This window comes from Zalophus californianus, chromosome 13 (assembly GCF_009762305.2).
Source record: "Zalophus californianus isolate mZalCal1 chromosome 13, mZalCal1.pri.v2, whole genome shotgun sequence".
Lineage (NCBI taxonomy): Eukaryota > Metazoa > Chordata > Mammalia > Carnivora > Otariidae > Zalophus > Zalophus californianus.
The window spans coordinates 54,839,861-54,911,949 of record NC_045607.1 but is presented as its reverse complement, the minus strand read 5'-3'; the positions used below and the strand labels follow the sequence as shown (position 1 = coordinate 54,911,949).

At 40.5% G+C, this 72,089-nt stretch overlaps 1 long non-coding RNA gene across 1 annotated transcript; it reads right to left on the bottom strand.

Annotated features, from left to right (window-relative positions):
• Window positions 1-29,325: 29,325 nt before the first annotated feature.
• LOC113934250 lies at window positions 29,326-51,167 on the bottom strand. Its single transcript, XR_003523603.1, has 3 exons — window positions 51,066-51,167; window positions 30,298-30,437; window positions 29,326-29,463 (listed from the first exon to the last, which is right to left on the bottom strand). It is a non-coding gene; the product is annotated as an uncharacterized LOC113934250 (long non-coding RNA).
• Window positions 51,168-72,089: the final 20,922 nt, after the last annotated feature.

Sequence of the window (72,089 nt, the reverse complement as noted above, 5' to 3'; positions counted from 1 at the left end):
CTCAAATCCTGTATTGGATTGCTTTTGTAGGTGTTCTGAAGGCCGCACGGCCATGTCCAGGTTGCAGCCAGCAGAAGGAAGAGTGTGGATGAAGTAGGACTATACCCAAACTAGCACACGTTCTGCACATTCAATTGGTAAGTCTAACTACAAGGAAGCTCCTCCCTGCAAGGGAAGCTGGGTAATGTAGTTTAGCTGTAAGCCCAGGAAGTAGGGGGAGACAGGTGTACAGAAAGTTAACCGCCCCTGCCCTATACATTATGATTGCCCTTTGAAGGATGAGGAAGATACATCTCAGGGAGGAAGATATATCTCAGAGAAGTTTGGTGACCTTCTCAAAGACACACAGGAGAAAGTAGCCAGACCAAAATTCACTCACTCACCTATCAGACTCCAAATCCTTTACTACTATACCACTGAACTTAACCCATGCTGACATCCCTGCCTTCACCTTCTCCTCTCAGCTCTTGAGAAATTATAATCAAAAGTGAAAGAACAGAATTGGTGAAGTTGGCCCACTTCCCTTGGACTCTCTACACCATGGGTTGGCAACTTATGGCCCGACCGCCCAATTCAGCCTCCTACCTACTCTGTGAGTACAGTTATATTGGAACACAGGTAAGCTCACTCTCTCACGCATTGTCTGTGGCTCCTTCTACATCGTAATGGCCGAGCTAAGAGTTTGCCACAGGACCGCAAAGCCAAAAATATTTGTTACTTGGCCCTTCACAGAAAGTTTGCTGACCCCTGCTTCAGACCATCTTTTTTTATCAAAACTGCTCCCCCCCACCCCCCCCTAGAGAATTTCTTAACCAATCCGCTGTAGGTTTTTATAGATGAATAGGAAATTCTAAGATCTCCACCTGCTCAACAAAGAGACTGAACTGCAACTTACCAAAGAAAGTGAGAGCTCCACACCGAAGCCCTTTAAGAGGAGAAATAAATGTTAAAATCAGCATTTCAAACAGGACCAAAGAGAAGCAATATCAGTGCCATGCGGAAAGGCAACAGAGTAACTGTAAGAATAACAGAAACACATTCTGGAGCTGTTCCCTTTATACAGTGTTGATAAAATTTGTTAATACCATATGTTAGTCGTATGGAGGGAGGCCTGGGCTGACTATGAATTTTGGAATGTTACCAGCAAACTTGTAAGATCTCAAGTCACAGATTTGCTGAACTGCTCATCTCCGTGCAGGCGGGGGCTGGAGGTTAAAGGAGAAAGGGAAGGAGGAAAGCTGTTTTGTGTGCATCTTGAGCTGAGTGAGGCTGGACAGGACATCTTCTTGTCAATCTCCATCAGTTCTCCGTGTGACGTTTAAATGGAGGCAAATGCTCCTGCTTTGTTGGTAGATGGTTTGTGATTAAATTGCATTTTAACAGAGCATGCGGATTGGCCGTCAGGCTAGCCAGCTGTGAGATTAACGGGGCCTCACCCACTAACTGGGACCGGTCAGGTGCATCCTCACTCGTTAAATCAACAGACCCGTGAGAGTAAGAAAAGAAGCAGGAAGGTGTCTCTGAGGACTTCGTTTTGTGCCTGCTTTTTGTATCTGCTACCAAGTGGGCTCATCCTATTTAAGTCTTTGTGCTGTGGCTTTTACACAGTTTGTCCTTAGTTCTTCAGGTCAGACTGAAGCCTGGAGAACAAAACTCTGTTCACTGCCTTAGCTCTCGCCCCAAACCAAACTCCAGTTTCCTGTGGGATATAGCAAGGGGAAATGGCGTTTTCAAGACGCAGAAGGCTGGGGTCACTGGAATCCTGTCTCTCACGACTCACGGCTTCCAATTCTTAGGACATTTATTTCCCCAGAATCGGAGGACAGAAGGGGATATTTCAAAAGTTCTAAAGAGATGAATTATTTCCCCCATTGAGTCAAAAGGAACCCACCTCACTTGCTAAATTTCCAAGTGCCCGTTCTTCTGGCAAAGCCTTTTTTCTAGCATGTTGTACCAGTCCCTAAGTTGGAAGTTTGTGGTGTCTTCTCAAAGCTATAAGAATTGAGCAGAAGAATCCCAGTGAACTCCATCCTCAGATTCTTGTCACCAGTGTCTCGCTTTCACAGAAAGATGTATAGTTCGAAACAAAGACCCCATTTCATCCTCTCTTGCTTGCATGAGATCAATTTTTTGTCCTTGGGTTTTTCTCCCTTTCTCCCCACTGCTTTGTTGGAAAACTCTAGGACTTGAGTTATTGTGGCATAACTCATGCCTAGATACTGGAGGGGTACTTGGCCTTCAGGTTTGCGCCTAGCTATGCTGAAGGCATGACTTATTACACAATAATTCATGTCATGTCATGTCTTATTGCTTAATTAACTTTCCTTTCAGACTAACACATTTTGCATCAGCAAATGTGGTGCCCTCATATGACTTAAAAGCACTCCTTTATTTCATACCAGTGGGTCAGGACTGCTGTGAAACAATTTATTAAAGGTGAGTTGAATCTCAGAGCTGGAATAAAACCCATCATCTTTTATGTAAATAAAACGTCAAAACTGCCCTCTCGATTAGAGGAAACAGAAAAAGTCATGACTGCTAGTCTTTTATATCCTAGTAAAAAGAGGAGTTACTTTCTGGCATTTGTACTGATAAAGGAATAGTAGAAACATTGTTTCCCCCCACCTCCCCGACCAATCATGTAACTGTTCCAATTTCAAAACATCTGCTATCCCATTGGTTTTTGTTTTGTTTTGTTTTGTTTTTTTTGGAAAAAAAAAACTGGTTTTAGGTCTGCAGGTGTGATCTCAAGGGATAAAACATCTGTGGTTTGCCTAAGAAAACTAAGAGGAATATATGCAAAACTGGCAGATGATATCAGCTGCCGCTAAGTAACAACCGTCACAGTATTTATTATAAAGCCTCACAAATTCACAAATTGGGAATCTGTAGTTTGGGGCCCAGCACATTTTCCCAGCTGCGCATCCCAACTTATGTTCTGTCTGTGGGCCAAGAGCAAACTGTACATTTACTTTAACTTCTCGAGCTGAGCTCACTCTCTGCTTCTCAGATAAATATTAGTCCCTTGCAACAAAGGGAAGTACAAGTTGCATCTTCGGTTCTGTGGAGAATGTATATATAATCACAATTATGGTGGATAAGACAGGTTTGTCTCACTTACTGGCAGCCAGCAGAAAAAGGCTGAGGGCTGAGGTGAGCCAGCTGGTCAGTTAGAATGAGGTCATGCCAGTCTCCTGGGTCCTTACTTTATAATCTGTGTGGAATGTTGTGAATGAGGAACAAAGTTCCCATTAGTCACTAAGATGGCCTTCAACTTTAAGAGGAGAAAAACATAGAGATTTATTCATCACGGAGCATCATTCCTAGTCAGACTGGTTTAGTGGAAGGAACACAGAATTAGGCAGCAGGCAGACTTTGAACCCTCAAACAGCCATTTGCTGGCTAGATGACTTCAAGAAAATTACTTAATATAACTAAATCTCAGTTTCTTCAACTAGAATATAGGACAACTACCATCTTAGGGGGTAAAGGTGACAATTAAATGAGATATGTGTGAAGTACGCAGCAAGATATTATGTCCAGCTCTCCAGTGAAGGAGTGTAAACAGTGGTTCCTTAGATACTTTATTTATGGGCTTAGGTGAGGAAAAGTGGCCTATGACAAATGACTCCTCCGAACTCTGGTAATTTTCAGCAATGGCCTTGCTCTAGGAACAAACACTGACCATATGAATCTGGCAGAGCATTTTGGAGAAAAGGAGAGTCCATCCTCTCACACTTCCCAACAAGCTAACACAGTGATAAGTTGAGGATATCAGAGAACAGGCTGGTGGGGGAGTTTGCATTCTGAGGTTTGGGTCCCAAGGAAAGATTCAGGCCCCACCCTGAAGAAGAGACCAAGGAACATGGTTATCCAGAGGGTTACCATATCAGAGCTTGGAAGAATAGGTGTTCTGTGGCAGAAACAAAGGAATAAAAATGCTGATATCAGGGGACCAGATGTGTCTGGGCAGATTCCTTAGAAATTGAGAACCTAGAAAAGGCCTTATTTCTCAAACAAATTGGCAAGAAGTCCCCTTCCTCTGAAATACTTCTTTCTGAAATAAATCGGATTAACCACTAGTAGCCATTCACACTTGGGTGTGATCTCTTACGTTCACGACTGCTGTCCTCCCAATGTCACATTGAGAGAAGAATTTCGTAGGAGCCACTGAAGGAGAGGAATACTTTTTCAATCCAAACATTAATTTTTAAGCTCTGTTGCTTATTCCTTGCCCCAAGAAAGGAATTGCATGGTGGGAGACTGGGGGCAGATGCATTGGGCTTACGGATTTATCCACAATGAATGTGGAGATTGAAGTCAGGCCCTGAAAGCAGCTGTTGCTGAGGAAATGGCCAAGGAGGGGAGACATCCAAGACATCTCCAACACTGGGCGGCGGAATCAAAGAGGGGGAGCGGGTCAGCTGGAGCCGAGGACAGGGTAAAAGAGAGGGTCCTAAGGGGCTCAAAATTTGGGAGATATGTACCAGAGACAAATGAGTGCCCAGAAGTTGGATTTTAATTACTCATTAAGCCTACTCTTTCTGCAGTCTCAGCATTGCTACTGGTGTTCACGGGCCATCTGGGATACCACAAGGGGAAGATTGTTCTGTGTAGAGCAGCTTAACGCAGGCCTTACTATCGGAGAAGCTACAGAAGAACATCGGTCGTGTAGGAAAGAGAGGAACTAAGACACTGAAAAGCTAGGATGGTGGGGGCGTGAAAGTGGTAGATGCCAACAACTAATTCAGTCTTTTAAAAATAATCTCCACGAACCTTTGCATTTATGACTGTAACCCTGGCGCTTAGGATGGCTGTTAGTGTTTCAATAGCAGGCTGGGTTTTGCTGTTGCCTTACTTAGAGGCTCCCAAATATCAAATGTTCCCCAAAAGTATGGCAGTCCATGGTCCCACGGGTGTCCTTTGGCCTGGAATAAGCAATCTTGAACAAGAAGACAATGTTGGGTGTAGAGCAGAGGAGGATGTCTGACTCACCGTGGGGTCCTGCTTCTCCATGACAGTGAGAGCATTAGCTTTCCAGCCAAGGCAGGTCTGTATGTGAGAACCTCAGGCATTTAGCTGACCACTGCTAAAGCTCAGCTTTTCCTACTGCTCGGAAATCTCTACAATTATCCCCAAGAGTAGTTGTCTCTATGTGCATGAGTTAACATCAGTGTGCATGAGAAACTGTGTGCTCTCTTATGTATGATCACATACTGGCCCTCAAATACAAAGAAACTCAAACTTTGCCAAATCTTAGGCCTTACCAGTGCGGTGGGAGAGCCAACCACGTCCTGCCATTACATGGGAGCATTGGAGCAAAGCCCACACTCTGGGGCGGCCTGGAGGCGCCCTCCAGAACACAGCAGGTGCTGCATCTGAAGCAAAGCTCCCCATCTCGTCTTCCCTGCATCAGCAGCACACAGCTGCCTTCAGGCATCTCACTGGGAAGGGAGTGGAGCTTCCCACCTTCTTCTTGAAGTGGCATCAGCTGCACCCCTTCTCCTGTGGCTCCACCCACATTCCACAGCTATCCTCCGTAGCTGTTCACTCAGCCACCTCTAACCCACTCTTGGCAGGGGTCCTGGCCATGTTTCTGACCACAGCTGTTCCACCTAGAGTATAGCTGATGGGTCAGAGAATGACCCTGAACAGCTGCATGATTCAGGATAGGCTGGAAGGAGAAGAAAAATGTGTACAATCTCAAGCTTTGATGAAGATGTAAGCATTTGCATGCACACGTGCCTCTGTGTGTGCAGGTACCGATGAGGGAGCAGGCTGTGGTGCCAAGAGGGCAGGTGTGTGCATATCTGATGGGGAGGGTACGGGTGCGGCAGGGGCTGAAAGTATACGTAGTTGGTATTGTGGAGTGGGTAATGCAGTACATTATTAGATCTGACTTTTTGTGGCAAGCCAAATTAAATTTAGGTGTGTCAAGATGATCTTCCAGATATATTTAGAGCACCATACATCTACACTAGTCTCATTGTTTATAGGGCTCAGGCATGTGAAACGAGCTGTTTAAAGAACATCTAAGACTTTATTCACATAAATCAATGCTTTTTAGTTTAGCCAAAGTCTTCAACTGTTGCTCAGAGGTTCCTGGGCCCTCTTTGAAGCTCTCTGCCTAGGGCTACCCTTGAAGATCAAGTTTATTCAAAAGCTCTGCTTTGTCAGAGCCCAGATGCTCAGGTGCCTGATGGCGTTGGCCACGTGGCTGTACGAAGCAGGGCGTGCAACCTGCCAAAGGACATCCTTAAGGGCTTCATTCCCCTACCAGGATTTGGCTCTGATCACCCCATTTGCTCCCCCCTCACCCCTGCACAGAAGAAACTGGTGATCCTGCAGCCTAATGGGAACCCTGGAACCCAGCATGATGCAAATTTCTGGGGAGCACAGGCTGCTTTCTGGGGAACACCCACACTTGAACTTTCAGAGTCCATGTCCCCACTTGTCAATTGTGTTTTACATCCGAGAACATGGTTTTAGTTTGTTCTCCAGATACCAACAAGCACAGTGTCCCCTATCAAACAGTCATAATTTGTGAGTCAGGTTTCTTGTTACAGTCTTGTGGTTTGCTTTGGTATATATCTTCTTACTCTAGTGCAATGGGAACATTTTTTATGAATTGCAAAAAAACAAAAACAAAAAAACCCCAAAACCAAACCCCTGAGAAACATGTGCCTCTTTCCCCAGGTCATTAGTAGCTATCAATTGAATTAGAATTTAAGGTCATTTAAACCTCCTCCCATAATCTGACTCTACTGTATGTATCATCTCACGCTCACCGAGCTGTTGAACATCTGCTATGTTCAAGGCACCTTGCTGGGCTGGTGGTGATCATGTGATGAAGAAGGTACAGGTCCATTTTACAATTTCTTACAATCTCTTGGTGTAATAAGGCAGAACTAGCTAAGTAAACACATATTACGAGTGGCATGGAGGGGATTAAATTCCTACTGAAGGAATAGGTGGGTTATGATGGAGAAGATGACATGTGAGGTTGAGCTAAAGAATGAATAGAAGTCTTTCCATCAAAATTAAAGAAAAGACATTGCAGCAGAAGGCATGGCGTGAGCAGCACCATGGAGATGTGACCACATAACAGGACAAGACCTGTTTGATTAATGCCTGTTTTATTTAGGTACCAGTTGAGACTGCAAAGGTAGATGGGGTCAGTTTTTTAAAGGACCTCAGAAGCCAGTCTGAGGAGATTTGACCTTGGGGAGCCATTGAAGTTAAAAATACTAAGAGGGATGTATGGGAAAGACAAGAAATTATATCACAGGTAACAATTTAGTAACATGAAGGTGTGATATGCACTGAGGCCCTTTCTTATTGGGGTTATCAACTGGAAGACAACTTATAGCTAGAAAGAAGGATGCTAGACACCACTGACCATGGGCTTGCTAATAAGAGGCCTTTCAGGAGAATCAGTAAAGCAACCTCATGAAGTGGGTACAGAGGAGAAGAGTCATTTTTTGGAGAGAGCTGAGCTGGTGAGCCTGTATTTACCCTCCTCATCTTCCCTCCAAGTGATGTGGGGGGCATATTAACTTCTTTCCCCCTGCCCAAGCAAGCCGGCTGTCCCCTAAGGAATTAGTCAAGAAATCTGAAAGCCTTATGAAGAAGGGAAGACTGTTAGGAATCTTTGCTATGCCTAGATGCCCCCAAACACCTTGGATGTTAGATCCTAGAATAGAGTAAGGTGGTGAGTCAGAAAATATTAAAGTTGTTCCCCACCCTTTGCTAGTTTGATTGAGGCATATGTAGCAGGGATCCCAAGTGTCGTATAGACCTAGCCAAGGTCGCCAAATGAGGAGGAGGCAGCAACTAGCTGGCCACACTGATAAATGGTTGGCTAGTGTGAGAATACAGAGAACCACCCACCAAGAGTGGAAGGAAGAAGCTGCACCGGCCCTAGGATCCAAGACTACCTAAGTCACCACACTATATAACTGGTTACCAATACCCAGAGGTTAGACCAGGGAAGGCATCAGCTGACTGAGAGGCAAGGCTGGCCAGCTTGCCACCTCCAATATGCCAGTCACATGGGTCGCTCCCCATTATTTCTCTTTACCTTCCTGACACCCCCCACAGCAGAACAGCTGCCTGAGATATGAAGGAAAGAGAGAACATGTCACTACTCTACATTCAGCTTCCAGAAGCCTTATAATGTCTAACTTAAAGATGAGGCGTTTTGAATCGAAGTAACTCCGAGATTATAACTACTGAATGGTAAAGATCAATAAACTAAGCTGGTGATTCTTAGTAGGGGCAGATATGGGTACAGTTTTCAGCTATTCATAGGGATCAGGGCTCACTCAGTATAGTTGGCAGCAATCTAGAGGAAAAAATACATCTAGCTATCAGTATTGGGAAGTTGAGGCATCCCAATAAAAAGTTAAAATTGCAAGTGGTAAGGATCTCAACTAGGAGACGAGCAATGAGAAAAAGTAAGGGATATAAGTATTACTCCATAGCTGTAACTGAACAACTTGATATGATTAAATATAAAGAAAAGAGACAGATTCTAACTCACTGAGTCTTAATCTTTCTTTATTTGGGGGTTGGGGAGGAGGGTCAAGAAACCTTTTGAAAAATTGATAAATATCTATGGCCCACGGCCCCAGGAAAATGCACGTACTCACTAGTGCCCAAAGTGTTGCATACAATTGTAGGGCAGTTTATGAATCCCCTGAAGTCCGTCCATGGACCCCTTAAAGAAATGTGTTTCTAGCCTGGGCAATCAGGTGGATGTTGATACCATTAAACAAAGTAGGATGAAAATAAGGTAAACAGTTTGTAGAAACCCTAAATCTATTCAATCACCCCCAAAACTCTCTTCTAACTTCCAGACTCATCTATTCAACATCTCTGCTCAAATATCCCCAGAATTCTGAACTTATTATATCCCAAACTGAATAAGCATCTTTCCCCCAATCTTGCTCTTCAGCTCATATTATTTGATTAGAACACCATCACCCCCACCACTTGCTTCAATGATATTCTTTAGCATCACCCTTGGCCGTTCTTCTTTTCTTCTCCCAAAACCAACAAACCACAAATTCATGTTGTTCTGCTCTTCACTTCTTTCCAAGGCCACCATCATTTGCAATGAGTATAACTTAGTTTAATGCATCCAACAGCTTCCTGTTTGGTCTCTTCCAATGTATTCAAACTACTCCAGCAAAAGAGATATTTTAAAATAATAATATGATTGTGTTGCTTTAATGCTCAAGTCAATCAATTGCTGTCAGTCCTTAAGATAAAGTCCATCGTCCTCTGCTTAAGCACTTGGTAGTTCCCGATCTGGCCTCTGTTTTCCATCCATCCTCTGTCTCCTTATCTTGCACATGCAACAGTCCTTCTGCACAAACTCATCTTTCCTCAAGGCACCATGCTTTCCTTTATCTCTGGAAATTTTTCCTTGCATCCTCCTTCACCTAGCCAAGAAACCATACTTCTACCAATAGTTTAGGTCTCAAATTAGAGATCACCTCCTCAAGAAGGCTTTGTCTGACCTTCCCTCCAGGTCTGGATTAGATGCCTCCCCTTCTGCGCTTACTCATGGAGTATTGGGAACAACCCTCTAGTATTGCCTGTTTACCAATCGATATCTATCTGGAGACTGTCAGTTTCTTGAAAGCAAGGACAGTTTCGTGATCATATCCCTAAGACATATTGCAGTTGGGAAACAGAGTAGGTACTCAAAAAGCATTTGGTGAGTGAATAAGTAGACAAGTGAGAAATAAGTGGAAATTAGAAACTGGGATCATCGTACTAAGAGGAAATTTTCTAATTTTCTTTATCCTGGCAACCACTGGCATCCTCACGACTGTCTCCACACCTTTGTTCTTACTACTTCTTCTACTTGGGATGGCCTCTTTCCTCCTGCCCCTCCGACACACACACACACACACACACACACACACACACACACACACACACACACACACACAGAAATTCCACTGAGAAGACTTGCCTAACTCTTAAATGCCCACATTTGTTTCTTAGTTCTCTAAACTCCTTTGGAACTCACTACCCATAAAACACATTTTAGTATGTGACTACATACTGTCTCATAACTTCTCTAATTGTTTCATTTGAATGAGTTTTGTCTCCACATTGAGGTAACAAGATTTATTTCACTTCTAAGATAAAAGGTACTTTTTTTCCCCCTTCAAACCTATCACAGACCTGGATACTTAGTGACATACTGAAAAAATGTGGTGCTTAATAATCCATGTGGATGACTTAATATCATTATTAATGATCATCGATTTCTTTCTATACAGCAACAAAGCCTTATGAAATTTTCCTAGTTGTATCGTTTCCAATCCAGGAGTAAATAAGGGAGCCTGGCCTTGCTTGAGAAATAGCTGGTAATAGCTGAACCACTTTCAATCCAAGCATCAAGCCCAGACAATCCGCTCACTTAGTAAACAAACACTTACTAGGGTGAATTATGTGCTAAGCCCTCTCTCCTCTCACCATCATCTCCACGCTCCTACCTACCTGCCGTAACTCTTTACCATGGTGACTGCCAGTTTCCTTTGATGCAGAGCCTGAGAGAGGGATTCTTGTGTTAGTGTTCTCAGGGAAATGGGTGTGAAGGCAGCAGAATAAAGCAGGAGAAGAAAGCTAAGCATGTATGTGGTCCCAGCTGGAGTCTGACTTCAGCCTAGTCCCATGGGGAGCACTGAAGTACGGATTTCACTTCATAATTGAACCTGCCTTGTGACAAGGGGCTGATTTTTCTACTTCCTTATTCACTGGCTGCTGGCTGATGATGGGGTGTATCTCCAGGGTTCAGAGGCTCCCATTCAACCAAGGGTGATTCTATAGAGAAGGGACAGCTGTAAGCTAAAGACAACATTCTTAGAAGCTGGAGTATGTAGGCCCTAGTCTGGCAGAATGGGTCTGGATGAGACAACAAGAGCATACTTTACAAATGAAGACAAAACTATTCTTTTTTTAAAGATTTTATTATTTATTTATTTATTTATTTGAGAGAAAGAGAGAGAGAGCACAAGTGGGGTGAGGGGCAGAGAGAGAAGCAGACTCCCTGCTGAGCAGGGAGCCCGATGTGGGGCTTGATCCCAAGACTCCGGGATCATGACCTGAGCTGAAGGCAGACACTTAACCAACTGAGCCACCCAGATGTCCCAAGACAAAACTATTCTTTTTTTTTTTATTTTAAGATTTTATTTATTTATTTGACAGAGAGAGACACAGCGAGAGAGGGAACACAAGCAGGGGGAGTGGGAGAGGGAGAAGCAGGCTTCCCGCTGAGCAGGGAGCCTGAAACGGGGCTGGATCCCAGGACCCTGGGATCATGACCTGAGCCAAAGGCAGACGTTTAACGACTGAGCCACCCAGGCGCCCCAAGACAAAACTATTCTTATCAAGATGATGCTGTGCTCTACTTGGTAAATCTAGAAAAGAATCAAGAACAATCTTTAAAGAAAACACAGTGATGACCTGGTTTTAGCAAAGAAGAGTTGGGGGTCTGTGCAAGATGATCAGCAATACAGTGAGAAAGGTCACACACTGCTAGGGAACTAGTCCTCCCTGGTTAGAGAACAACTGTAGATAAAACAAATCTTCAAGCAATCTATTCTGCCTTTAATCAAAAAAGAAATATGTGTCAACTTGGGGAGATGATTTAAGATGTGATCAATGCCAAGCCAACTAAAACTATTCCAGATTTAGAAATGATCTAACTGTATTCTTTATTCTCACCGGGGCTAGCCCAGTTACCCTGAGACTCTACATGGAACAATAGGAACATCTGAAGCAAGAGTTCATTTTGGTTTAATGCTCAATAATTTTCTGTCACTCTATCCATCACACACAGTTCCGGTTATCAGGCCCAAATAAGCCATAGTCATCAAAAAAAAAAAAAAAAACTTTAAACTTTTGCTTTAGAGAATAAGCTATTTATCTCTGATACAGAAAAATCTTGAACTCAAAACAGATACTTTATTAGGCAGAGAACGGCTGACTTGCTGTCAGGTCTACTTCGCTTCAGTCTCTAGTCTCAGTGTACAGAACAAACTCTGACAGAAGGAAAACGTGATTTTCATGGTCATTCACACATTTGTCTTGGGCAAGTGGCTTTCTCCTTTGGCGGAACTGACTGGCCATGCAGTAACACCTTTCACAGTTCTGGCTGATAAGTCTCCCACTTCCCAGGCCTCATGTGCACACCGGCATGACATAGCCATCTATCCATTCCAGGGTGTGGGGCAGGATTGTGTTTTCTGGGACCTGGTTTCTGCTAAGCTTCCTCAGGCCCCTGCATGCCAACCAAACACTTTGCAGGCTCAGAAAGAAATGTTCCAAAGTACAAGGAGAGGCTGCAGTCACTGCCCCTGAATTACAGATAAGAGCATGCCATTAAAAATGTTTGTAACGGCTTATGGATAATGCAGAGCAATTAGCAATCAACTGGCATCTTAATGGCACAGGATACAGAAGGAACTCCAAGAGTGAACTTCACTTTCTGCTTTAAAAATAAATAAATAAATAAATAAATAAGTTTTCTTAAGCTTCTCTCTAAAGCTGGAGTCTTTCACCATCTCAGGGCTCTATGTGAAAGATCTAACAAGTAACCACATACATCTTCATCCACCTACTTGGCCATGTAAAAGGAAACTGCAAGAATTAAATAAATACAAGGGCCCACCAATAAGCAGAGAGAGGTCTTCTTATCTTTATAAATGTAATGTCTGTGTAGCCCCAAACCCCATGTAAAGGAGGCACTCAATGGATGCTTATTAAGTGAAACAATTCTTTAAGGAGGCCCACTTCCCTAATTGTCCAGGGATGTAATGAATCATGTCAGCCTAACCCTGGATTATTAGATCTATAAAAACTGGGGGAAATGCCCGGTTTAATTAAACTTTATAAAAGTCCAAACAATTATCTATATCAACCTTTCTAATCATTGGTGCTTTCTTTAACTATTAGAAACAAGAACCTCTCTCATTTTAGGGGTTGTGAGGGATGAATATTAGTCTGCTAGTTGGGCCACCATTATGGTCTGGTTTACTGAGAGACATTGGATGCTGCCAGATTCCTGAGATCTGCAAGCACTGATCTACCTTAATTATATATATGTATATATAGGTAGTTTTTCCAATATCTTTCTCCCTGATCTGTCTGCAACTATGCCAAGACTTCTGTCTGCAACTATGCCAAGACTTCTTTTTATATAGAGAATATAAATGAAAATAGTTATACTAAAGCCCCTGGAAAGGAAGGAAATTATTTAAAATGACTTTCAAAATAACACTCAAGGTTATCTAAAAGAAGAATGTTGTTGACCATGTTACTTTGAAACTGAAGATACTTTTAAATTTTTGCTCTTCCTTTGCCAGTGATGACTGTGAGTACTAAGAGGAGGGAAATGCTCACAATTTTCTTAGAGATTAACCAAAAAATAAGCTTATTAGCTTAATTAATAATTAATAATAGCCAACACAAAATTAAAATGACAGTGGCCAAAACTGCACTTGTTAAACTTTGCTGGAGATTTGAAAGCCGTAAAACCTGACCTGAAAAACAGACTGCATAGGAAAAAAAGGAATAAATTGTAAAACTCAAATTTTACATGGTAAATTTGTATTTGACTAAAAATTAAATAAATAGAAGAATCAATTTTTTGGCTCAAGGGTTATCTTTGAATTGGTAATATATGAATATGCATATGCATAAAATTGAGAAGACAAAAATATATATGTAGATGAAAAAAACAATTTATCTCACTCTCTTGCCCCTAGCACCCATATTTCTTTATTGGAAATAGCAACTACAAGTTCTTATATTACCTCCTAAAGATACAATTCTACTATGATTCCAGAAAGAGAATTGCTATGTAAAAGGGTGTATTCGTCTTAAATTTTGATAGTTTGGGTAACTTGCCTATAGAAGTTGGACCAATTTACATTTCTACCACTGTATTAGGGTGTTTTCATTTTTGCTAAGTTTATAGTTGAAAATGATATTTTATTATAGTTTTAATATGTATTTCTCTTACTATTAGTGAGGTTAGTCATTTTTTTCTTATGTTTAAAAGCCATATGAATTTCCCTTTATGTGAATTGGCTACCATTTTGTCTCAGCACCATTTGTCAGTTACCCCACTATTTTATTTATTTATTTATTTTTAAGTAATCTCTACACCCAATGTAGGACTCGAACTTACAACCCTGAGATCAAGAATTGCATGCTCTACCAACTGAACCATCCAGGTGCCCAGTTTTATCCCACCATTTTATTTTATTTTATTTTTTTTAAAGATTTTATTCATTTATTCATGAGAGACAGAGGGAGAGAGAGAGAGAGAGAGAAGCAGAGGGAGAAGCAGGCTCCCAAGGAGCAGGGAGCCTGATGCGGGACTCGATCCCAGGACCCTGGGATCATGACCTGAGCCGAAGGCAGACGCTTAACCATCTGAGCCACCCAGGCGCCCTATCCCACCATTTTAAAGGCTACCTTTAATATATACTACATTATTTTATGTATTTGGGTTTATGGGTTTTGTGTTTCCTACTGATTTAATCTGTATTCATATTCCAGGACTATGTTATTTTAATTCTTATAGATTCATAATAGGTTTTAACATCTAATAAGGCTGGTACTTCCTCATTACTTGTCATTTTCAGCATTTTTTTATTATTGTCCATTTTTTCCAGAAACTTTAGAATCAATTTGTCTAGTTAAAAAAAAATCCAACTTTTTAATATATCTATGGGGACAAAAAAATTCTTGATAGAATTTAGACCTGCAATACTAAATTAAGTAAAGATAACTGAAAAATAAACCAAGATTCAGAATGACAGAGCTAGCTGAAAAATTTGACATCTTCCCCGTCCTTGTAAAGTTTACTGGGATATTATCTCAATAGAAGTAGTTTTATTAAAATAAATACAAAAGGTACCATTTGGAAATTGTTTAATGACACTTCAAGAACAATTGACCAAGATATTTGAGTAGATAAATAGTTCTATAATCACAAAAGTTGGTCATTGCTAGTATAATTCTTATCAAAATAAATTGCAGCCTATCCTTAAGATTTAAAAAGATGTGAAAAAATAATTTTTCACTATTTCAAGTGATACAGTTTTAATCTCCTCCCATAAGTTGAGGAATAGACTTTGGTGGAACATTAGAGACTAAACTAAAATACCACCTTACTAGCAATTATCTGGAGAGTCTAGATCATTCTTATTGATATATAGAGCATTTCTAAAAATCTTAACTTTGGTAAATAGAATAAAAACCTATCAATACAATAACTAGTGACTCTAAGCTTGTGTTTTCTGAATTAAAATCTCCTATAAAGGGGTGCCTGGGTGGCTCAGTTGATTAAGTATCTGCCTTCGGCTCAGGTCATGATCCCAGGGTCCTGGGATCAAGCCCCACATCAGGCTCCCTGCTCAGCAGGAAGCCTGCCTCTCCCTCTCCCACTCCCCCTGCTTGTGCTCCCTCTCTCACTGTGTCTCTCTCTGTCAAATAAATAAAATCTTTTTAAAAAGTCTCCTAGAGAATAAGTAAGCTATTTTGATGGTGATCTCCCAGCTGATTGCCATAGTACACGGGGAAGAATACTACAGTTACAGTCAGAAGACCTGGGTTTGAATTCTGATTTGACCTTTTGCCAGAAACATGGATTTAGGATTAGGATTAGGATTTTCTTCATCGCTGTCAGCCTGAGAAAGGAGATGACGAGGTTGCTGTGAGAATTATGTGACATTTCAGGGTGCCTGGGTGGCTCAGTCCATTAAGTGTTTGACTCTTGGTTTTGGCTCAGGCCATGATCTCACGGGCCGTGATATCAAGCCCCAAATGGGACTCCGCCCTCAGCAGCGGGGAGTCTGCTTGAGATTCGCTCCCTCTACTCCTCCCCCACTCGTGTACATTCTCTCTCTTTCAGATTAATAAATAAATCTTTGGGGGGAAAATGAATTACATGGTATCTCAGTAGGAAACCCTACTAAATAACATAAATAATCTGTTCAATATATGTTTAATAAATAAATCAACGAAAGAATTAACAAAGGAGTGACTAAAACCTTTGATTTGCCACCAGCAAGGCATGAATGAGTTTCTTGCACTGGCCCTGACCCATTCTGCACTTTTTCCCTTGCCACAGCTGGTGTATAATTGCAAAAAAACCCAGCCAGGTTGGTCACTTCCAGAACTTATATCTAAGATCTTGGATGCAAGAAAAATTAATTGACCCACACAGCTATCAAACCCCTGACTTTTCCTTCATTAACATAATTTTCTCATCAGCCAGGTTAATCTTGACTCAGAAACTTTTTACTGAAGTATAAATAATTCTCAGTGGTAAACTGACATCATTCACCTCTGGTGCTGAACTCAATTGCTTTCAGGCTGACACTGAATTTCACAACCGCGGACTGGCCCTATAAAGTTTATGAAATATTAATAAGGTGTTTTTTAAAGAAATTAATACAAAGTTTTCATTTTATAGATTTGGGGATAAGGTTTACTTTAACCAGTTTTAGAGGTCTTTTTTGGCTTTTGCTTTCTAGTACATTAAATGCTGCCGTATGCCCCTCGGTTTGGCAATAATAGAGCTCGGACTAGGAAATCCCTGCATTTCTCCGGTAAAATTGCGACCCAAACAGAAGATAACTTTCAACTGCAGCCAACAAATGAATCATGTGTATATGCTAGGAGATATTCCAGAAGCTCAGCTTTGGGCCAGAGGGGAAGAAAGACCAACCAAGAAGGCAAGACTGAGAGTACAAAGTCCAACTCAGGCGTAGAGCTGCTTCTCAAGGTGAGCAGCCAGAGGCTGAAATGCACTGCTGCCCACAGATTCAGGCCTCAGGGTGGGCTGTCTCTATTCTTCGGAGGGGAGATGAGGAGTCAAAGTTGGTACATGCCTCCTAAAGTGGAAATCTCTAAGCAGTGTTGTAAAGACTTCAGAGACAGAGACACCTGGGTTTAAAATCCTAGCTCCCCACCTACTTGTTGCCTTGATCATGTTACCTCACCTCCCTGTGCCTCAATTTCCCCAACTACAAATTATAATATCCATCTTCCAGCATTGGTGTGAAGGATTAGAAGTCACGTGCATAGAGGATGTGGAGCACTGCCTGGCCCATAACTGGTGCTGCAGGAATGACCAATATGGCCATGCTCCTGTCATTAGAGTTAGGTAGGTCCAGACATCTTGATTGTAGAGATAGCTGTCTCAAAGAAAGTCAGCCAGAGCCTGGGGAAGGGGGGCCAGGAGTCAGGTTGCTTAGAGGAGGGGACAATCACGGTTAGTCAGTTTGTCAAGACTCATAGTATTTGAGGCAGTTTCTTCTCAGAAGACAAATGGAGCTCAAACCATGACCCACAAGAGCAGTTACATATATACTGGAGTCTCCTGGCATTGACTATGGGAAGAAGAATTCGTCTCTGGAACACGGATTTGCCTGGGGTCTCATTACACACACAGCACCTTGTCCTAATGTGTGTGGGGCCCAGAGTAAATGTAAAAATTGAGGTCCTCATACAATAAGATTAAAATTTAAAATTCAAGTGGAGAGCTAAGCATTTCATAAAATATATTCTATCCTTGGGCCTTGAAAACATATATTCAGAAGGACCTAGAAGTTCTGTCTTGAATGAGGATTTCTTAGACTCTCTAAGATTCCTCCCGGGACAAGGTGGCATATCTGCTGGCTTCTGGTCCCCAGCCCATTTCTTCTGACTCCAGCTCTGCCTGGCATAGCAAAGGGCCTCATGTGGTCATATGTAGACACTCAGCCCATATATCCAAGTGCCAGTCATACCTCCTGCAGTGACCTGTCCTTTGGCCAACTCTCTATCCAAACCTAGCAGTGGGGTACACCCTTAGGAAGCTACACCCAAGGAAGAGAACCACATGACCCCAGGCATAGCCTTGAAGCTACTTGGGCTGGAAATTCCAGAGTATGGTCTAAGGCTTCAGCTGGGCATGGAGACATGGCCTTGACCTCACAGATATGGCCAGAGAAGGGCCAAGCGGAGCCTGAAGTGTGGTCCAAGGCAGGGAACTCTTGCTAGAGTCTAAGGTTGGCACTACCCACATATATATCAGGATTGGAATAACCCAACTCATTCTAGACCCTCTCAGACATTTCCAGGCTTTCCCAGATCTGGACCAGGAACTCATGGGGCTACACAACCTATAAGTGAGCATTATCTGTAAAGGCAGGGATAGACATTGAGGATTTTTTCCATCCAAAGACTTCACCCCTGGAGCTTTACTAATCTAGTAGCTACCTTCTCTCACGTTACCCCCTATAGGACACCTATTTTTATTTTTATTTATTTTATTTTTTTAAAGATTTTATTTATTTGACTTTGACAGAGAAAGACACAGCAAGAGAGGGAACATATGCAGGGGTAGTGGGAGAGGGAGAAGCAGGCTCCTGGCTGAGCAGGGAACCCGATGCGGGGCTCGATCCCAGGACCCTGGGATCATGACCCGAGCCGAAGGCAGACGCTTAACGACTGAGCCACCCAGGCGCCCCATAGGACACCTATTTTTAAACAAGAATTAAAGACCAATGATTATATGCATCTCAATTTGCTTCATCTGAAACCCCCTAAACTTCACTAAAGGGATTTTCAAAAAGACAGACGTTCAAGGACGGGGAGTACAAGAAAGCAAAGGTAGCAACCAAGTTTTGGAACTGGAAATCAGGTGTTCCAGCGGTGTCTGACTCAGCCGACACGAGCAAGCCAAATCCTGAGCTGGCCATTCAGAAAGCTGAGAAGCAATGCAACTGGTACCACACTGTCTCCAAAAGGCAAAGGAACCAAGAGCACTAGGGGTCTCCCAATCCAGAAGTGAACAGTGGAGGGTTTCAAATAAGGAGAAACCTGTTGGGAACTATGAACAAAGAAGATGCTAGCAGAACTAGATCAGCAAGAACTTAGCCTTCATGGAAATTCTTTAAAAGGCACCTCCTTCAGGCAGATAAACTGCCTGAAAAAATGAACCCCTTCTAGGTAGGGGGAGTTAGAAAAGCAAACACTAACCACTGGGTGAAGTAATTACGAAGAGTGATCCCTTCCAGGGTCTACTTCTTGGGGAAGAGCGCATGGGCTTAATTTCAGCCCCACTTGTCAACCTCCATCTGGCTGCCATGCTCACAGGCAGGTCTGTGCAGTACAAAACTGCATAGCTTATGCAAGAGACTGGAATCTTCACAACCTGTCCCCAACCCCAAACCCTCCCTCCAACCCAGGAAACTGCCCCATCCATCCCGGCAAAGACACACCCATTACTGCATTGCCTTCCCCAGAACAGGGTCTTGTAAACTCTCAGAGAAGAGACACCAGTGAGTAACAGTTCAACTTCATCTTATGGAAGCAATTTGCACTGTGCTTTGCCTTATGTGGTTTGTGCTTTGTGCTCCATACATTTAATTTTGTTACCTATAAATATCCGAGTGCGTGTTTCCTAAAATCAAAACCTTTCTATTACTTAATCACAGTGCACTTAATAAAATGAGAAAACTGAACAATGTTGATATGATACTATTATCTAATACCAATTCCAAATAAAAAAGTTGCTTGTTGTCACAAAAGCGTTCTTTATAAGCTTCTTTATTTCTGGATAAGGATCCAATCCAGGATTAGGCATTGCACAGGGTTCTAAAAATAAATAGTGTCTTGTTTAGGGTATCTCCACTGGTGGTAAAACCATAAAGAAGTTAAAGAGACTATTTAGCACGAAAGTCTATATAGTGGCTGCTCCTGGACGGCCCTGAGGGAGTGGGGAGGGAGGGGCATTCAGGAGTCTTCTAAGTTACCAAGAATAATTTACGTCACAATCTGCGTGGTGATTTCTCAAATGTTTATTTTATTTCTATTCTTTTAAATAGTACATATTCATTTCATACACTTTCTGAGTGAACAGTATACTTCACATTTTGTTTTAAGAGTCTGCTTTAGGTACAGAATAGCTAAGTCACTTAGTTAAATCAGCTCCTATTCTCAGTTTGATCGCCTTAGAAAATATTTCTACCTTAAGAGTTCCTTGGTGTTAGGAAAGAAGCATGGTCTTTGTGTGAAACAGCCTGGGGCTAAGGTAACTCTGGCTCCACAATTTACTGGTCTGGGACTCAGAGCATCCTCTCCCTAATCTGAAAAAATTGAGATAATATCTACTTCAGAGCTTTATGACTTAAAAAGATAAATGCATACAGTGCTAGGATACCTATTTCATAGTGCATTATCCAAAAAGATACATTTCTTCTTCCCACTAGCTATCCTGTCTCAATTCATTGGTAAAGTATGTAGGAAGATTTTTTGGACTTTTATTGCCAATTGTTGCTCATTTCTCAAGTCAAAAACTGACGCACACACCCCCTTTTGGTTGCTTGGGAAATAAGATCTTTTGATACTGCGGTATAATTCTAATTTCTTTTACCTAATTTTTCCTGCATTTTGTATTTCATCCACATTCAGAGGATGGAAATTTGTTTCCATCCAAACCTTGATCAGGTGAATGAAAGAATCTCCTGGTCTGTATGCAATAGATATTAATATTGGTTCCAGAGTCACTTTCAAGATTTTAAAAGTCAGGGTGCCTGGGTGGCTCAGTTGGTTAAGCGACTGCCTTCGGCTCAGGTCATGATCCTGGAGTCCCAGGATCGAGTCCCGCATCGGGCTCCCTGCTGGGCGGAGAGCCTGCTTCTCCCTCTCCCTCTGCCTGCCTCTCTGCCTACTTGTGCTCTCTCTATCTTTGTCAAATAAATAAATAAAATCTTAAAAAAAAAAAGATTTTAAAAGTCATACTAGACTTAAATATAAAGTGACTTGGGAAGATTTCCCTGTTTTTCTACTTTTGGAAATATTTGTAGAAGATTGTAACTATCTGTTCCTTGAAAATCCTGTGGCACTCACTCCTAAACGATGCGATTTGTATATATTTGCATATGTATCAATGTGTATATTTGAGGTTTATAGGTTTTTAATTGATTCAATTATGTTAATGATTTCATGGGCATTCAGCTCTTTCATCACTATTCTCTTTTCTATGAGAATTTCCATTTCATCGAAATTTTCAGAATATCAACGTAAAAATTTTAAGCATAATTATTATTTATTTTAAATCCCTGCTCTGTTGTAATTTCCCCTTCTTGTCTTTTCATTCAATCTTGCCAGATTTGTTTGTAGATTTTTCAAAAAGATGACTCTTTGTTGATTTGTTGATGTTAACTATTGCATCTTTTTTAAATCTCTACATTTAATATTTCATTCATGCTTCTTTGTGCAAAAATATTCTCTTATTCCTTAGCCAACTTATTAAGTTTATTTGGAGAGCACTATTTTTTAGCATTTACTTTTTCCTTAGTGGACTGTTTGATTTCTTCACTGTAATAATTTAGAGGTATCAAGATGGATATGCATTTTTTTCATTGTTATTCCATTCTAGGCATATTCCAGTTTTCATTTTCATTTGTTCTTTTCTCCCACAAGTTTTCTTTTTGAGGTGGGCTTTTAAATTTCTAAATATATAGGGCTTTTTGAGTAGTCTTTAGCTACTGATTTTTAACTTAATAATGTCAGAAAATACAACCTGTATGATAACAGTTCTCTGAAATTTGTTGAGATTTGCTTTATGGCCCAGTGCATGATCAATTTTCGTAAATGTTCCCTATGTGATTGAAAAAAATGTTTATTCCTCAATTGTTACATGTTTATTAAATCAAACTTAATTATATGTTTTCATATGTTCTATATTTTTGCCAAGTTTTTCTCTGTTTTACCTACCAGTTGTTAAGATACATGTCACAAATTCTCTCAATATGATTATGGAATTATAATTATAATGTGTAATTCTCCAATTTGTTTTAGATATTTTGAGGATACATTATTCATGCAGTTTTTATGTACCATAAAAATCTGTCTCATTACATTGGCTATGATTGGCTATGATTATGATTTAATTTTCCCATCTTATTTTGCAGTTTCTATTCAACCTGTTTGTGTACATTTTTTCTCATCTTGTACCTCATTTTTAATTGACTGACATTTTTATAACATATTTCCTTCCAGTACTTTATAAGTATTATCAAGTATTTCTATTATTTTAGGGTTTACCTTAAATCCTTATGCTCTTATATAACACAATGCAAATTAATCAATATATCTTCCTCTTCATAATCAAAAGAACTCAGAACACTTTAACTCAGATGTCTCCCTTTTATTGTACATTTTAATCCACATTTTTAGTTCTAACTTTTTAAACATCACATTAATACTGACATTTGGTCATTAGCATGGCCAGTATGAGAGTAGTTGTTGTTGTTATTATTGTTGTTGTTGTTTTCCAGTGTTTGATTACATTTATTCATATGATTTGCCAATTTATTTGTTCATTATTCCATTTTGCATCTCTGTCCTGCCTTATGGACTCCATTTTCTTCACCCTGTAGTTTGCTATGTAACCTATAAATGTTTGCCTGGCAAATGTCTGTTGATAGCCAACCCTCATTTGTTTCTTGTCCAAAAATGTCTTTATTTCAACTTGTTTGTGAGTGATAGTTAAGGTTGAACTAAATTGTATTTGACAGATCTTTGAAAATGTACTGTTTTCTGGCTTCTATTTTTGTTACTCAAAAGTCCATTTTCAGCCTAATCGTTATTTCTTCACATGTGATTTATTCTTTTCCTCTAAATTATCTCAAGTATTTCTTTGCCTCTGGTGTGGCGCAATTGTATGTATCCTGCTTGGAGTTCATTCACCTTTCTGAATTTGAGGATTTGTGTCATTCATTGATTCTAAAAATACTCCAACCATTATTCCTTGAGTGTTATTCTTCCTCCATTCTCTCTTTCATTCTAAATTTCAATTGTATATATATATATATATATATATATATATATATATATATATTAGATCTCATTCTTTTCTCCATTTCTTAACCTTTCTGTCATTTCTCTATCCCTTTGTTTCTCTGTGTGCATTATGATGGGAGATTTATTCAGAACCAATTTCAACTTCACTAGTTCTCTAACTTTAACCAATTCACTATTTAAATTTTCCATTGAATTTTTTACTTTAATTATATTTTCCTTACTTTTGTATGTGTTTTTTCTTCCAAATATGCCTATTATTATCTGATAAGATTTGCTTATCCTTTTTAGAATACTTTGTTTTTTTCCCATGTTATTAATTCTAGTTCCTATTTCTGTTAACATTGTGTGTATACATGTGCATATATAACATTCCTTAATAACTCTAGTATCTGAAATCTTAGATGTGTATTCCTGATATTTACCAATGTTGCTGACTCTTATTCATGATGGCTTGTTTCCATTTGAGTTTTTTAGTTTTTGTTTGTCAATTTTGTTGAAAGGGCTTTATCTGGGGTAGCCTTTGACATCCTGAGTTAAGGGTTCATATCTCCAGAAAGGATTTCTGTTCAGTTTCCCCAGATGCCTAAGGACTACCAAAACTGAGGACCTCTTTATATTTATGTCTTGGCTTGACTTTTCCCTGATGATGCAGGTGAATAAGAAATTTTTCTACTATTCAGATCCATGACCAAGACAGACTAATTTCTTTGTTACCTGTCTTTGACAGCAGAGATTTTTAAGCCTACCCCTCCACTGAGTGAGAATGAGCTCTTCAGGGATCTCTATGTTACACCAGAGGTTCTTACTTCCAGCTCTTCATTGCTCAGCCTAAGTCTTACTCTATCCCTGAAAGGTTCTTAGAAGATAAGACTCTTCACTCTCAAGATGTGCTAATGCTCTTTAAGCTGCCGTACACTCAGTGCCTACTCACTAGTCTAGTTTCATGTTCTTTGTGTGTGATTTTTGGTCCTCAAGAATTTTTATTTATTTATTTATTTTTACTTTGTGAGCTTAGCTATGCATTTGAGAAAATGTTTCTCCTATTTTTCATTTATTTCCAGATACTTTCAGATGACCTTATTTGCCATACTGCAGAAAATAGAAACTTTTACTGCTTTTCTTACCTTTCCATTCTAGACCCATTCTCTGGTTGTCTTTTCCCTTTTCTTGCCTTACCAACCATCCCAGCTACCATAGTAGCCACCACAGCAGTAACATCTCTCATCCTCTCAAGATCAAATTCCTTTTAGGGTCAAATTATCTAGGCCCTTGTCTAAAAGGTTTTCTTTACTGACAACAAAAGTCTTGACAATAGCACAGCTAAAATTCATCTGCATTTCATTTATTGCCCATGATTCTTGTCAGCCTAAGGTTGTTCTCAAATTCACAGATGGATATGGGAGAGGAAGGGGGAGGAATGGTGTCAACAAGTTTTAGGACAGAATTAAATAAGAAGTTTGCCTTTTTAACTCAGCTAAGTTACATGGGGTTGAGGAAATGTAATAAATGCCTCAAATTTGGCTGAAATGGATGCAATATGAAATCAAACAGGCAGTTCAAAACTAAAAGTGTTTGAGTTTTAATATAACCAGATAGCACATAAAGTGGGGTTTTTAAATCAACAGATTCGTATTCTGAAACCTTATCGGAGGCTCCTAAGAGCTCTTGCAGGGGAAAAAAAAATCTAACCGGGGGCGGGGGTAGGAATTAACATTAACATATGGTTTTCCTGACAGCTTGTCTCAAAATTCACCTTTCGTAGTCAATCAATATCCTCTCAAAGTCTTTATTTTGAAAAGTTGGGAAAGATCTGATGGATTTCCAGTATATCATTAGTTTTAAAATTTACACTACCATACATGAAAGTATCCCTCTTGATACACACAAACATATATGAATGTCACCAACATAGAATAGATCTTCACAGAGGTACTGAGTTACTCAATGAATAAAATTAATATGCATTCTTTCAGACACACTGTAGTCACATCTGGACCCTTTCATACAAATTTACTCCAAATTATCAAATCTATGCCATAAATTTGCAATGAATGACTAGCTAATGAATTTTCAACAAAAGGACTAAAAAGTATTCATAACTGTTATTTCAAACATGTGAAAAGTAAACTCTCACACCTGTCAAGAAGCACAGGTCTTGACAGAAGTAGCAAGATATTCATTTCTGTACCCCCCTAAAACACCAAAAATGCCCTGTTTCCTACTCAAATAAGAGTAAAGGAGTATTTTACCTCAAAGCTTCTAGAAAATTACCTGTTTGTTCTGTTTCCTTAATTCTCACTCAGTCTTCAACCCATATCTCCAGTCTCTGCTGTCAATATCCCACATATTCTGCCCTGGCTAAGGCCAACACCCTCTGTTTTGCTGAATCCAGTGAATATTTTGCCAGCCCCATTTTTGACTGTTTGCCCATCTTCTTCTATCTGATTTCCATTTTACTCTCTTCTTCTCCTTCCATCCAGGTGCCCTTTCTGTCTCGCCCTTTAATGGTGCTACATTCTTGGGCTCTGACTTATTTTATTCTCAAACTACATGATCTAACTAATACATACCTAGAGTTTTAACTAAAACTTTCATGTTGACACTTTCTAAATCTCTACCACCAGCTAAGATTTTTCTCTTGAGCTCAAGACTTGGATAATTCTGGATAGTTCTCTATGTATTTCCTGTATCTCAGGCTACAAAATGAGATTATTTTTCTTGAATTCCCTGCCTACAAGTAAACAGTAACATTATCCTTTACCCATCAAGCCAGATATTTAATGAAGAACCATCCACTCTTACTCTCTAGAGGCAATTATTCATTGAAGCCTATCCACGCCAGCTCCTTAACATCTTTTCTGCTCAATCACTGTTGCTGCTGCTCTGGTGTAGGAACATATTATAGCTCTCCTGGACTCTTTCAGTATCTATCTGATTCATCTTTCTGACTTTAATTTTGTGCATCTACTTTTCACCCATCTAACCTCTACCCAGCTGCCATTGCGGTCTTTCTAACATGCAAATCTGATCACGTCACTCCTTTGCTTAAAATTCTTCAGTAGCTCCCATAATTATGTTTCCCAAACTCACCCTCCCACCCAGAGATTCTGAGTCATTAGATGAGAGCTAGAACTTAAGGTTCTGTATTTTAATGAGAGACCTAGGTGATTCTTAATAATTAGGCAAGGTAACAATGATCCACAAAATTAAATCTCAACTTTTTGCATAGCATATAAATACAGCCTCATCTCTCCTGCATTCTCTCTCCAGAATTCTTCAGTGCATACACACACACACACACACACACACACACACACACACACACACACACTGTATAGTTAGCCTTTAACTAAACTAACATATAATTCTTCCTAAGTGTCATAATGCCTTGACCCTGACACCTCAACACCTTTGCACATGCTGCACCTGCTGCCTACCAGGCAGTCTCTGGCTTATCCCCCTAGTCCTGCAAATCTCGGTTCAAACCTCACCTCATCAATGACGACTTCTCGGATTTCCTCAGGCAGATTTAGAGACACCTTCTCCTATATCCCCATGAGTTTTGTCTACGCCCCCTTTATAGCATCTTAGCATCATTATGATTATGTTCTGTTTAAATGTACATTGGCCCACTAGACAGGGGGGTTTAAGAAAAACCTTTACCTTTTCATCCATAACACTTTACACAGAGCCTACTATTATATTCATATTTAGGGAATTACCAAGTAAATGACTGAAAGCTGCAATGAGTAGAGAGGATTGGCTTGGGTTCGAGCCCCATTCAGCCAACCACTAGTTGTCTCATCATGGAACAAGTAATACACCCTCTCAGAACATTAGTCTCCTCCTATAGAAAAGGAACAAGTTTAAGAAAAAATCAAACAAACCAAAAGTAGAAAGAATAGTATAATGAACCTCCTAGCACCTATTCCTAGCTTCAATCATTATTGACTCATAGCCAATATTTTCCCTCTATACCCTCAACCCACTTTTCCCTCTTAAGATTATAAGCAAATTCAAGATATCATGTAATTTAATTCATAAATATTTCAGCGTATATCTCCAAAGTAAAGCCTCTTTGAAAATCCTTAACACCATACCCCATAATTGTATGATTCACCTTGGTAGATTGAACTTAAGGTCATAATTCTTCAGATACATCTCTTTGTTAGAATTATTCATCCATACCCTTGCCTTGACCTCAAGTATTTCCCCCACTCCTTGGATTTGGATTTGGCTATGTGAATTCCTTTTATCAAAGAGATGTTCGTGGGCATGACCCATGCAAATCTTGAAATGTACTTGCATGTTTGGACTTACCTTCATGTGTTCTTACTTTTTGGATAAGAAGAACATGCCTCTAGTAACCACTGGTTCAAAGAGGATAAGAAAAATGTGGAGAAATCCTGTACCTAACCTGAAGCTTGAAGCCCCAACAAATTTATAAATCTACAGCCTAAAGCAGATCTTCCCCAGACAACTCAGAGCCAAGTAAGCAGTAAATAAATATCTACTTCTGGTGCCACTGACGTTTTGTGGTTGCTTGTTATTCAGCAAAAGCAGAGCCAACAGAAAGATTAGTCATAATTCTTTAATATCATCAAATACACAGTATGTTAGCCCAATAATTTTTTTGTTTTGCAGTTCTTTGTATCTTTGGAGGTAAAATTTACATACAACAAAAAAGCATAAATCTTAAGTATATTATCTGATGAGCTTTGACAAACAGTGTACAACTGTGCAATCCAAGACCCTGTCAAAATAGAGAAGGTCCCATCTCTGCAGCAAGTTCTCTTATGTCCCATTCCAATCTACTCCCACCCACCCCTTCAGGCAACCACTGCTCTGGTGTTCTTTTCCACCATATTTTCATTTTGACTGTTCTAGAGCTGCATATAAGTGTAATCCTACAACACACACTGTTTTGTATAATGAACAAAACATCCCAATTATTCTAGCAAGTTTCTTAGAAGAAAATGAGAAACTGATTCTAAACTATATATGGAAGGACAAAAGACCTAGAACGGGCAAACTAATTTTTAAAAGAACAGAGTTGTTACCGTACACTATCTGATCTAGGACTTACTACAAAGCTACACTAATGAAGGCAGTATGTTATTATTGGCCTAAGGATAAATCTATAGCAATAGAACAGAACTCAAAAGTAAACTTGGACTTATATCATCAACTGATTTTTAATAAAGTTACCAAGGTATCAGTAGGGAAGGGATGTTTTTCAAAAAAATGTTTTTCTCCGTGAAAAAATAAAATGAAACTGAATACCCCTGCCTTTTTTGTGCAACATATATGAAAAGCAACTTAAAATGAATCACAGACTTAAACATAAGAGCTAAAACCATAGTTTCTAAAGGGAAAAAAAAAAGAAAATCTTCGGATGATGTTGAGTGAGATAAATATTTCTTCTTTTTAAATTTTTTTATTGTTATGTTAATCACCATACATCATTAGTTTTTGAGGTAGTGTTCCATGATTCATTGCTTGGGCATAACACCCAGTGCTCCACGCAGAATGTGCGCTCTTTAATACCCATCACCAGGCTAACCCATCCCCCCACCCTCCTCCCCTCTAGAACCCTCAGTTTGTTTTTCAGAGTCCATCGTCTCTCATGGTTCATCTCCCCCTCCGACTTACTCCCCTTCATTCTTCCCCTCCTGCTATCTTCTTCTTTTCCTTTTTTCTTAACATATGTTGCATTATTTGTTTCAGAAGTACAGATCTGTGATTCAACAGTCTTGCACAATTCACAGCACTCACCATAGCACATACCCTCCCCAATGTCTATCACCCAGCCACCCCATCCCTCCCACCCCCCACCACTCCAGCAACCCTCAGTTTGTTTCCTGAGATTAAGAATTCCTCATATCAGTGAGGTCATATGATACATGTCTTTCTCTGATTGACTTATTTCACTCAGCATAACACCCTCCAGTTCCATCCACGTCGTTGCAAATGGCAAGATCTCATTCCTTTTGATGGCTGCATAATATTCCATCGTGTATATATACCACATCTTCTTTATCCATTCATCTGTCGATGGACATCTTGGCTCTTTCCACAGTTTGGCTATTGTGGACATTGCTGCTGAGATAAATATTTCTTAAACAAATCACAAAGAGTACAAATTATTTAAAAATTGATTAAATGAACTGAATCCAAATTAAAAATATGTGTTCTTTGAAAAACAAGATTAAGAAAGCAAAAGATTAGACAGACACTGGTAGAAAATATTTGTAAAGACAAAAGTTTATATCCAGAATATACAGAGCATATTTACAACCCAAAAACAAGGCAATCCTAAGAATTTTTAATGGGTCAAAGATTTGAACAGACTTACCAGAAAAGAAGATAAATGAATGGCCATTAAACATAGGACAAAGATACTTAACATCATGAGAGATCAGAGAAACATAAATTCCAGCCACAATGCAATACCACTACACACTCACTAGAAAAACAATGTCTAAAAAGACAGTTCCAAGCATTGGTTGAGGATACAGAGCAACTAGTACTCTCATACCTTGCTGGCTCCATATGCACAGTGATTCAGTCACTCTGGAAAACAATTCGACAGCATCTTATAAAGTTAAATCTTTACTTACCTTACGACCCAGCACTCTCCATCACAGACATTTATTCAAGACAAATAAGCATATGTCAAAATAATTCATGTACATGAATGTTTCATAGCAGCATTATTGATAACCCAAAACTAGAACCAACACAAATGTCATTCAACTGGTAAACAGAAAAAGAACTTGGGGCATATCCATACTATGGAATGTATTTGGCCGTAAAATGGAACAAAGTACAAATACATGCACCAACATGGATGAAGCACAAAAGCATTATAATAAGTGAAAGAAGCCAGACACAAAGGCGAGAAGAGTGCAGATCAGTGGCTGCCCACAACCAGGGGTTAACGGGGATAATTGAATGCAAAGGTGGCAAAAGGGAACATTTTGAAGTAGTGGAATATACTTGACTATGACATTGGTTGCACAACTGTATACAATTGCCATTGTCATCAAACTGTACATTTAAAGAGGGGCAATTTATTATACATAAATTATACCTCAAAAAAACCCAAGAAAATACATATGGGGAAAATGTGTTAAATCAGACAATATCAACACTAAAATCCTGTAATTCAGAAACTATTTTGTTTTTGTGTTGTAAGAGGAAAAAAATAATGAATGCATGAATGAGCATGAGCCCCACCCATTCCTCTTTTACTAGAAATAAATGAATCAGTCTGGATGAGGTATTCATCAAAAATGATTCCATGCTAAAATGGAGCATAAGTGGAGAACAAATTGAAGTTATTTATGTCTAAAAGTTCCTTTCAAAGTTTCAAATGATTCAGAGAGAAAGAGAAAGTTGACATACTCATGTGAAATTCAATAGGTTTTTAGTCCTGGTTTCTCCACTTTGATTCCCTTTATTTTGGAGCTCTGTGAAGGAGTTTATCAAATCCTCAGCCACCTTCAAACATGCCACACACTCTTTTCCTCAAGTACCACCTTGACCTGTATTAAAAAGGAAAGTCATCAACAACAAACATCAATATAACTTTTTTTAAGATTTTATTTATTTCTTTGAGAAAGAGAGAGAACACAAGTGGGGGGAAGGGACAGAGGGAGAAGCAGGCTCCCCAGCAGGGAGCCTGATGTGGAGCTTGATCCCAGGACCCTGGAATCATGACCTGAGCCAAAGGCAGACATTCAACCAACTGAGCCACCCAGGCGCCCCAGCTCTTTCATCATTATTATGTCTTTGCTTCATGTAGAGTGCTTGAGGGTCAGAGGAATGAGGCTGCTGGGAACTACCCTTGTGAGCAGACAAATGTGAATTTATGTTGGGGGGGGCAGTATATGGACACTTTTTATATAAAATATTAACCATATATGTATCTTTGTTGAACACTATGTGTGGGACACCATTACATCTGCTTCACAGAAATCTCACTTAATGCTCTCAAGAACCCTATAACATAGATTTATATCATTACCCCCTTTTTACAGATGAGCAAATGAAGGCTCAAAGAAAGCAAGAAAATTATCTAAGCCATGCATAAATTCCAAAGCCTTCTGCCATGTGTTGGCTATTCTGTATATTATGGAAAGAGCAAAAATAAATGAGTAAATAATTAAAATAGGAGCTATTATTCCTGCCTGTAAGCAGCTCATACTCTTACAGTCAAAGAACACCAACCAGACACTAGGACAGGCTTAGAGAATCAATACCATGCCGTCTATATGTAAAAGAGCATAGGCATGTACGGGGTAACAAGTGGATGCACTGACAGACTTGTCTAGAGAGACAGGAACAGCACCATTTAAAATACAATGGTCACAACTCAAAACCCAGGGGTTCAAATAAAAGCTGTTTCTCCTTCTCTAGGAATCTTTCTGAGTTGCCAGGTATAAAGCAAAATTCCAACTGGAAAGAGCTTTGCTTTATTTACAATTTTTTTCATATTCTATCTTCTATTAGGACCTCCTTAAGGATAAGTGCAGGACCATGTAAGGATTCTGAAGTCCCCGCAATGTCTCATTAAAGCTCATGTGGATATATTGTTTAAAAGCTAATTGAGTACATGGGCACATTGTTAAGAAGCAAAAATACATGAACATTTGGGTTCTGACTCTTAGTAACCCCTGCTTATTTTACTCAAATTTTGGGGTCCCCTGTTCCCTAACACCTATATTCTAATCACATTCATGCTAAAGTTTCAAATTCATGCACAGAGTATAGGAAACATATGGCGTACTTGTTACTCAAGTGGCTTCAGGGAGAATCACTGCAACCTAAACACCAAGAGATTGGTCTGGGGCCCAGAAGGGGGGAAAAAAAAAGTATCCCACTTTTCTAGACTCTGCAGTTTTTAGGGCGGTACCTCGAACCAGAGATTTGTTTCTCTTGCATCCATCACTTCTCTACTTTGTCTTGACTGGGAACTCTGAAGTCAAGTCATTAACCTGTCCTGGTCAAGTCATTAACCCCTCAATTGCAAATTGTAGATAATTGCAATAATCCTAATTTTCCGGGGCTATTGCAAGGCTTATCTGTGACAAGTGTGTGAAAGCAATTGGAAACCTCTGAAACATCTTAACAGGTACTCACCTAGTATGAGAACATGTGTTTCAATAGCATTGCTACCCTTGAGTTCCTGGGGAATAAGGGTAGAATTTTATCTTACATGAAACTGACCTTTCCCTAATCTCCCTCCTAAGAAGTCTAAAAGTCAGGGGGATCCAGCAGGAAAGGAAAGTGACCCTTGGAATGGGGATGAAATGAGATGGCAGCGGTGATAGGAGAGTGGAAACAGGGAGAGCTGGGGAGAGAGACTGTTTAATGTTTGAAACCGGTGCCAAGCTAAATTAGAAACATGAGTCTGCGTACCTGTACCTTACCTCATCGGTATATAATCTGTAACCTGAGATCCCCTCACAGAGAAGTAAAAATAGCAGGACGCTTCAGCAGCCTGGGGTTCTGCTGAGTGGGGGAGAACCAACCTGGGAAAGGATAAAGGGACCAGGCAAGCATGCCAGTCCCGTGGTCTGGGAGAGACCTCCTCCTCCATTCCCCAGGGTGACGGCAGGGGGGAAGGTAGCCAAGAGAGGTGGCATCAAGAGCATTACAAGAAAACCTCCTGCGGGGAGGAGGCCGGGCTGCCCTAGAGTCACCGAATTTTGTCACAGACACTATGACATTTCCTCACAGGGAAGCATCATTAGAGTTCTGAGTCTGCTTGCTCCCGCCATGATCAAGGCACGTAAACTAGTCTATGAGCCGCAAGTGCTCACTCTGGTGCAGAGCAGATGAGACTGCTTTTCCAGGCTCCTCGCAGGGTGGAAGCAGTGATTTGCCAACTGGTTGCCCCACTCTTTTTTTTTTTAATAAAGATTGTTATTTATTTATTTATTGAGAGAGAGAGAGAGAGAGAGAATGGTAGAGAGAGAGAGCACGAGAGGGAAGAAGGTCAGAGGGAGACGCAGACTCCCTGCTGAGCAGGGAGCCGCATGCGGGACTCGATCCCGGGACTCCAGGATCATGACCTGAGCCAAAGGCAGTCGCTTAACCAACTGAGCCACCCAGGCACCCTGGTTGCCCCACTCCTGGGGAAAACATGTTCCCTGAGTGAGTGAGCTGGTGAATCCCTAAAATGGTGTGCTCCCTTCCTTCAGCTTAGATTCTAGTCCCTCTCACATAACTGCGCTTGTCATAGGTTTGTCATCAGGTATGCCATTGGTGGATAGGCTTGTCCCTGGTTAGCTCCTATTATAGGGAGACAGTGACCAAGCAGAAAGGGGATGAAGCTGATTTTTCATTAATCACATCAAAAATTAGGGCCTGGGAATGCCTTTCATATTCTTTGGGGTGATCATATATTAGATGCTATTAATAAAAGGAACCCAATTTTGAGAATTCCTAATGTTGAGTCAACCCCGTGTTTGTTAAATAAATCTTACTTGCATTAAAAAAATTCATATCAAAGAAGATGTTAGATTTTAGAATGGATCCCAAATTTCAAATCCTCTTAAAGAATAAAATCAAACAAATAACCCAGTCCCCTTGGCTAAGCATATTTCACTCTGATATTTCCACTAGGTTTTACACTACCTTTGCAAGACTCCATTTGTTCGTGCAAATGGGCTTTGTTCATTCACTTCGCAAGAACTCAAATATTTTTCCCATTGCCATGTGAAGAGAAGGTAGAATTTTTGTTTCAATTTGCCTCTTGTCCACAAACAGGGTTATCAATGTCTCATTTACTATGAACAACCAAGAGAGAAAGGCTGTGAGCTCTCCCTGGCTTCCCTGGATGACCACAGAAACAGCTCAACAGAGTGGAAACAGGAAAAGATGGAGCTACGCAGACCTGGACTAGAATACTGGCTCTCCCTCACAAGTTCTGTAACCCCCAGGAGATTTAAATCACATCTCGGCTTCGTTCAACTGCCTTTCCTGTAAAAACTGGAAGAGTAATGCCTACTTCATTGGGTGAATTTAACAATTTAGTAAAATGGCATGTGAAGAAGCCCCTAGAGTCACACTATCTAATCGAAATATAATCACAAGGCACCAATGTGATTTTAAATTTTCTAGTAGCCTCATTAACAGAAGGGAAACTGTTGATTACAACAACATATTTCATTTAATCCAATATGTTAAAAATATTATTTCAAGGCCTAATCAGTAGAAAAACTTACGCCAAGATATTTTATGTTCTATTTTTTTCTAGTAAGTCTTCAAGAGACAATTTGTATTTTACACTTCTGACACATCTCATTTCAGACACTAAATTCTCATAGAAAATGCGTGATCTATATTTAGATTTCTTAAAATTTACGTTTGAAAAATAGATTCACATACCCAAGTTGTTCCAAAAGTACCTAAAAGTTTTCCAAAAACTGAATCAAGTATCAGTGTTTTAAATTTAAAATGAATCCCATTACAAAGCCAATTCCTCAGTCATACCAGCTTCCCCTTCCAGGGCTCAACGGCCACATGTGGCTCGTAGCTACTGCCTTGGACCATGCGCTCTTAGAGCAATGCTAGGCAGGTGGTAGGTACTCAATAAATGAAATATTTTCTTCTGTCACCAGTATCTCATCTGAATCTCAAGGTTCTTTTGAGCACTGAAGTTCCAACTTTGAGAACAGTGTAAATAATATCTACAATGTGTTTACCCTAGGTTGAGAAGCAAGGATTGAGATGGCATAATTTCTTCAAAAAAAAAAAAAAAAAAAGATTTTGGAGGGGGGTAATATGAGCAGAGGGAGAAAGAGAATCTTCAAGCAGACTCCCCTCTGAGCATGGAGCCTGACGTGGGTGGGGCTCAATCCCACGACCCTGAGATTATGACCTGAGCTGAAAACAAGAGTCAGATGCTCAATGGACTAAGCCACACAGGCGCCCCAAGGCAGCATAATTTCTATTTGCCATTCCACATATTACTTAAAATTGTCTTCTGGAACTGTAGCCAGCAAGCTGCTCTAGTTTTGGAATGCATTTTAGTTAGCCTACTGCTCACACTACAGCTTCCTGGCATCTTGCATCTCAAGTGGTAAGTAGTAACACCAATGTCTCCCTTGCATGAACAATATGAACTTACAAGGGAGAGAATCAGCTTCACCAATCAAACACCGCTGCTTTGGAAATTCATGAACTCTAGGATAAACACAGATATCTATATGCTGCTGAAATCCATAACTCATCTTTTAAAACACATCCCACATTAGAACTTTACAAAGAACTTTTGAATGCCACAGCTGCTAGTCTGAATCTATCTATCCCATGAATATATGACCTGCTTTTAAGAATGCAGAGTGCTAACAGGACTTAAGTCCATCTGTTTTTTTATTCCTCAAAGATGTAGAAATCTGAGAAACAGAAGATTCAACAATTTGGCCAGATCACTACCTCATTCTGTAATCAGAGTCTGTGGTCCTTGCAAGGGTTTTGCATCTCAAATCTCGAGGACCGTGGAATTTTTTTCCTAGATCTCATGAATGGACACAGAGCTATCAGATGTTCCCAGATGCATGGTACCATGGTTAAAATGTTCTTAGATATAATGAATCTGTCGATGTCTGCCCAGCATCCCTTCCCCACACCTCTAGTAACATCTTCCTGATAGCCCTTTGGAAGAATGAACTTCCCATTGGATGTAGTCTTGTGAGACTCTCAATTAAATTGTTCTGTCCTCTCTGCCAGCAAATACATCTTTGACCCAAACTAAACCAGTTTCTTTCTCCTTGAAATTTGAATCTTGAGCAAAGTGTCACAAGGATTCAAAATGATGGGAGCTCTCTCATCCTGATAACTTGACATCCTGACTTTGAAGAGACTGTCTCTAAGTTCTGCCATCAGTCCTTAAGAGTTTCCTTGCTTCTTCTCCTTTCTAAGGACTGGTCTTAGTCTGGGGCTTTTTCTTTAATCTCACAGTTCCATAGCCTTCAATAAATTTCTTTCCTTTTTTTTTTTTCCTCTGAAATTGCCCAGAGTCTGTCTGTTGTTTGAGCCCAATCATTCCTAACTGCAATAATAGGTAATGTTCTGTTATCAAATATTAAGTCTCTCAGGCCCAGGCCTGTTTGGCCAAAATGAACTTGCTGCTCTTTCTCCAATCATGCAGACAAAGATGCCCATTAATGAGCTCATGAAGTTGAGTAACAGTCTCAGACAATTGCTTTTCAGTCTCCCAAGAGCCCTAATTAGAATCCTTTATTTGTCTCCAACTCAGGCAACCTTTGCTGTGGAGGTGAGGATCCTTGAAGGACAGAGAGAGAATCTTCAGATTATTTTGGTCTGAAAAAAACCCTTCAGAGTGATTCTACCTGACAACATTGTCAAACACAGTCATCCTGCAAAATCAAGGAAAATTGAGCTAGACTCTGAGCAAATGTATTTTCATTTTCAGGGCAGATAGTCCATATATAGAATTTCTCACTCATGTTTCACTTTTTTGCTAATCTTCATTTTTTTCATTATCAAGTTGTATGGCTTCTTGTATTTCTACCTGAATAGTTACTTAGGCAAGTCGGAGAAGCTTGAAGCTGCCTCTAGGATCAGAAACAAACAAAAATGTATGGCATGGAAATATTGTTGCAGGCAAAATATTGACAAGGACTGGCTTCTACACATGGAGCACAGTGTGACGGTTAGTGATGGAAAGATACTTGTGTACTCAGAGAAATACAGGCCCAATTGTTCCAGCCGGCAGAGTGGAAAACTAACTGCAAGTTACACAAGGTGCAGGGTCCAAGCGAATTTTTTGGCAGTCTCCATTACCAAAGATCATTTTTAAAACAAAGTCTCATAATTCTGTAGCTATCTTCTGCCCCCGGTCACATTTCTTGAGGAATGTTTTCTTTTCCTCTGCAGCTTTATGACCAGCTCCTCTATTTCAAGCCCCCATGTTGAGCTTGCGATCAAACCACACATCCTCCTTGTTCCTCATTAGCAAAAAAGTTTGCTTGGGAGAAACGATGGGGTGCCACATTCTCCCAGTATGTTATCTATGCCTTGATAGTGATAAACATACATTTGAAAGTTCCATCAATTCTTTCAGGTCGTTCAGGTGCCATTTGAAACCTCAAAGCAACAATTTGCAGAGCTGCGGCCCAGCAGCCTGTAAAAGTGAGTGCAGACTTCCAGAATCTTCCCTGGGGAATAACAGCCACACAGAGCTGACTTAGGCAAGGGGAACAATTGTGCCCAATAGGTCTCCCATTACCTTCATGCATCTTGAGCCTTAGTCCCATTTGTGAGGACTAACATGGAATGGCATTTTTATACTAGGAAAAAAACATTATGGAATAGTCTCTCTAAAGCACATTGTATAAAGGATACACTGTATGTACTTAGGTGCTCACCTTGAGAAAGGAGAGGTTGCTTCAAAAACGGAAGGGTCTGAGATTTTACTCTACTTGCAAACTAACAAATCAGCCTGCCCCAGTTTCAAGGATGCTTGCAGAAGACGCAAGACTCCTGAGTCAGAGGCAAAGGGTTTCACCACGAGTAGCAGACATCAAGCATCAAGAACAATATATTTGCTACAGTTGTCCTTGCCCCCAGGTATCACAGAAGTGACACAGATGGGCTCAGGAGGCCATTGTGCTAGCACAGGGACCCTAAGTTTAGGGAAGCCACACCTTGTACAACAGGCAATAGGCATGTCTACCCTCCAGGCACACTCTGGAGGGAACACCATCTTTATTATACTCAACTGTAAGGAAACACGCCTTTCACTCAGAAGGGAGATACTTTCTCCTCCAAGGCTGTTCACTCTACAAACATCTTTGAAAAGAGAGGTCAGAAGAAAAGCAGTCAGTGCTTGCAGAAACACAAGGTTACACAGAAGAGAACAGTGAATGTTCTGACCTATGCCCAATTTTCTATAAAATTTTAGAGATTGTTTTAGGTAAAACGTGACTAAAAGTAGGCAATAACTACTTAAGCTTAGTTCTTAAAGAGAGACATCTTACTTAGTCCTCCCATTCTGGGCATCATGGTCTAAGATGTAATCGTCAGTAGGATCAACCTAGTTCAGGAATCTCTCCTTCAGGATAACGGCGGATTTTACTTTGTTTTTGTTGTTGTTGTTTTCTTTTGTTTTGTTTTTGAGAGAGAGTGTGTGCTCGCTTGCAGGCAGGAGCAGGGGGAGAGGCAGAGGGAGAAGGAAAGGGAGAGAGAAAATCTCAAGCAGGCTCCACACCCAGTGCAGAGCCCAATGAGGGGCTCAACCTCACAGCCCTGAGATCATGACCTGAGTCAAAACCAAGAGCTGGTAGTTTAACCAACTGAGCCACCCAGGTACCCCTACTTATTTTTTTAATTCAAAACATTAAATGTATTCTTGTGAATGACTAAACCTACCCTACTGAATGAACTATATAGATGATTTACTAAACATGTAGGTGTACTTGTCATTTATTGTGGGCTTAGCATGGTACTCATTGTGATAAGTACTTTGTACGCCTTATTTTATTAAATCTTTATGAAAACCTCTCAGTGTTATTATCTCCATTGTTGATATGTTAAAAATCTCAAAGAATAAATCATCCAATGTAACTAGTAAAAGGCAAGATTGGGATGTGAACAGAGATCTAGACAACCCCAAATTCAGGTGCTTTTCTGCTATGCTACACAGCCTCTCCAAATATCTACTTCATGCTTAAATGTATGTGGACACATAAAAATAAAAAATCATAAAGGTATCAATACAGTGATGGTCCGCTATTAACTATCAATCCCATCTTTCTAAGGCATTGGTAAAACCCTTCATTGGAAACAGTCAGTGTGCTATCTTAGTCCTGCAACTCAGGACTAAGCTTTAATTGAAGATCCTCACCTTAACCCCATTCCTATACCCTTAGGGTTGCAACGAGATATAGATTTGCCCAGTCAAAAGTGCTATACTATATTTTATACTCCAGAGAGTAAGAATAAGGTTCCCATAGATCATTGACCAAAATCAACTTAATGATTTTTCTTAGATAGTACTGATATAAAAGTGCAATGGTAGAAGTAGATTGCCTGGGTTCCATTTTATGTGTTAACCACCTTTGACCTACAAATTTACATTGCTTTCTGATCTACACTGGCCCCCTCAGAATTAACCAACCTTCTGTCCAAGAGGTTATATATCCAATGCAAAAGTCAATATTGTATTGGAAATTGAGGGTGGGGTGGGATCAAACATCACAGGACAATTTTCATGAAAAGAACTTAAAGGAAACTGGTTTCCTACCTTGGTTAACAGGGAGAATGACCATTAAGCTATATTATTAAAACACCAGACCACTCAAGGTCCACAGGGACAAACACCACCCCCAGGCAAAATAGAAATTGAAGAATGTTGTTTCAAAGAACAAGACTTATGTGTGAATAAGAGAAGAAATATTCTTTCACCAAAATGGTTAGATGGTCTTGTCCTCAAGAAAAATAATTAATAATGTTTACCTTTGAGAAAATAGTTAATATCTAACTTGTAAAGGAACCAGCATGTCACTGTTGGAAAGTTTGAAAAGGAACTTGAATTTGCATCCATGTTTACCCTCACTCATGGGACTGAAGTCCATCCTTCTTCTCTGTCTTGCTCCCACTTTGGGGGCAGGAAAAAGTAATGCCTTCCCAGCTAAAGCCAAGAGTATTCAGAAAGGGGCAAGACTTTGTGCAATGGAAGAGGTGGTGATATATCTAGGGAATTGTTAGAGTTGTCAGAGAAAAAGAAAGACTTGAAAAGGGGACCCATTGAGTTTGAGTACAAACCTCAAGGCAGGAGGGCCTGGTTGGGAATGCAGGGAACTCCTACAGAGGACCATCTTCTTGCAAAGACCTAGGGCGTAAGGAGTCTTTCATTTGAGATGGAAGAGAAAATGGAGTTAGCTAGAGCCATCTTTGTTTCTCCTATATTAGGATATTTCTCTGAAATTATCCTATCCCTTTGGTAAATGTCTTTGCATGTGCCTGTGAATTTGGACAGGTAAAAATTTTGAAGATTGAAATAACAGGGCTCTGTCCCATTTCCTCTCAGACTTAAGTAGAAGGGGATTGTACCTCTGAGATGGTGCAGTCACAGTCCTCAGTGATGACCCAGTTGGATACTGCAGGGAACGTCCTATGACCCTTCGCAAGCCTGGCAAAGGCAGCTTTTGCAAGAGGCCTTCCCTGACCTCTACATCATATTTCCAACACCCAACATCCAGCTTTGAAATTGCACAGTGTAAAACTTTCTGTCTCTATTTGCCATTGCCTTCATTTGTGCCAATAATGGACTTGTGAAGTGGCAAAAACTAGAAATGATAGGGAAATGAATGCCTCTATAAAGAAGATACTCTATAGACCCATTTGCCCTTTGCCAGGAAGAAAATGGTTTTCAGAAAGAGTTCTTGGTTCTCTGAGCTTTTTTATTTAATTACCTCATGCTAACTTGTGTGTGTGTGTGTGTGTGTGTGTGTGTGTATGTGTGCATGCACACACATGCACATTTTACAAAATTAATGTGAATGAATAAAGGGAATGATTAAGGAAAAGGTGACAAGGAGCTAATATTTAATGTTTCTTGTTGGATGCCTTATTTATATTAAGTAATTTAGTAGTCGTTCAACCACACACTAGCACGCCCATATGAAACAAGACAACTGAGGCTCAGAAATATTAGCTAATGTGATCGAGTCCATGTGACTACCTAGGGCAGATCTAGGATTTAAACTGAGGCTTGAATCCAAAGCCCTATGGTATTTCCACAGCTGCATAAATGCATTTTGTAAACCATGGGCATAAAACATGCCATGAAGGTGGGCTCTCATGAATATATCTTTGGAGAGTTTTTCAGGAAACAGAGAGGAGAGATTTGGAGCTGGCTGGGGGGATAAAATGATTTCTGACAGATGTATAGCTACCCCGACCTTCCTGCAGATGAGGGTATTCACTATAGAGTTCAAGCATGCCCTTAACCAAAACATTCCCGATCAGGGCCAGCTTTTCCCTCCAGCAAACCACCCCTTGCTGAAAGAACTCCAGGGGCTTGTCCGGTGACCTGACATTTCTAACACAGGACAGATAAGTCAGTAAAATCTAAGGCCAGAGACAGGTCTGAGAGAGTGGGGCAGCACTCTCCCCAGATCTTTCCACTACACACTGAAGGTGTCACACATCCCTACAGTTAACAATATCTAATTACTATCTACCAGGATTCTGTAGGTCATTAACATATGAATAATGGTTCAGGTGCCCGAGTCAACAGCCAAGTGGTGAAAACCAGAAATGATGGGAAATAAGAGCACAATGAACGAGGTTTCTAAACAAAAGCACTGGGGGGAGGGTGGGATGGAGTGGGTGGGCGGCCAGCAGTCAAGGGGAGAAGCCAGGGATGCATGGTTATTTTCTCCTTTTTTCCCAGTGTGCAACTTAAGATGTCAGTGGAACACTGACCATTATCCCCAAGACCTCTGCTCTGTTCACTGTGGACTTGCCACAGGCTGAGCCCCAGAGATCAAGGAGAGCAAGGATTGCCAGCCAAGGCTCCATGCTGGTCTGGAAAACAATTCAGGAGAGTTTGCTTATTTTCTACAATGGTCCCACAAAAAAATTATGGATCCCTAGCATATAACCTTCTCAAAAACATTAGTGATGAGATCATGAAATGTTTCACCTGATCTCAAGGCTCTTAATTATGGTATTTATTGAGTGGCTACTATGTGCCAGGCATTCTGCCAGGTGATCTCTGTGCTACATAAAAATAGCTTATCTTCACCAATACCAAACAAGCAAAAAACTCAAGAAGGTGTGACTATTGTTTGTTTGTTTTTTTAAGATTTTATTTATTTATTTGAGAGAGAGAGAGACACAGCGAGAGAGGGAACACAAGCAGGGGGAGTGGGAGAGGGAGAAGCAGGCTTCCCGCTGAACAGGGGGCACAAAGTGGGGCTCAATCCCAGGACCCTGGGATCATGACCGAGCCGAAGGTAGACACGTAACCGACTGAGCCACCCAGGCGCCCCAGGTGTGACTATTGTTATTTTGTACATAAGGAAACTGCGTCTGAGCGAGATTAAACTGTACAAAGAACCAGTTCGCGGTGTGACTAGGTTTCAAACCCAAGTTGGTTTCATTTAAACGCCAGCGCACTTTCCATTAAACCAACGATTTCTTGCTAGTTGCGGGTGGGAGACGGGGTGGAAGGATGCTGGGATTACCTTCAAGTTGTAAACTTTGTATTCAAACTCCTTAAACTAGAGAGATTAATAACTGCATCTGTACTTATGCAATCTCAAGCACCAGTGGTCAGATCAGGAAGTATTTTCCAAGAAGAGCAAGAAATCTTAATAACCCTGGGTGTGAAGCCAGGCTGGTCTGGGGGCTGAATCTCTTGGTATGGATTTGCTGCACCCAGAAGGTAAAGAGCTATGGGCCAAGTATTCGCACACAGAGAAAATATACCTTTCCCTTCGAAAGTCTCTGTCCCAACACTGATCAGAAAACGGACACCAGCTCTCTCCTCAAGGAGGGTGGCAAGGACTCACTCCAGGGATCTTTGAGCTTCCTCCCCTCAGCTGTGTGGGGCTTCCCTTTTGGGGCTGGGGTGGTCTTCCAGTTCCACCTGTTTCCTCTCAGGAGTCCATGGAGTTCGTGGTCATGGACCTGGTTATGGGCTCAAGGGATCCAGCCACTCTACTTCTTATCCTGGATGCAACCACATTCCAAGCATATGCCCGAAAAAGTGTCCTAAGGAACATTTGTCTTTTCTCCTTTGTGTTGCTGATGTCACATGAGGAGTCAGAAGTCCCTTCAGACATGATCTTGGCCTCATCTTCCTTTGTTCCAGTCACACCAGACTGATTTCCCAGTCCCAAATGTACCTCAGTTTGAAACTCCTTGGCCTTTGTACACTGTTTCTTTCCACTGAGCGCCCAGAGTCTCTGTCTCTGTTGAGTGAAAGGCAAACATGTGCATTTTCTTTTTAAGCATCAAATCCTCAGTCTTATTATTGTGAACATGCTCAATTGGAAAGCTTGGGTTGGAACCTGTGACTCAAGGCTAGCTAGCCCTCAGGATCCACCCAAGTGGAGAGTCAGATAAAACTCCAGAAGACTGCAATCAAACTGGGTGAAAAATGCAAAAAATGACTATCCATCATTATACTCTGTGATGGGGAAGAGTATGATGATTTAATTTTGGGATTGAATCTTTCTCTGATAACCAGGGACTGGGAATCATTTTCAAGCTGGCTTCATGAAGGTCTAACGAACCTAGAAATATAGCCGTTTGAAGGCTACTCATTCATTTACACTTAAGTTTTTACTAGGAAACTTACTACATTGACCGATTGCTTTATAGCCTTAAAATTTTTAGGAATAATAGCTGGAAAAATGTATAGGTGTTACTATGGGTAAAGATTGTACAGAATGCCACACTCAAAATTTAAAGTAACAACAGCTAGCATTTATTTAACACTTGCTACACACCAGACACTCTTTTATACCCTTCAAAGAGAGGAGCCCATATATTCTTCCCAACAACCCGGGAGCTTAGTCATACAGTTATTCCCACGTTCTAGCTGCGGGTACTGTGGCACAGAGCGGGCAAATGCATCATTGCCCAAGGACATGCACGGCTGGGATCCTAAGCCTGGCATCCAGGCCTGAGAGCTCTTATTCTGAACAATATCACTCGACTCTTCATCTTTCACATCTGCCAACACTGAACGATGATTCATTTCACTTCTGTTCACATGACATGAAATGCGACGGAGCCCAAGTATTAGTAACCAGAAGGACATATTCAGTAAGACTCACTCGTTCGTTGATTCTCTAACTCAGCTAGCATTAGCACTCTCTACTAAGCGTGGGCAGCTCTGTACCAGCTACACAAGAGACAAACATGAGTAAAACACAACTCTGTCTCCAAGTGGTGAAGCTGTAAGAAGTCGCAAGTTTAAAACCATTTGCTTCATTCCTCTTGCTCGCTACTTAGACCTTCCAGCCGCCCACCTTCTCGAACCCCCTTCTGATGTCCACTTCATTCCCATAACTTAATGTTGTTAGCGATGTGGGAAAAACAGAGTAAAAAAAAGGACCCAAGTACTATTACACTATCCACTTTAATGAGACGCGTCCTCCAAGCACACACTCATTCACACGCCAGGCTCCCTCGTGCTGCATTTGCACTGACTGTTCCATCCAGGGGAACCTGTAAGGGAGGAATCAGGAGCCACCACTTTTCAGAGGAGGAAACTCAATGAAGCTCAGGTAAGGTAGGTGGCTCACCCCAGGCCACAATAATTTGCAGGACAGGAGTCCTTACCTGACTGGAAATTCCAGACTCTTTCCACTAGGAGAGAGCGTGTATCTTCTTTATACAATCTGTATGTAACTAGTCTTTTCTCCTGAATATGGCTTGGATTTTCTGTCTCCTTCCCTCCCTTGGTAAGACTGATCCTGTGATCTAGTATGTCTCATACTGGACTCAACTGACCTGGATGGAAACTGGAAAGTTTCTTCAGCCAGTCTCCGTGTTGAGGCTGGAGCCAGCCCGAAGCAACCCACATCCCTGCTTCTCTCATCTGAGGCCTACCCTGGCCCCCTGAGAGATTTCCAGAGCCAAACACACCTCCCAAGCAGCAGGCGGCCTCCGCCAAAACCTGAGTCTGTGTTAGGAGCACATGTCTATGTGTACGACAAGGGGGAGCAATCCTTCTGCCCCAGGCACAGGGTTTGGTCCCACATCCTCTCAAGCCTTGATTTCAGGACCATGTACACAGCACGGGCTGTGCATCCTGCCTTCCATCTTCACAGAATATACTTGTGGCTACCAGCTGCCTCCTGGAGGAGGCCAGGGCCCGGGAAAGTGGTGTGAGGCCAACCCACCCCACGCACGTTCCCTCTCAGGTACAGTAATACAGTCTGGTTTTCCTTTTCTGGCTGCTCACTACAAATTTCCATGTCATTTCCTATTTCAACAGCTTTTATCCAACCCTGGACTGCAGTCAGAAAATGTTATCCTTGTTCAAACTTCCCACTTAAATATGAAAGGATTGGGCTGTAACCTTCTTTGGCCCTAAATTCTGTCTTTCAGTTACATTCTTAGCAGCATTTAGCCTAATAACAAAGATGAAATCATCAGTCTAGCTCTGGATCTCCAAAATGAATGACTGCCTCTTTGAAGGAAAAAGGGAGAGGCCACTCATTGCAAAGTGAAGAATGACCCTTTAATGCTGTATCTTGAACTTGGAACCTAAAGACTGAGTTCTGCTTTTCACCACGCCCCAGGTCTCGCTCTGCAGGACTCCGAGTTTCAGAGATGTACTGAAGTATCATTTGTCTTTGTGAGTTTGTGCTTTTCCACACACACACACACACACAAACACACAACCTAATTTCTCTCCCTGAGTCAAAGAATACATGTAATAATTAGTCCTGACACTTTTTTTAAAGATTTATCCACTTATTCTAGAGAGAGAGAGAGGGAGGGAGGGAGGGCACGAGTGGCGGGGAGAGGAAGAGGGAGAGAGAGAATCCCAAGCAGATGCCCCACTGAGCGTGGAGCCCTACATGGGGCTCGATTCCACCCCGCCAAGATCATAACCAGAGGTGAAATCACGAGCCGGGCACTCAACCCACTGAGCCACCCCAGCACCCCGATAGTGGGTATTTTTGACCACCTCAGTATACTAACAGTCAGGCTACAAAGAGAATTACTTGCTTCAAGCGGAAAGTAGAGTGGAAAATTACAAGGGAGTTGACATCGTTGAGGACCTACTCTGCACCTGGCACTCTATCCGACATTTTATATGCTTCAAATAATTTAAGCTTGCAGGATAAGCTGTTACTGTATCCAAGGAGCAGATGCCCATAAGGTTTTGTGGTATGCTAGGATGGGAAAGATTGAGGTTCAAACCAGGTCTGTCTGATTCCCAAGTCAGTGTCTCATGATGAAAAATGCTGTGACTAATTTCAAAGCTGACTTTAAGCTGAGGCAGTTTATTAAGTGAATGGCTCTATCTGTTCCTGTATTTCTTCTAAAGTGACCTCTGGGACCCAGTCATAGGAGATAGGCTTTGCCCTGTTATTTCTATGACAAATGACTAAATTATGAATTTGAGAGTATGCATCATCTCATCAACATCTAGTTTATTGTCTGGAACTAAAATGAGCTCAAATAACTATTAGATCAATGAATGAATGAATGAATGAATGAATGAATGCGTTTCTCGAGGTATTAACATTTTTAATTCCTATAACTTTATGCAAGTTTTCATTAAGTCTCTTGATTACCTATATCAAGTTCATGTCACATACTTGTTAAAATCAATTCATCAGCACATCCCAGACCTTTTTTGAATTGGAATCTCTGAATTGAATCTGCTGGAGGTCTGCATTTAAAGAATATGGCAATTCCAAACTATCTAAAGTCCGTGACCTCTGCTTTGTTGCAAATCAGCTGAGCAAACTCATTTCCTCTGGGCAACGGGGGGCTGGAGTAAGCCTGGGGCCTCCACACCTTGGGTGGATCTTCCAGAAAGGTAGAGGAGAGAAGAGAAACTTCTACAGCAACATCTAACCTGTGCCAAACTGATCAGTAGGTTGGAAATCAGTGAATTGCCTTGATCTCTTTTTAAATCTTTTTCAACCCTAACTGATATTTGGTTTTAAAATTGTGATTTGTTTTTTTTTAAGAAAAGAATACATACAATCTAAAAAGTCAAATGATGCTAATAAGCATGTAAAAAAAAAAAATCCCCTCAACTTCCTTTCTTCCATTTCCTCTTCCTAAGAGGTAACCATTTTAGACTCTTAAAAATTATTTCTTTAAAAATTATCTCAATTTTCCTAGAACCACATGCATTTACTCACATATCCTGCTTCATCACATTTAGACTTTATTACTTGCATTTTAATAAATGAGAATTTTAGCTTTCTTATACTCTCCCCTTCCCCTCCCCCACATAGCTAAGCACAGTCTTTTCATTATTAGATATTGTGATTATTGTTCAGTTCTCAATCAAGCAGTAAACTATGATTATACATTTTTTTCTTGTACAAGCTATTTTGTACAAGCTATTTGTTTTTCCTGGGGTTAACAAGTACCTCATTTTTAAAAAATTCTATTTATTTATCCCCCATTAAGTCTCCCCTTACCCACCACAGTCTTTAGAATATGTCCCTTAATTTTGCACATGATCAAGTCCATTAAATAATTTATCATTTTTACCATTTTTTTAATGTAGATAATCCTACTTGGATTCTCCATCTATCTCCTCCAATGTCTCTAGACTTTGACTTCTATTATTTTGGAACTTTCCTTTGCCAATTTCCTTTCCTTCTAATCTGTACTGGATCCTAGTTTTGGTACCTGTTTCTTTCTTTATTTACTCTTCTTTTTTTTTATTTTATTATGTTATGTTAATCACCATACATTACATCATTAGCGTTTGATGTAGTGTTCCATGATTCATTGTACTCTTCTTTTAGTGGAAAACACCCTCCAGTAACCAACTGAGAAAGAGTATATCAGAGCAAAAATGTTTGAGGCTTTGCCTGTCTGAAAACACTACTAATCTTCTATTACATTTGATTTGGAGTTTTTATGGACAGATTATAGATTGTAGATCACTTACTTTAAAATTTTGAAGGCACCATTTTCCTCTATCTCCCAAAAGAGCTGTTGGGAAGTCTACCAGCATTGTGGTATCCTGATATCTCATCCACTTTATGTTTGAATCTATTTTTATTTTCTATTTGGAAATTTTTAGGTGGTTTTTGTTTCGAATGCGTATTGACATGGGTACTTCATGGGCCCTTGCAATTTGAAGATATTTGTGCTTTGGTTTTGTTTTCCTTCCTTGATCATTTTCCTCCTTCATATTTTTTTGCTCTTTTTTTCATATTTTCTATTATTCTGTAACTTCATTACTCTTTTTTCTTGTTACCCATCTACTTGTTTTGTTTTATTTTCTGGATAACATCATCCAAATATTTTAGTGGGTTTTTTAAATTGAAGCTATTATATGTTTATTTTATTTTAATTCCAATATAGTTAACAAATTATTTTATTTTTAATTCCCAAGAGCTTTTAAAACACCCTGTTTCAGATTGCAGACATTCTCTGTCTAGTTTTGTCTAAAATAGGCTGTGTTTCTTTCCCTCATTTTTTTGTTGTGGTAGGAGATTTTTAAGAGAAGGAGCAGTTAGAAATATCTTTAAAATTGTGAAATAATCCCTTAATTCTGTAAGTACAAGAGGAGGTAAGAAGTTACATTTTCACATGCCCAATATTTTATATCTACATTTACATAGAACGAGCTTTACAAAATGCCCTGTGAGGAAAAGAACCCATTTTGTTATTACCGTGGAAAGCTGAATTGATTCTAATTGGGCAAATCTGGCAGTAGACCTCAGGTGTCCTGAGTCCCAGTTTAAGAGACTTCACCTTAATTAGAAAATTGGTCCTCAAAGATTATTTATTATTACAGTCAGCTGAACAGCTTAATGAAATCATGGGCCCCATATCAGATCTGTCAAATCAGGAATCCCTTAGTGTGAGGCCAAGAAATTATATACGTATTTGTCTAAATTTTTTTAAAGAAGTTTTCCAGATGACTACAAGACCAAGTTGGGAAACGATTGCATGTTTATATTTTTGTGCCCTTAACCCTTCTCAGGTGATGGTGACTAAACCTTTTTATCTGTTTCTCATAATAATATTCCCTCAAGACTGGCTCATTTGCAATTTGGAACAGAAGGGAAAGATTGCAGCTATGTCAAAAGTCTGTTGCATCATTTTGTTACTGGATGTACCCATGAAACTGCACCAGTCTCCTTTGCCTTATATTGTGTCTGTCACGGGCCAAGAATAAAGGTCTTGATCTACCACGACTACGTTTCGTTTTCTACAACGAAACTCCATTTCATTGTAGAGCCTCATCTGATGCCACTATTTTCCATTTTTTTTTCCGTAAGGGTCCTCCCGGCACAAATGGAGAATGTCATGTGTAGTCTATACGCCAGCACAGTAGCTCTCTCGCCTCTGCCATCCTGCCTTGCTCTTGCATCTCCTTGTCTCACCACATGTTGCAAGAGTAAATGGTATTAGTGTCCTATTCCTTGAGCTGTATCTTTCAAAAAAAACATTCAGAATAATATGTGGGGTAGATCAGTATAAGGAGATCCAGTGTAACAGACAATTTTACCTCAAGTACCCCCATTTTCTGCTTGTTATATGCCCTCACCTCACGCACAAAGCCCCCGAGCTGTTTTTACAGAGGTGCTGCATGACACTCACCAAGAATGTCTCTGCCTCCTTGAACCATATCACAGTCGCTTAGAGTCACAGCCCTAAAACAAACCCGCTCCCAATTCGTATTTGTTGAAGGAGACCAGTACTAACACAACTGCAGAACACCCCTTCCATTCCCTCAGCCCTGCTGCTGCCAAAAGAAATTAAGACCTTATAGTTACCAGCCTAATCTTGAACTGCCATTATAAATAAAATGTGACAGCAGATTTAATTGTTGAGAATCAGATCCTTAGTTACTTAGAACAATACTTGACTGGGGAATCTGCTGGAAAAAAGAAGGAGGGCTTTTATGGAACGGATCTCACCTGCCTTTCTTCTCTTGGCAGAGTCCAGTGGACATGTGACCTAATGTCAGCCCCTCACCAGGCAAAATCCCAAGGATGTGGAATCAAAGTTGTCATCTCATGATATACAACAGAATTACGCTTTTCTCTGCCACACATGAAAGGGGGCAAAGGTAGAAAATAGGCTGGGCTTAGAAATAAAAAGGGACACTGTCACAATGCAGGGAGTTTGAATTGGAATGAGGTCATCATGAAATCACACTTTCAATGACTAATTTAGAGTCGGCCAAAAGACCAGGTGGTATTTGTAGCATGGCCTCTCAAAAAGCATTCTAAAAAAAAATTGCCTAAAGAAATTGTCTATACGGGTGCATAATTGTTTATTCTCAGAAATGCAGGCCAGTCCTCTAAACATACTCACATATCACCGTGTACAATAACATGCAGGCTTGGGGGTAGCCAAAAACAAAACACACAGTTCTCTTTGTAGGTCAAATTCCAAAGCTAAGAACCTTCAGGAACATGTCAAAATGTTCTTCCCCTGACAACAGAGGCCATAGGAGGACATGGACATATTGCCTGGAGATTACATACAGAAACCCTCTAGGAGCCTAGAGGAATAACAGACACTTGCCTGTAAGTGCCTGAAAGATCAAGGTCCCCATGAACGAAGGATGAATTATTCTGGAAGACATCAGAGTGCTAAGAGATGAGTCAACCTTCAGGCCACAAGTGTGAGTAAAGGGATGAAGAATTATTAGGAAGTGAACACCAGACCTGGCTTGTTCTTGTGGTTTCCCCATCTCCGGTACATGCATAATTACTAAAACCCAGTTTGGGCGTGTGTAACTGTTAAAACCTAGATCAGCATAGGACAGGTGTGAATTCCCACAGTGCTGAATTCCCAGCAGCTGAGAACCAGAAGTCACGTGGGAATTTGAGCAAAAGCTGTCCCTGAGAACCTCGAGAAGGTCAGATGCGGTCCAACCATCTGCATATCTAAACCCCAAAATAAAAAATGGCTTATATTTGCATAGCATTTTATAAGTGTCCCGCTTGATCCTCACTCCCATGCAGTCTGGGCATGGGTTGTTGGTTCCATTTTATCGGTAGGCAAGTTGAGACCCAGGAAAGCTAAAGGAGTTATCCAAGATCACCCAGCTGACAGTGGAGGGTCCCACTTTAGTTTTCTGATCTCACCATCAAAATGTTTCTTTTCCAACCCATAAGGACAATTTTGATTTGAAACGGTTCTGAATTTGTCCATGCCTTTTCTCATTCACCTCTCTACCCCACATCCGTTCTCATGATGCTTCACATAACTAGTTAATGATCTCAACATTTAAGGCTGGAGGAAGCCATCCATTCACCTGAATCCCAGACGCACTAACATTACATTAGAATCGTCTGCAGAAACGGCCAGTCCTGTGGACTGGCTGAGACCTCCTCTCTCTCTGTGTGGGTGTGAAACTCCAGGCGAGGGGAACTCTACATTTTCTGCCATCACGAGCGCCAAGCCCCACCCTCTGACTCCATTATACAAAAAGCAAACACAGCACTGACCTCCTTTAATGTGAAATCCCCACTCCAACCAGCTCTGACAGCAAGTGGCCTTCGGGTGCCCTGCCTGAAATAAATGGGACTGAATCAACACACTGGCCTTTCCTGGCACCCCAGAAACCAGAGACATTCCTTCCCCAGCAATTCGTGTGCAGCACTGAGAGCATGAATCTTGGATGCCGTTTCAGAAGGAACCACGAGCCATTTATTCTTAGTCTAAAATTGGCAGCCTTCACGTTTCAGGGAATTTTTAATAGGACTAGCAGAGCAACCAACATTAGGGATTATTTTCTCAGTATGGGGTTAGATGTGTAATGCATATGTTTGCCCTGAGGACCCTAAACCACATACTATAAAACTTTGTTAAAATGCCTTTCTCCTCCTCAACTATAAACATTTTCCTGTGCATATTGTTCGTTTGTAACAGTCCCAGCCAAAAGGTTATAAAGCTACGTTCCCCCACAGACCATTATTTTTGTGCTAATTAATTAGCGAAACCAATATCTCAGATATGAAATTCCCAGCTCCAGTTACTCAGTTTGGCTGAAAATCTGCTTTTCTAATTATTGACTACTTTCTGCTACTTTAGGTCCACCACCTAAGTTCTTGGACAGAGCTAGCTCCTGGGAGCTGGGGAGATCTCCAATGGCAACACAGTTCCACATTCAAGGGGGGAGTGGGAGGAAGGGATTGCAGCTGTCAGAGTCACTGAGGATTTGGGAGGAAGTAAGGGGAAGAGAAAGAGGAGATTTGCAGGGCTGACTGAAAAAGGAAAAAGACCTTTTGACAAAATTTCAGGGAGGTGTAAGCCCCTAAAATTACTAATACCCTTATACTCTTAGAGGCAACACAGTCTTCAAAAGGTATAGATCAAGGGAATAAGGATTTAGACTCCTCTGGAAAAAAATCTGCATATATATTGTCGTGTTCTTATGCACTTGATTGTTTGGTTTCGTTTTATTTCTGAAATCCTGGAGCTGCCTAAATTTTTGTGTCTCATTTGATAGGAATTTAGGCAGATTGTTTTCTCATTACTCTCAGTATCTACCACTTACGTTGCATGTCTGATTGTTTACATTTGGGGATACATATACACACATATACATATATACCCGTGTATACACACACACACACACACACACACACACACACACACACACACACACACACAGGAGAGATTTTGAAATCTGCCTAAAATATGATTCAGTAATCTGTCCACAAGATTGGGAGATTTGACAGAACACAAGGAGCAGTGATTTGCAAAAAATAAAATACTGAGGCCTATTTTTACCCCGCTGAGCTGAAAGATTTCAACAAACCACTTAGCTATCACCTAAAAATCAGACAAATACAAATGGGCATATCGGTAAAAAATAAGGGTCAACATAAAAAATAAACATGGGAAATATACGTATACATTTACCTCCCATGTTTATTATAGATATACAGTTATGGCTTAGTGGTGATGTTTAATATATGTATTTTTTTTCCTCCCACACTTCTTTTCTGGTTATAGTAGTTTTTATAAAGGTCACTAATGTTCCTTGAGCATAAACCATGCTGTAGGCCCTGGGCAGGCCGTGCTAATGCTGTCTCATTGTAACTTGCCCCAACCAAAGGAGCAGCCTTACCCCAAGGTAGCAGGTGAGTAAGGACACTGACGCTCAGAGGTTACAAAATGTGAGCAAAGTCAACTTCCTAGTAGGTGGTGGAGGAAGGACTTCAACTCAGCTCTGTCTAGAAGAAAACCCGGGCTTTCTCTCAAGACATGTTTCTTGGAAAAATGGTTACACAGCACACCTCTATGCACAGATCTTTCTTAAAATTAAAATTGTGCTTTTAATTCTTCTGTCTGTGGACTTCTAACTCCCCAAGACCAGTCTCTGAGTATGTACACAAGTATCATTGTCATAGGCCTTTTTAGGCCGGCCAAGTGGAAGAGGTCGTTCCTTGGTGGCAGCAAGCGCTAAGTCAGGGCTTTTGAATCAGACAAGAACTTTGTAGGGGTGTGAGAGGCAGCAAAGAAGGAGAGGGAAGGATTTGCAACGACGTGGATGGAACTGGAGGGTGTTATGCTGAGCGAAATAAGTCAATCAGAGAAAGACACATATCATATGACCTCACTGATATGAGGAATTCTTAATCTCAGGAAACAAACTGAGGGTTGCTGGAGTGGTGGGGGGTGAAGGGATGGGGGTGGCTGGGTGATGGACATTGGGGAGGGTATGTGCTATGGTGGGTGCTGTGAATTGTGCAAGACTGTTGAATCACAGACCTGTACCTCTGAAACAAATAATACATTATATGTTAAAAAAAAAATAGTAGGAAGGGAGAAATGAAGGAGGGTGAATTGGAGGGGGAGACGAACCATGAGAGACGATGGACTCTGAGAAACAAACTGAGGGTTCTAGAGGGGAGGGGGTGGGGGGATGGGTTAGCCTGGTGATGGGTATTAAGGAGGGCACGTTCTGCGTGGAGCACTGGGTGTTATGCGCAAACGATGAATCATGGAACACTGCATCAAAAACTAATGATGTAGTGTATGGTGATTAACATAACATAGTAAAAATAAATAAATAAAAAATAAAAATAAAATAAAAAGTCATTACCAAAAAAAAAAAAAAAAAAGAAGGGGAGGGAAGGACAGAAATGACACGGTCTGAGCAAGAACAGTCAGAGATAAAAGCCATGGAATTGTTTTGCTAAGGGCATTTTTTTTTTCTTCCAGAATCCATCGGACTCGTCAATGTTTGGTGCCCTCCCTGCACACATCTAACTCACCACTTGCCAGACAGGGCCCTCCAGCTCCAGAAACATCAGAAACTCACACTATGACTTATGACAACCAGTTCTCCAATACTCTGATAAATGAATCCATTAGCGGTAATAGCTAACAATCAGTTAAAAGTAAACTCCTCCTCTCCCTCACTCCCAGGCAGTGTCCGTGCTTTCAAGAGAACTTGGAGAGTTTTAGTCAAGGAAAATAACTCAGGTGTCATTTGAGGCATCGCGGGAGAATTTCTCTCATCATTTGCATTTTAAGTATTTCCCCAATTTTTATTATCTTACCACCGGATGACTTTGTCCTATTCTATTACAGGCTCAGTATTTGTCTTTAATTCTTTCCACTGACCCTGATGTTTTACTGATGTGTATTTCATTGTGTTTGTTTTTTAGGTGATAGCTAAGCGGTTTATTAAATGGTCTCAGCTAGGTGGGGCAAACACATGCTAGGGTTTTGTTTTTCACCAATCACTTTCTCCTCTGGTAAAAGAAAGAGGTGTGAGAAAGAGAAGTTGGATGGCAATGTTTTAATGTTTTCAAGACTAACGGACAAATTAAGTATTAGACAAATGAAGCACTATTGTCCTTTCATCTTTTAATAATAGCTACTGCTTCTTTAATGGATCTATATAGCAAGCACAACTACGTACAGTATCTCACTGAATCCTCACAACAACTGTATGGGGTAGCGACTGTTATCATCCCTATTTTACAAATGAGGGAACCGAGGCACAGGGAGGTTACATAACCTGCGGGAACATCCAAAGCTAATACACAGAAAAGCCAGCACACATACCCAGGCGCTCGGATTTGGAGCCTATTTTCTTAATCTTCAGCATATAATGTCTCCCTATTAAAATACAACAGAAAAATGAATTTGGAAGCACCTGAAAGATCACAGATGACTAGGTAAAATATTGTTCTGTGAAGAAGATGAATGCATATCTTCTAATTTATTTCCTTCAGATGAATCTGTTTCTCTTCCATTTGCAGACGTAGCAGAATCAAAGATTACTGGGTATTTGTCTGTGGTAACATCAATTTTGAGATGCTGGACACTCTACCAGTAAGTGAACAGCATTTTACTTTTAATGATATATTAACTGTAACTGCATATTGCCCTGCTTAGAATGCACATTATTGGTGAGAGGCCACCGGGCTGTCACACCGAGTTCTGCAGGGGCTGGTTCTCAGCCTGATACTTTCCATCATTGTTTTAAAAGTAATTATGTAAGGGCACCTGTGTGGCTCAGTCGGTTAAGTGTCTGACTATTGATTTCAGCTCAGGTCATGATCACAGGGTTGTGAGATCGAGCCTCATGTTGGGCTTGGCCCTGGGCGTGGAGCCTGCTTAAGACTCTTTCTCTCTCTCTCTCTCTCTCTCTCTCCCTCTGCCTCTCACCCCCAGCTCATGTGTTTTCTCTCTCAAAAAAAAAAAAAAAAAAAAGAGAAAAAAGTAATGTAGAACATTCTCCTTATATTTCCAGTGACAATAAAGGGGATACAGAAATCATATTTGAGTCTTAAAATGACAAATATGAAAGAATGAACAATTATAAAGCAAAGGCTCAAGAACTGAGTTGTTGAAGTAAATGCAATTGCACATACACGAATTGTTTTGTTCAGTATAGCCCATCTCAGAGGAGAGGGGTATGGCAACAGTTGCTGGAAGAATGTTTGCTAGTGATTCATAAGAAGAAACACAGCCCTGGTGTCATTTCTTATCAGGGAGAAGGAGTTCACTTGAACTAGACATGCTTTTCCCAACAAAGGAGACAAGTACCCATCTCCTTTCAATGCTAGAACATGGGGCAAGACTCTCCTTTGGCCAGAACCAAACAAGGAGAACAGAGCACTTGCACTGGAGAGACACAGATAACTTCAGGCTTTGCAGATAGAAGAAGCAGCCATTTTACAGGGTGATACAGTTGGATAATAGCCAATATCATTCTAGAGAGGCGTCTCTGGCCATGCACAGTTCTGAGGGCTTGAAACATACTAACCCCTTTAATCTTCTCAATAATAGGAGGTCTTAAGGAGAATTTCTATCCCCATTTTGCAGAAAAGTTAAGTAAATGGCCCCCAGTCGCAGAACCAAGATTTGGATCTGGACAATCTGTGCTCCTAGCCACAATATTATGCTGCTTGTCAGGAAAAACAAAAAGATTCTATTTTAAGTGAAATTTGAACTAAATATGGAAGCCCAGTGGACATAAGCAGAGAACATGAACCAGGTAAAGCACTTAGAAGATCAGCACATCCTAAAAGAAGAAGAGAGATCTGGATGAGAACAAACAAAGCTATCTTCTTACCTCGTGTAAAAGTTTTGAAAAAAAATTCCTACTTCAGAGGGTGACAAAGTGGAAGTGAGGAGAGAAAAGGAGAAGTTGGCAGGGGGAGACATTAGAAATAAATATCAGAACTTCACAGAATAGAGTTTGCAATATGCTGGGCAGAATTATATTTCAGGAAACCATATTTCGTGTCATCCGTAATTCTGTTCTCGATAAGTCCCTTTGTTTCTGAATAAAAATGCTGAGATATGATTCCATTATTTCAGGAGATAGATATTCAGGCTGGGAAGACCCATGTGACTCTTGGCGGTCATAACTGGAGAGCTCAAGCATTCAGCAGTACCCATTAGGGAATGTGGCCTTAACAGGACAGTTTCTCTCTGGTTGCACTCTGCATTTTAGAAAGTGACTCAAAGATCTCCTGTCATAATAGCTAAAGCTTAAAACACGCCAACAACCAAAGCCCAGCGGTTGGGGCAGGATTATCATTTTGTTCCTTGTAAGGCTAGATGGGATAATTAAGTTATAAAGAACTCAGAGGTGCCGGGGGGAACTATCAAAATCATAAACAATGATTAAACAGAGCCTAAAAAGAAGCAAAACCCATCAAGCTTTCTAAACAGAACAGTTTAGAAAGAACTACAGAGAAACAGTCTTCACATGCGAGAGCAAACATGAGGCTTTAACTGGGGACATTCAACTTCAGGGTGAATTCTAGACTCCAGATTTTGTAAAACACTGAAAGGCATTTCAAAAACAGGTAACGGAATCTCCAAGTCTGTGACTTTTTAGTTTTGATCTTTGAAAGTAAAGAATACACTGGCCTGGGGTGGTTTTAACGCAGTCTTTCTTGGCAACTGGGACTTGCTTGGCTGGTGTTTCGGGGCTTCAGGGTCCCGCGAAGGAGGACCACGATGGGCCCTAACTCCTGCAGCGAGTGTGGGCTCACCCCCTGGAAGCTCCTGGAGCCATCATCGGAACCCCAGCCTGTGCCAAGAGCAGATTTTTATTTTCTGTAGTTGTCAGTAGAGTCGAGTCCTGTGTTCCATACATGTAAATGAGGCTTAATTAGGACTTTTATTTGGAAAAGAAAAAAAAATTCGTTCTTCGGGGGAAAGATTTCTAAGGACCTCCTTCAATACTGTATAGCACAAACACAGAACATGCCATATGAACCCCGCTTGGGAAATTCAAATAAGGAGCTTTAGAAACATAACGTGATTTGGCAAGAGCGTGATTTGAATGTGGTTGTGAGGTCCCACTAGCAACATATGCTTTTACTAAGCTGCGCTATTCCTTTCTTTCACAGCCGGAGCTTTTAAAACGTTACTTTATATTTTCTACGATTATCGTTCGGAACCCAAAGTAGTTAACTCTGAATAAAACTATCCTATTATGAAATTAGAGCCTGTCCTGAAAGAGAGGGGGAAAAAGATGTTTGAATTTGACCCCTTTCTCTTCTCTCCACCGCCTCCAAATACACTCACAAAAACTGAAGCAGTGTTGGGGGGGGCGCGGGGGGAACGAAGGGAGAGAAGTCTGCTTATGATTATGAGTTGAACTTTGAACTGTTCCTATTCTTCCTGCCAAGGAGTTTTGAATGCTAATGTAAAAAGATATATATAAAGTTAGATCTGCTAAGGTATTTTAAGAGTCTACTGTAATGCACCGACCTTTTTTTCCTTGCTTCATTGTTAAAGATAATATGCCCATCTAACAAAAATGCTTTCAAGATATAACCATATTTTGAAATGAGTATCATAATACATCCTTTGCAAGCCTGGAATTTGGAAACAAAGCGCTTGCTTTAATCTGTTTTTCTTCCTACCTGATGAGCAGAACGACAATGCTGCTGGAGAAGGTTTAGACATGTCCCCAGTCTCCTTTGCTTTTTTTCCTCTTTCTTCATCATGTGGAACCTGACAACCTTTCTTTCTGAAGCTACATAAATTAGACAGGGTGAAGACCATCAGCTCTCATCCTAGCTCCCAGACAAGCCAAGACAAGAAAGGATATCCCGGCTGACAGACAGACTTCCAGTGTTTTTGCTAAACCGGTAGAGTGGTAAACTCCCCGTGCTCTCCCTGCCACTGAAATCACAACAGAGGCCAGTTCCTAGGCTTTCTTTCCTTTTTCTCCCTTCCACGTAGTTGAGAGGATATTTCACGTTATGTAAAAGAGGACGAATGAGCCAAATGTATCGTCTTCCTTGTGAATCCCCACCCCATTTCACAAAGGCTCCTAGGAGGATCACCTCCTCCATCACGCTTACCTGAGAAATCTCAGCACGATTGAAGTGACAAGCCCTGCCTGAAGTGACTTCGCTGGTTGAAATGGTTTTCGAACTGAAATGGGTTGATCTTTCCCCGCTGAGGTCTGGGTCAGCAAAAATCATTTGTGCTTTTTCAAAGAGGTCGAAAAACAGTGACAACCAAAGAAGAAGTAGGTCTCAGTTTTGCAAGGGGAATGACACGTCAGTCTAACCATCGGATAAGGGGAGATAATCAGTGATGTTTCCATGATAGGAAAAGCCCCTCAGAAAGGAGTCAGCAAGTAAGAAGGCTCCTGATATATTTTAACTGAATCTGGATCTCAGAACTGTCTTTGAGAGCGAGGTTTCCATGCGGGCCTTAAGAAAACCTTAATTTTCCTAAAAGAGGTTTTGGGTAAGATTTCAGGCCTTCAGAGGACAACTTAAGGATCTAGTTTATTCATAGAAAGCATTAGTCACCCTGAAAAACTTTCCATTGTCAACACCCTCAGGCCTCTAGAAAGAAGATCAATGTTATGAATTGCAAAGCCTACCAATCCTTCTCCAATAGTGTACAACATTCCATTAGGGGAAACCTGATCTCAAACAGAATAAATCTCTATTATTTCCAACAGACCTAGGGACTTACAGATGGGGAATTTCTAAACAATTATTTTGGGGTCTTGGTGTTTTTCTTCTGCTTTCTGCCCCATTAATGGTGCTATCTAGATTCCAACAAAAGCCCCCTCCATGGGAAGCCTAGGGTCCCTCTCCTCCTAGCCAGATTCAAAATGCTGGCAAAATTATTCCAACCTTCTGGAATTTAGCAAAACCACTGCATTATTAGACAGTTATGTATGCAATAGTGTCTAATTGGCTAACTGTGGGAATAATAGATGGACAGTTGTTATAGTTACATTCTGATGAAATCTGGATCAATGTGGCTTAAATCAAACAATATGGTGACCCTAAAGTTAATGTTTAAAAACAAATAAGCAAAAAAAAAAAAAAAAAGGAAAACTAGTACTTACGCACTTTTATCCCCCCCCCCCCCCCACCGCCTTACCTGTGTACATTAAAAACAAAACAACAAAAAACCACTCAGGGGTGCCTGAGTGGCTCAGTTGGTTTAGTGTTGGAGTCTCAATTTCGGTTCAGGTCATGATCTCAGGATCCTGGGATCGAGTCCTGCATTGGGCTCTGAGCTCAGCGTGGAGCCTGCTTGAGATTCTCTCTCTCCCTCTCCCTCTGCCCCTCCCCCTACTCTCTCTCTCTAAAATAAATAAATGAAATCTTAAAAAAAAAACATTCAGTTTTTTACTCATCTGAAATGGTATAGGTTAGAGAAGATTTTAGAGATTTTGAATTTGAGACAAAAATACAGTTAACATATATTAAATATATTAACTAATTTACATATATTACCAAACTTCATTATCAATAGAAGTGAAAATACTATCCCTATTCTACACATGAGGATGCTGAAGCTTGGAAGTTTAAATGAATTGGTCAACGACATACAACCAGACAGTGAGAGAGCAATATCTGAATCTAAGGTATCTTTATGCCTACTTAGACTCTTAAACAGTGACCTGGAAATTGTGCAGAGAACGAAGAGATTGAGAGAAGAGGTTGAGAGAAATGTTCTTGCCCCTCTTTGCTTTTATTACTATCTATAAAACATAAAGTCTTGGAGAGATTAGAACCCTGGACTTGTGGACTACCCCCTAAGTGATATTGTGTTATAATTTATAATTTATAATTTATAATAGCATTTTCCATAGCACCTTTGTGGCAGAACTGAACCCAGAAGAGGCAGAAACCTCTTCCTAGGAGAGCGGTGGGGTGGGGGGTGGGGTAACCAGCAGAGTCAAGGACACAGTATATTGCTCTGGTCTTCCCTCCTTAGCATTCCCCAAGATCCCACTATTAATGTCACATTCCCCAGGGTGGAAGAGAAATGAGTTTTCTGTCCTTTCCATCAAAATATCATCACTTTCTCCACAGAAATCAACCTTTAGTAGACACTTGCTCACCATTCTGGCCAAATGTAATGAGAAAAAAAAAAAAATCGGTGGTAACAAAATAAAATTAGAATGTGTCAAGAGTCAAGAAAGTGTCTGGCTTAAATTTCTGACTCCTATTTTTCCCTTAGCAGAATGTCGTGTGTTCAAAGGTCCTGAGAGCCTTGTGTTGAACGTCCAACAGAAGTCACTCTTCACATGTCACTACATCCAAAACTGGTAGGGAAAGCTGAAAGAGGGAGGTTGAAAAAGAAGAAGGAGAAGATGACGCAGGCATAAGCATCACCCTGATGAGTTTATTGAGATCCTACTAAGACATAGCACCATACAGAAGAAGAAAAGTGGGTTTGAGAGCACTAGATGCAAGTCCCAGTGTGAGGATCTAGTAGACATGTGCCATGGGGCACATTACTTCACTTTTGAACATCAGTTTCTAACTTCAAAAGCAGTGAATGAAAGAGGCTAATTTGAAGAATTGACCGAATGGAACCAACTTGCCCTTTCCCTGTGTGGGGAAGACTGTCATTGTCACTGATATCCATTGTTTCCATAGTAACTGATTTGGATTGTAACTACCCACCTGGAAACTAAATTTCCCACTCACCTTGCAGGGAGGTGTGGCCACGTCAGTGCGTTCTTGCCAGTGGAACATGCGTGAAAACGATGCGTGCTTCTTTCCAGCTTGATCCAAAAATTTGCTTGCACACCCCACCACCACCACCACCCCTTCATCCTCCCTCTAGCTGGCACTGCAATATACAAAGTAACCCTGAGGATGACAAAGTTGCCATTAGCCTAGGTCCCTGAATAAGAGCCTCAGGAGGAGGGCTGATACTTTCCAAGAACTCTTTTGAGGCTAAATAAATAAGGGAGGGGGCAATTTCCCTTAAGAAACTAAATTTTCACTGAGTCTGTCTTACAGCAGCTTATCTTAACTAATGTACTCAGGCAATTCAAGGATTACAAATAGTAGCATCTAAAGCCTAACTCCTATTTTTAGGAGTTTGCAATCTAGTTGAGGATTTAAGATAGACAACACAGGTATCCATAACCCAAGGTAAGTTTGTGGACAAGGGTTAGCTAAGGGTATAGAAAAGAGAATGCTATGTGTTCAACAAAGGATTCCATTTTTCCTTTGACCAACAAGGAATTCTAGATTTCCTAGCTCTCTTTGTATCTACATAGGAAAATGCGACAAGTTACAGCCAATAGAATGTAATGCCAGTTCCAAGCCTGGCTCTTCAAACGCACAGTGAAGTCCTCACATTGTCACTTCTTGCTATCCCGACTGTAGAAAGTCCCCCAGAGGCTCTGAGGTGAAGGGGTTGCCATGGTGGAAGGCCCCTACCACCTCCTCATGGAGCAGCACACCCAACAGAGCCACCTGACCATGGGGGTTGTGCTGGCTCATGCCTGAAGGATAAATTATCTTCACAATGTGATAAGCCACCAAGACTTGGGGCTCTTACGACCATCAGCCTAATACAATGATGTAAACAAGTGATCAGAAAAAAGAAGGAAGTCCTTTGTGCTTAGAAATGTTGGGAGGTTTCTTCAGGAGTTAGCGTTTGAACTTGTGCAGTTAAGCATCCAAGAGGATGGATGGTGACTGTATAGTTATTGAGTTCAGGTTTTATTTGTGGTAATTTTCCCAACTTCTTCAGACCAAATGCTTAGTGGGGAAAGTACTTTTCCTTGAGCCTCAGATGTTTTCAAGCCAAGAAATCTTTTTTTTTTTTTCAAATGAAATCTCACATAAAATCCTGATTTTTAAACAGATACTGGTGGAGTTACTCTTACTGAAGTAAGGACAGGGCTCTGGTAGCTCTGGAAGGTAGACACCATCCTGGAATCTTTCATAGTGCCCACATATCCCCAGATCCCTCCTGTGGAACCTTCAAATGCCAAGGAACAGAGTCTGAACACCACGGTATCAGACCACACTCAGATGTAATCTAATAGCCTTGTTCTAACTCTTCTTGGGGGATCACAATATGCAATGAATTATAAAAGGTGCAGCGGCAAACTTTGGCATTTATCCAAGTACCTAGAAGACACCACCCTAAAACAATTCCATCATCAGAAGTAATCTATTTGGGATACCCAATCTATTTCTCTACTCTGTGCTTTCTGCTTTCTAAGGATAAAATTCTTTTTTTTTTTAAGATTTTACTTACTTATTTGACAGAGAGAAACACAGCGAGAGACGGAACACAAGCAGGAGCAGAGGGAGAGGGAGAAGCAGACTTCCCGCCGAGCAGGGAGCCCAATGCGGGGCTCGATCCCAGGACCCTGGGATCATGACCTGAGTGGAAGGCAGATGCTTAACGACTGAGCCACCTAGGCGCCCCAACTAAGGATAAAATTCTGCATGATTCTCTTCTATGAAAATGATCACTGCAAAAGGACATTGAAGTCCTCTCAAAATCAGCTGGTCTGTTATAAAATAAATAAGTCATGAGCACGGCAACTATAGTTCATAACACTGCATCGGCATACTTGAAAGTTGCTAAGAGAGTCAATCTTAAAAGTTCTCCTCACAAGTGAAAAATGCTATAACTATGTACGGTGAAGGATGGTAACTACACTTACTGTGGTGATCATTTTGCAATATCTACAAATATTGAATCATTATGTTATACACCTGAAACCAATATACTGTTGTATGTCAATTATACCTCAAAAAACCCCCACTGGTCTGGAATATAGTATATATGAACAGAGTAGGGAGAAGAATTGTTTGATTTATGCTTGCTTCTTGTCCTCTCTTCTGAATTTTCTGAAAACTTTGTTGCTATATATCTCCTAAATATGTATAGACTATTTCATTTAACCAAGTGGATTTTCATTTACTGGTTAAACTGAACCCATGAGTTATGTAAAACAGAGGAAGAAACCAAGGTGAAGTCAGTAAATGTTGCGGGTAGAACTTGAACCCAGGGTTCTCTGTATTTATTCAACTCAGTGGTCCTCAACCCCCCCCCACCCCCTCACCCCTGGCCAAAAAGGCTCGTTCTTTTGGCATTTGCCCATCTCCACGATGACGTTTCTCTTGCTCATCTCACTTCTCTGGGAACCAAACAGTCTGGAAGCAAGTATTTTTATCTATAGTAGAATATAATAATACATCATTGATGGTCTCAAGAATGACACTGACTATGGGAAAAGATAAAATACATTATGCCTGTATTCTCAAGGAAGGGAAAGTTCTATGATACACATTTTAAGAAAGTAGCTAAAAATTTAGCATTTCAGAAGAAAAGCTTCTGTTCCTTGGAATTCACTTATATGAACCTTATGAACTTCTTTATTACCTAATGGCATGTAAACGAATTATATCCTTTTCTCATATTAACAATAATAATAGTTGTCATTTATTACTTGCCTACTATTCATGAAGCTAGACATTAACCACCAAACTTTACGACAACTCCAGAATTAAGCATTAATATCCCTGATTTACAGGTAGAGTGACTGAGGTTTGGCAAGAATGCGTCTTTTCCAACTCCACCCAGCTGCTAAGCCATGATGTTGGTATCCAAACCCAGCTCTTTCTTATTCCCAAAGTTATACACCTTCCAACAAACCACAGTTGCTATAGTTTTTTTCCACTCAGGCAGAAATAGGTTTTACAGGTGCTCATGCAGCTCTTTTGCAAAACACATAGTAATATTTAAAACAAGCCTGATGCAGACCTGTGTGGCATCTGTGACAACTATCTGAGTGAAATAAGCTCTCTCATCTGTCGACGTCAAGAGCGGTGACCAGAGGCCCAAATGTGCAAGCTGAGAAACACAAAAGTTATTCCTATCATCATTTGCTGATGTGCTATTTGCCATAAGTCTCGCATCCCACCTCTAATAGTTTTTAATATCCTGAGGTTATTCAAGAGTGTATTGCATTTTTAGAGTAAGAGTTCTTGGCTACACCTCCAAAAGTGACTCCACAGAGCGAGTGACCCACAGATGTCCTCCTCAAGTTGATACCGGCTGTTTGTCTCATCATTCCATAAGGCGCATTTGGTTTGTTCCAATCCCAACATTTCCTTTTCACCAATACTGGGTTTCTTTCGCCTACAGACCTTACTCAAAGCCCTGCCCCATCTTACGTCTAATTTACACCTAACCTTCCCAATGGGTTCTAGGATTTAATATTTACCTACAGGCCATATTTCAAAAAAAAATATGTATGTCGATAGAATAATTCAGTAGTTTCCCACTCCTGAAACCTAAAGCTGAACAGTTGAGATAGACTCTCGCTGACAGTGGTTCTTTGTATGGCGTCAGAGTTGGGGGCTTCTATTTGTCCACATCCTCAAGTGAAAGCTTTGGAAACTTCAAAAGTGACCTTTTAAAGGTAGTTTGGCCTGCTGAGACTCTGATAAAAACTATGATTCCTTTCCCCAGGAAAAAAAATACACAGGCACCCAAATTTTTGGCAACGCTTTCTGGGGACTCCCAGAACCATGGAAGTTTCTAATCCTAGGTTAAGATCCCTTGCTTTGAAAGGAAAGCTAAGACAAAACAACTCCCATTATCCCTGTTATGTTGACATCAAGCCAGGGAATTAGATTTTTTTTTTAAAGGGGTGACCTATCAATGAGAAGATTATGTGGTATGATGCTACACAGAGCAGTTATCACAAAAGCTCCCCGGAGGACTGGGTATGTACCCTTCTTGGCTGGAAGCCTTCCACACCGGTTCAGAGGGCAATGGTCTCTGCCCCCTGGGAGGCTACCTGGCATGTTTGGAAGACCATTCATTCATTCATTCATTTCACAGATCAACTAACGTTTCCTAGGCACAAATCCACCAGGTGTAGGCAATATATTATGGAGGAAAAGACGAATAAAACAGCCCCTGAATAAACTCTGTTACCAGCTCTCTTCTGTGCACCTGTTTGCCTAGCCTTACACCCACCCCCAACTACAACTTTCAAACCAAGAAATTTATCAAATTTCAGTCACATGAAATAAGGGCAATCTTGAAGGTTAAAATTCTTCCGTCATATATGGATCGAGTCAAAGAAGGCTTATTCATTTCCCTGTGACCCACTGTACCTAGGAAGGTGCCATGAAGAGAGCTGGGAAACGGGGTTGCGTCAGACCTATGAAGTCAGTGGTGGATATGGAAGTCAGGGAGAACAATAGCTCCCATAAACCTCGGTGCTTTGATGAGATCGAGGCAATTGACCTAACTATTCACATCTAGATATGGATCTGGTTATATTAGGCAATTATATAGGGTAGCTTATTCTTCTTCAATAACAGTAGCAATAACTGTTCTGTAATTTATGGGACACTTCCTATATGGACGGCCCTGTGCTAAGTAAGTGCTTTCCATGAATCATCTAATTTATTGTCTACAACAACCCTAAGGAGACACCAATTTTTCTTTTATTTTTCTGAATTTGCAGACAAAGAAACTGTGGCTTAGAGAATTTAAACAGGTTTGCCAAGGTCATAAGGATGCAAGTATTAGAAGGGACTCAAACCCAGAGCAGTCTGACCCAAAGTCAGTACTCTCATCTACACCACTACAGTAATCTTCAACCCTCAGCAGAGCCCAGAGGGAATACAACATCAAGTAGGTAAATTTTTAAATGATCAGTTGAACATAGAGGAGGAAAGCCTAGATATAATTTAGAGTTACCTATTCAGTGTATGAATATCCATATGTACACAGGCATGTGTGTAAGCAGGATGGAGTGAGGGGGAGATTCTGGAGATCTGAACGCCAATACCGCACAAGCTGTGAACATCTGGAAGTGAGTATATTCAAGAGTGTATTGCATTTTTAAAGTAAGAGGTGACAAAAAAGGACACAGGGATGCTCCTCGCGCACACACACGTGCACACACACATACACGCAAACTTCATCCGAATGATACGCCCTTCAAAGGATAAAAGTTATGGGCATCTTAACATCATCCATGAGAAAGGTCATTTTGAGATGTGTCTGTGGTATTTGTTCAACTGTCAGATCAAGGCCCCTCCGTCCATACTGTCAAACTATAGCAGAGATAGCATGACTCTCTGCATCTGAAAGACACAACTTCTAAATGAAAGTGTTCTCCAAATGTCATCTAAAGACACAAATATACAGTTGCCCCTCACCATTGGATAGAAACTAATCCTTTCTGTATATACTTTAGGAAAGGATCCGTAAGTAATATTTCAGAAAACAGACTGCACTGTTAGAAAATAATCTAGAAACCCCAAAATATTAGAGAACAGTGTTTATAACTAAATTTGAGAGAAAAAGAAGGCACCAAAGTGCGGTATGTCTTTTTTTTGAGAGAGTACATGCGCATGTGCTAGCATGGAGAGGGGGAGAGGGAGAGAGAATCTCAAGCAGATGCGGGGGACACAATCTCAGGAACCTGAGATCACAACCTGAGCCAAAATCAAGAATCAGATGCTTAACTGACTGAGCCACCCAGGCCCCTCAAACTTAACTGATACCAATAGAGGGTTCAGATGCACCAAATAGAAAATTGTCTTGAGCACATTTTGCCCTTTCTCACTCTAGCTCCCATCTCTGGGTCCCTGTAAACTCTCGGAAAGGGCTTAATTCCATCCACACTCTTTTAACTTCACAACATACTCCTTATGTCCATAGCCTAAAACTGAGATCATAAATTACAATTGTGTCTCTTCAAGTCTCTCCCCTTCTCAGTAGCACTGTGCAGATCACATTACTGTGAAAACTAAGGAACTACAGAGAATTTGGGGCGGGGGGGGGGGTCGGGGAATACTCATTCTAATGCCAGAATCAAAACAAAGCAACTTATCCCTGGTAAACCACCCTCAGTAGTGACAATGGAAATGAAATGAAGTTGATTCCTTGGTGAATTCCTCAGGAAAGATCAAGTCACAAAAATTAAAATGGTAGCCTTAGGTCCTCTCTGCAAAATGAGGCACCTCTGTCAAATGTAGGGCTTCTCATTTGTCAGTTGGCAAAAGGCTCTAGTCAAAGACCTCAGTTTTTTCTTTCCATTTCCTAAAATAAAATACAATACATAACACTTAATTAACATTCTTTGTCAATGTCTTTCCTCCATCCTAAGGGTAAAGCTATAATCTTCTCAACTCCCCTAAGCGCTGTTAAAGCTGCATGTACCAAGTTGGAAAGGAACTCTTTGTTTGAATGTAATAAGTGAGTTATTGCATGTTAAATAATGATCAAAATGCTTATTAAAACCTGCTTAAGGAATACAAGTCATATCAATTGCATAGCGTTTAACCCTCAGTAATTATGTCATTTGTAATCAATTGCCTTTTTCATTAGTCATATTATTATATTCTGTAGCTGGTTTCTATTACATAATTGTTTATCCTCAATAAATATGTTTTAATAAGCAGTTGTATTTATACTCCATGAAATAACAGTCTTAATTAATCTAAGTTGAATACTCATTTGGGAACTCAAATTGGAAGTCTTGCCAAAATTCTGTAAGCATGATTCATGTCAAGTTGAATAACAAAAGGTGTGCAATGTGCTTAAAAAGTACATATTACACTGACTGCATTTCACAGGAAGGTGGTGGAGTGGTTATTTTTCATCTTTAAATCTTGTAACTTTTCAAAGAAGTAAGATTCATTTTTTTAAGACCTCATGAGAACATCCCTGGAAGTTCCCTGTATACTCCTCAAAAGGGATATATCAATAAAACAAGAATCTTTTTGCTTAGTTTTGGTTTTCCTAGGACCAAACTAGACAAAGCTACATTTTAACAGACAAAAAGAGAATGGCGTTTACCACATGCTAGTTTTGGACAGCATCATTTTAGCACAGTTAGAGGTAAAATATCAAATTTCATTTAACGGAGAAATGTTAAGCAAAGGCAAAAGTACGTGGTTCATTTTGCAGATTCTCAAAACTGTTAGACTGAGTTGTCTAACTGGCCAAAGAGATTAATCAGAAAGCACTTTTTCCGGTAACTACACTGACTTTTCTCAGACAATCCTAGGAAATTAGAAACTAAACTCTAAAAGAGTAAAAGATGTTTAAAGAAGGAAAACAGAAAAGAAACAAAAGACACAGTATCTAATTTTCATTTTTCATCAGATAATCAACCCCTTTTCTGCTGCACTCTGAAGAAGTTCAGGACATTATGAGATGAGGAATGTTCTAGAATTACTGAACCAAAAAAAAAAAAAAAGTCAGAGATATTCCCAGGGGGAACACAATGTTAAGTTCATTTGATACATATCATACATACATTGACTTAGACCAATTACATGCAGCTGATAGCAAATTCAGCCCATGGGAGACCTTGAAAGAGTGGACCAAATGACCAAGGAACATGACCTGACTACAGAAAGGTTTGCCCAGGTGTGCAAACAGGCTAGGTTGTGGGGACACAAAGGTCTGGGCAGAGCAGAAGTTCTTGGGCAGATCCTTCAGCTCTTGGAACCTCATTTTTAATAGATGGCATTTCTCAAACCCCTTAGTGCACGGGATTATTGCTTTTCAACACATATTTTGAAAATCTCTAGAACCATCAAATAACTTTCAGTAATTTTTTGTAAGGTCATGTTAAGGTTAGCAGAGAAAGAGGACCACCCACATAGCCAAACTGGCATGTCTCTTCAGTTTTCATTGTCAGAAGGACAAAGGAACTGTTTTAATGAAGTGTTTTTCAGTTGTCTTTTGTTTCATATTTTACACAGGAAAAAGGAAAATGTTTCCTCAGTTCAGGGCATCTGAATCATATTTCCAAGGGGACAGGCATTTTCAGGACAGTAAGTACTAAATTATAAATAACTTTCAATAAATTAACTGTAGTCTGGCTTTTTTTTTTTCTTCCTTGGAAACATTTAGCCTTCGGAAGACTTAATTGTTCTTCAAGATAAAACGACAGTTGCTTCTAAAGTATATAAGGCAATTGGGCATATGTCAGTTACAAAGTAGTGACGAGATAATGTGGTACAACATACTTCGGCGAGAAACTCCACTGAACCAATGAATGCAAATGTATTCTAGCTTTCTGCCTCTTGTCAACTAATCCAACTTGCAAAACTGGACGAGCTCTCTATTTGTGGTTTGAAGACCATAACAGTTCTTGTTATAATCCAGTGCCATCTCCCTACAAGTAGAGTGAAAGAGACAAATGAGGCAGTTATGCTGATAATCAGAGGTCAGAAAATCAACTGGGACACAGCTGTCTAGAGATTCCAGGTGAACAAATTTAGGTTCTGTTGTCCTCACTTAAGTGTTCCTTTTTCTGTTTACTTTTCATCACAGATAGGACCCAAAACATTCCACAAAAAGAAGCAAAATGAATCCCATGGTCTGTACTTTCCTGTTATACATAGTCAAATGGTTGGAGTTAGGGCCTATTTACACACACACACACACACACACACACACACACAAAACCATAACTCCAATTTGCCCATCTTCCTCAGTTCTGGGGAAAAGTGATTTTAGGAGCACTTCTCAGGAGTTGGAGATTTCTCTTATAATCCTGCCCAGAGCAGGAACATTTTCCAAAACATAGGCGCAATGACAGCAATAATTAAGACAGAGAACTAAACTGTTTATCTTGAGATTTCAGGAATCAAAGGGAGAAATATTTTTGGACTGGAGACTTTGTCTTACTCTTCAAATCCTCTCAACTGTAAAAGAGAGGTAAATAGAGGCCTACCTATAAATTAGTCATGATTGGAAGCCTCTAGAAGTAGAGAATGGAGGGAGAAACTAAACTTTGTCTTCCGTTCTACAACCCAACCAAATTTTACTTCTGTGTTATTGTTTCGAAATATGTTTACAACTGGCTTTTTCCCAACTGTACCCTCATTCCCCTTTCATGCCTATAAGTCAACCCAATCATTTTTTTTATACTGAAATTTTAAAATGTTTCCAGATATGGGCAAAGCTCTTAGGAAGGAGAGATGGAAGTACCCCTTAGGAAGGGGTGGGGCAAATTAATTCCTAACAGAATGCAGAAACACGCACAGAAATAGAAACAGGAGGAATATAGGAAAAGGCAGGGTCTTGGGCATTTCATAGAGGGACTCCATTCCCTAGATCCTTCCAGGACTTTCTTACCAGGGTGACTAGAACCGGGAGTCTTGTTTCATTCATCGTCTTGCCTCCACCAGCACCTAAGATCTAAGTCTAGAAACTTAATGAATATCTGGTGAATAAATGGACACAAGAGTGAATAGAATGGCAAATTCCATAAAAGAAGATGGAGGAGAATTAGAACTGGAAAGGAGAAAGAGGAGAAGACAAAAGTCCAACTTGCTCCCACCAAAAGCAGGAGATCTGAGAATAGAAACGGATTCTCCTGGCACCAGGCCATAACACAGAGTTTCTACAGCCTAAAGATCAGCACTGCACCCTCTTGTTTCTTCTCCCACTGCCCTTTCCTTCTTTCCAAACTCAAGAAGTTTGTAAAAGTATGTTACTGCACAGACCACCGGGCAAACAGCCAACTGTCCTCTGGGGAAAGCCAAGCCTAAATCTCATTTTAAAAGGATACTGATTTTATTATGGCCCTAGGTTACCATAAGCGGAGAATATACGTTGAACTTGCACGTTCTCAAACATGTGCAAAATTTGTGCAATGATGGAATATGGATCTTTTCAACCTGAAATTTTCAAGTCATTATGATTCTATGAGTCCTATTGTCAAAATATTGAGATTACAGAGACACATACCATAGGGCCCTTATCTGCAAAGTCCTCTCTGACTTTTTCAACTAGATTACAATCTCTTCCACCCTCAATTCCAGTCACACTTCATCTACAGGCTCCTATAGCCTTGCCACTTTCTGCTGGGTATTATTGTTTTTAGCTCATGTCTAATCTCAATTAGAGGCATGTTACTTGAGAACATTATACCCCACAAAATCTTTATAGTGCCTTATTCAGTCCTTGCTCCTTAGACTCTCAAAATTTTTTGTTTGGTTAGATCAAGTGAGTAAATCTACTCTGATCATAGTTCAGTTAAACTATCAGTCAAAAGAACCCCCACAAAGCTTTTCCATCCCAAGATGTTTAGGATTAATTGTAATAGTTATCTCCTCTCAAGTATTCTTTTTATATTCTGCATTACTCTATACACTATTTGGCATTTTCCCCATTCTAACCCCCACTAGAACCCTATCACAGGTAGTGTTATCCTTTTTACAATTGAAGAAGCTGAGGCAGAAAGCATGAATTAATTCTCCCCATTTACCCTGCTAGGGAATTGGGAAAACTGGGTTTAAACCCAGGTCATCAGGTTCCAAGTTCCATGCTCAAGGCCATCGTAGATCCTTACATCCTACTCAGAGAGTAAGGCCTTCCTGATCCTTATTTCAAGAATCATTTTTTTAGAAAGAACCCACGCACAGTTTATACACAAACTGGCCAGCAGCTGTGGTCTGAAAAAGCAAGATTCTCCCTCACAAAAAGAAACAATTCTTTAAACTCCCTGAAAGCTCCTCCTCAAAAGAAGTGCCAGAACCTTTGAAGGGAGAGTGACAGTAAGTCAGATTTAAACCCAGAATGACCTGGAAGCCCAGATTGACTACAGGCTCCTGTGATACCCAAAAGCCTATTGTGCTGTTAATTTATCGTCTGGGAAGTTGAGTTTTTGTTCTTGAACAGGAAAAGGACTTCAAAGTTTCTGCTCCTACTGGAATAGATCTTTCATAACTCAATTTACCCAGATTTATTTT